Here is a 59,588-nt window from a genome sequence, read left to right on the forward strand (position 1 = left end):
CTAACCACTAGACTGCCAGGGAATTTCCCGAAATGTAATCATTTTAAAGTGAACAATCCAGCAGCATTTAGCACATTCATAATGTAGTACATCACCTGTAGCTAGTAGTACATGAATCTTTTCCTGAGCTTGTTGGCACCTGGTAAAAGATCTAGTTGGGACTTTGGGATCGCATCGCATTTGAAGGTTAATTTTTGCAGGAGGACAAACATTCATTGAGACCTACCAGGTGCCAGGCATTGTTATAGGTTCCCGGAGACTTGGCCTTGAACAGAACAAAGCCCCGTCCCCCATGATGTGGAGGTTGGGGGGAGGGGACAGAGGGTCAGCCAACAAACCAGTACATCGTGATGTCAGACGGTTCTGTTCTGGGGACTAAATGCCAGAGTAGGAGGGATGGACATGCCAGGTTGGGGGAAAGAAGGGTCACTATTTTTATGTTAGATGCTCAAGAGAGGCCTCTCGAATACGGAGACCCTTGAGTAGAGACCTGAAGGAAGTAAGAGGATGGGTGAGTTGTGCAGGTGTATAGGTGAAGAACATTCTCGGAAGTGGGAACAACCCGTGCAACCTGAGACAGCAATAGGTTCCAGAAACAGGAGGTCTGCAGGGAGTGAGGGTGGTGGTGGTCATAAGATTTGACGGCAGAGAATGCGGGGTGGGGGGTGGGAGGCACAGCGGGTATGTAGTGAGATGGGGAGCCTTTGGGAGGTTTTGAGCAGAGGTGACCATTCTCTGATTTAGTTTTTTTTTTTAATTGAAGAACAGTTGATTTATAATTGATTTAGATTTTAAAGGGTGTTTTGGCAATAAGACAATCCCTCTTTTTTAATTTTTAAAATTGAAGTATGGTTGATTTACAATGTTTCAGGTGTACAGCAAAGTGATTTAGTAATATATATATATTTCTTCAGATTCTTTTTAAAAATAAACTTATTTATTTTGGGCTGCGTTGGGTCTTCGTTGCCTAGTTGCAGCAAGCGGGGGCTACTCTTCGTTGCAGTGCGCAGGCTTCTCATTGCAGTGACTTGAGGAGCGTGGGCTCTAGCTGCACGGACTTCAGTAGTTGTGGCACGTGGGCCCGGTAGTTGTGGCTCTTGGGGTCTAGAGCACAGGCTCAGTAGCTGTGGCACATGGGCTTAGTTGCTCTGCGGCATGTGGGATCTTCCCGGACCAGGGATCGAACCTGTGTCCCCTGCATTGACAGACGGATTCTTAACCACTGCACCAGCAGGGAAGTCCCCAGATTCTTTTCCATTATAGGTTAGTACAAGATATTGAATACAGTTCCCTGTGCTCTACAGTAGGTCCTTGTTGTTTAAGAATATCCCTCTTGGGAGTTCCCTGGTGGCCTAGTGGTTAGGATTCCAGGCTTTCACTGCCGGGCCCGAGTTCAATCTTGAAAGCTTCTGGCTTAAGTTAGACTATGCTTTTTGTTTTTGATTTTTACCAAATTGGTTTAGTAACAACAATGTGTAGGTCCAATTTGTTCTGAAACAACACTTATGTTAATTTGTATTATTACTGATTCATTCTCCCTCAAAAAAAAACTAGGGAAAAAAAGGATCTTTCTGATACTTCTACTGTCTTGTCACAGTCTGAAGTTTCTACTTTTATGCAGTTCTTTGGGTTAGATTATGAAAGGTTCTTCATTTATTCAGGAGATACTTGTTGTACACAGATGTTCGTAGTGGTCCAATCCTAACAGCCAAAAGGTGGAACCAACCCATATGTCCATCAGTGGATGATGAATAAACAAAATGTGGTAGGACCATAACATGAGCTGTAATTCATCCATAAAAGGAATAAAGTTCTGACACACGCTACAACGTGGACGAATCTTGAAAACATTATGCTAAGTCAAAGAAGCTAGGAGCAAAATGTTACATAGTGTATGATTCCATTTATATGAAATATCCAGAATAGGTAAGTTCATAGAGACATAAAGGAGATTAGTGGTTGCATAGGGCTGGGGGATTGGGGGGAAGGGGGTGATAGCTAAAAGGATACGGGTTTTTTTTTTGTGGTCATGAAAATGCTCTCAGATTGACTCTGGTGATGGCTTCACATTATCTGTGAATATACTAAAAAGCATTGAATTGTACATTTTAAGTGGGTGAATTTTATGATATGTGTGTACATTTTTATGGGTGCTGAATTTTGTCCCCTCCAGATTTATATGTCAAAGCCCTAACCATCAATACCTCAAAAAGTGACTATAATAGGAGACAGGGCCTTTAGAGAGGTGATTAAATTAAAACAAAGCCATTTGGGTGGGCCCTGATCCAATCTCACTGGTGTCCTTATAAGCAGAGGAAATTTGCGCACTCTGACACCAAGGATGCAGGCCCAGAGTCCAGACCATATGAGGACTCAGGGCAAGCCAAGGAGAGAGGCCTCAAAAGAAACCAGCCCTGCGGACACCTTGATCTTGGACTTCCAGGCTGCAGAACTGTGAGGAAAAAAGTTTCTGTTGTTTAAGCCCCCTCCCACCCGCCCCCCCCCCCATTCTGTATTATTTTGGTAGGGCAACCCTAACCGACTAAAACATGTATTATATCTCACGTTTAAAAAGACATTTGTTTGTAAAATAGATACCTAGTGGGAAGCAGCTGCATGGCACAGGGAGATCAGCTCGGTGCTTTGCGACCACCTAGAGGGGTGGGATAAGGAGGGTGGGAGGGAGACGCAAGAGGGAGGGGATATGGGGATATATGTATATGTATAGCTGATTCACTTTGTTATACAGAAGAAACTAACACACCATTGTAAAGCAATTATACTCCACCAAAGATGTTTGAAAAAAAAAAAAAAACATTTGTTGGGGAATTCTCTGGAGGTCCAGTGGTTAGGACTCTGCCTTTCCGCTGCAGAGGGCCCAGGTTCCATCCTTGGTGGGGGAACTAAGATCCCAAAAGCAGCGCACGTGGGAAAAAAAAAATTGTGGAATAGTGCTAGGTATTAGGCACTGTTCTAGGCGCTCAGGATATAGCAATAAATAAAAAAGAGCCCCCAAAAGTGGGGACTGTGTTTCTGATTATAGTGTGGGGGGGGACAGTATACGGTGGGAGGGCACAGAGATGGGAGCCTGGAGGTGACCACAGGGAGGAGGCAACCACACTGGTCCAGGGAGGGCATGATTGGGGCTGGCGCGGGGTAGGGCCGTGCACGTGGTGAGAAGTGGTCGGATTCTGTATCTGTTTCGAAGGAAAAGCCGACGGAGCTGCAGGATTGGGTGGCGCATCCGATGAGGGCGTGAGAAAGAGGAAGCAAGCGCGCCTCCCAGGTATCCGGGCTGAGCTGCGGAAGGATGGAGCCAACCGTGATGGGGAGGACGGTGGGGGCCGGGCGAGGGTGGGGGGGGACCCCTGGGAGCTAAGTTTGGACCTGCGAGGCCCCCACGTGGAGAGATCGGGAAGGCGCCTGGCCCTACTGTCTGGGTTGGAGAGATGAATTTCGGAGTTGTCCCAGTGGGTGGCCGTGGTTTGGAAAGGAGGAGGGAGTGTCGCTGATATCTAGAGGTTTCTGGGGGGTGAGGAAGAATCAGGAAAGAAGGAGCGACCATAGAGGCGGCAAGAGAAACCAGGAGAGTTCAGAAGAGAGTGAATCAAGCAAAAGTCCGCCATCCCGTCACAGGCTGCGATGCGTTAGGTAAAACCGGACGTAGAGGGAGACCGTGGGGCTTAATAACGTGGAGGTCATCGGTGACGACAGCAAAAACAGTTCCACCGGTTGAAGATAAAATGGGAAGGAGAAAGGGTGTATGGATGACTTTTTCTACAGTTTTGCTTGGGGAGGAGTTGGGTTGGGCGGAGGCAGAGACTTAGGGCAGAGGCCAGAGGGGGAGGGTGCTCAGAGAGTCTTTTTTCCCTTTAAAGTGGAAGATGCCCATGAGAATGGCTATAATTAGAGAGAGAGAGAGAGAAAAAAAAAAAACAGAAAATAAATGATGGTGAGGGTGCAGCGAAATTGGAACCCTCGTACATTGCTGGTGGGAATGTAAAATGATGCAGCCGCTGTGGAAAAGAGTTTGGCGCTTCCTCTAAAGTTAAACACAGAATTACCATATGGCCCAGAATTCCACTCCTAGGAATGTACCCGAAAGAACTGAAAGCAGGTATTCAGACAAATACTTGTACATGCATGTTCATAGCAGTGTTATTCACACTACCCAAAACATAGGACCAGCCCACGTGTCCATCCATGGATGAATGGATACACAAAATGTGGTCCAACCAGACAATGGAATATTATCCAGTCATAAGAACGAAGGAATTTCTGACACACACTACAACGTAGTTGAGCCTTGAATACATATGCCAAGTGAAAGAAGCCAGACACAAAAAGTCAGAGCGTATGGGTCCCTTTAGTGTGTGAAATGTCCAGAATAGATAAATCCATAGAGACAGAAAGTAGATCAATGGTTGCCAGGGGCTGGGGGAGCAGGCAAATGGGAAGCAACAGCTTAATGAGTAAGTGGTGATGAAAAAAACTAAAAAGAAAAAACTTTATATTTTGGATCAGTTTTAGGTTCACAGAAAAATGAAGAGGAAGGTACAAAGACTTCCCCTATATTCCCTTCCCCCATACATGCATAGCCTCCCTCATTATAAATATAACATCCCCCACCAGAGTGGTACCTTCGTTAAAATTGATGAACCTACAATGATGTCATCATCACCCGAAGTCCATAGTTTACCTTCAAGTCCACTCTTGGTGTTGTACATTCTATGGGTTTGGACAAATGTATAATGACATGTATCTACCATTATAGTATCATACAGAGCATTTTCACTGCCCTAAAAATCCTCTATGCTCTGCCTCTTCATCCCTCCCTCCCCTCTGATCCCTGGAAACCACTGATCTTGTTACCCTCTCCATATGTTTGCTTTTTCCAGAATGTCATAGCGATGGACTCATGCAGTATGGAGTCTTTTCAGATTGGCTTCTTTCTTTTCTTTTTTTTTTAATATTTATTTTTTATTTTATTTATTTATTTATGTTTGTTTGTTTGTTTTGGCTACAGATTTCTTAGTTGCAGCATGCGGACTCTTAGGCGCAGCATGCGGGATCTAGTTCACCGAGCAGGGATTGAACCTGGGCCCCCTTCATTGGGACCACGGAATCTTAACCACTGTACCACGAGGGAAGTCCCAGATTGGCTTCTTTCACTTAGTCATGTGCATTTAAGGTTCCTCCATGTCTTTTCATGGCTTGATAGCTCTTTTCTTTTTAGCAGTGAATAACATTCCATCGTTTGATTGTACCACAGTTTGTCCATTCACCTGCTGAAGGACATCTTGGTTGCTTCCAACTTTTGGCAATTATGAATAAGGCTGCTATAAACATCCATATTCAGGTTTTCATGTGTACATAAGTTTTCAACCCCTTTGGGTAAGGACCAAGGAGTGCTATTGCTGGATCATATGGTGAGAGTATGTTTAGTTTTGTAAGAAGCCGCCAAACTGCCTTCCAGAGTGGCTGGACTGTTTTGCATTCCCACCAGCAATGAACGAGAGTTCCTGTTGCTCCACACCCTCGCCAGCAATTGGTGTCATCAGTTTTCTCGGTTTTGGCCATTCTCATAGGTGTGTACTGTTTTCTCCTGGTTGTTTTAATTTGCAGTTCCCCAGTGATATATGTGGAGTCTTTTTTCATGTGCTTATTTGCACTATGAATATGTTTTGGAACTAGATATTGGCAGTGGTTGCACAGCTTTATGAATGTAGTAAATGCACTGAAGTTCTATTTTATTTTTTAAAGGTATTTATTTATTTATTTGCTTGGCTGCGTCAGGTCTTAGTTGCAGCATGTGGGATCTTTGTTGCGGCATCTGGGATCTTTCTTTGCGGTGTGTGGCCTCCTCTCTAGTTGTGGCGTGCGGGCTCCAGAGTGTGCGGGCTCAGTAGCTGCAGCACACAGGCTCTCTAGTTGTGGCGCTCAAGAGCACGCGGGCTGAGTTGCCCCACGGCATGTGGGATCTTAGTTCCCCGACCAGGGATCAAAGCTGCATCCCCTGCATTGGAAGGTGGATTCTTAACCACATTTATGTTATGTCAATTTCATCTCAATAATAAAACAAAACAAAAAGGTGGAAAATGAATCAGCATATTTGTATGTCTGTGGGTATAATCTAGTTCAGAGGGAAGACCGTTGAGGTGGCTCCTTAAATAGGCAGGTAGGGTGGGAGCTGGTAGAGGTGGCCTAGGTTTGCCTGGGATCTGGGCAAATTGTTTACTCACAGCAGCAGGAAGGAGAGCTGGGCAGGCGCATGAATCTGGATGCAGGTCTGCAGAAGGGGGTGGTGGCTTTGGAAGTTTTTTTTCTCCTGCTGGTTTCTATTGTCTCAGTGATACTGTCTGTTCTGACAAAATTGTTGGTAAACAGGGGAATGATGTCAGTAAGGAGGAAATAGCAGTAGATTCTAAGAATGTTTTTTCAGCCCCTTGACGAACACAGGAAGCCACCAGTAGGTGGCGCTGTCTCCCTGCGCTTGATGCTGATCCAGCCATGGGTTTCCTTTTTTTTTTTTTAACTATTTAAATAAAAATAAATTTATGTATTTATTTATTTATTTTTAGTTGGGTCTTTGTTGCTGCGCGCGGGCTTTCTCTAGTTGCGGCGAGCAGGGGCTACTCTTCGTTGCGGTGCGCGGGCTTCTCATTGCGGTGGCTTCTCTTGTTGCGGAGCATGGGCTCTAGGCGCGTGGGCTTCAGTAGTTGTGGTATATGGGCTCACTAGTTGTGGCTCCCAGGATCTAGAGCGCAGGCTCAGTAGTTGTGGCGCACAGGCTTAGTTGCTCCGCGGCATGTGGGATCTTCTTGGACCAGGGCTCGAACACGTGTGCCCTGCACTGGCAGGCGGATTCTTGACCACTGCGCCACTGGGGAAGTCCCAAGGGTTTCCTTTTGACCACGTGCTTATTTTGGCTTATTTTGCTCTTCTTCCCAGCCTTTATGCATTCGCTTTTGCCTCGACCCTTCCTCACTTTTCCATTAAGCAACCTTCTCCTTTGTATGTTTTTAATTGTAAAATATATATAACACAAAATTTACCATTTTGACCATTTTTAAGTGCACAGTTCAGTGGTATTAAGTAGATTAATCTCGTGCAACCATCACCATCAACCATCTTCCGAACTCCTTTCATCTTGCAAAACTGAAACTCTGTCCCAATTAAACTCTAACTCCCCATGTCCCTTCCCCAGCCCCTGGCACCCCTCATTCTATGTTCTGTCTCTATGGATTTGACTACTCTGGGGACCTCACATAAATGGAGTCATACAGTATTTGTCCTTTTGTGACTGGCTTCTTTCATTCAGCATAATGTCCTCAGGGTTCATCCATGTGTCAGAATTTCTGAATTTTTTAAAAAGGCCAATTTCTATATTTCTTGATGCCTATTAGAAATGTAACAGTTAAAAATGTAACTTTTAAACCCTGCAAGTGTTTTTCTTAAGCTCCTTTCTGCTTTTGTTAATGCTCTGCTTCCAGGATTGCAAGGAGGTTGAGTGGGTTGTCCCAGCCCTGTGCCTGCATGAGCCCTAGCGCTCTCAGGTCTGAGTTCCTAGAACACACATATGACGCTGCGGCAAAAACAAGTGCCTATGTCAGAAGCAAGTCCATCTGCTGGCAGAGATCAGTTACCCTGGTTTTCTGAGGCTGATGCATCTATGCTCTTCTGGCCAACTTGTCCTTGGTCATGATGTAATTTTCTTCCAACACTGCAAGATTTGAGTAGGGGTATTTTTTTTTTTTAATTTTTATTGAAGTATAACATTGACTTACAATGTGTTAGTTTCACATGTAAATTGATTTACAGTTGTGTTAGCTTCACACTTGCTGTACAGCAAAGTGATTCATATGTATATATATGTTTCCCCTTCTTAACCATAAGTTTGTTTTCTATGTCTGTGAGTCTATTTCTGTTTTATAAATAAATTTATTTGTATCTTTTTATTTTTGGTTGGCATGTGGAGCTTCCCATGACCAGGGATCAAACCTGTGTCCCCTGCAGTGGAAGCGTGGGGTCTTAACCATTGGACCACCAGAGAAGTCCTGTATCATTTTTTTAGATTCCACACATACGTGATATCATATGATATTTGTCTTTGTCTGACTTACCTCACTTAGTGTGATAATCCCTACGTCCATCCATGTTGCTGCAAACGGCATTATTTCATTCTTTTTTATGGCTGAGTAATATTCCATTGCATATATGTACCACATGTTCCTTATCCATTCATCTGTTGATGGACATTTAGGGTGCCTCCATGTCTTGTGGGTAGCAGTATTTTATTTAGGATTTTTGCTTCTATGGTCATCATTGAAAATTGGTCAGAATTTTCCTACCTTGTTCCATATTCTTATCTGTTTTTGTTTTCACTTAGGTGAAATTCACATCAACAAAATTAACCTTTGGAAAGCAAACAATTCAGGGGCATTTAGTGCACTCACAATGTTGTGTACTCACAACCACCACCTCTGTCCAGTTCCAAAACATTTCCATCGTCCCAAAAGGAAACCCGGTACTCAGACATATGCTCCCATTCCTTCTCCTCCGCCTCTGCCTGGTAACCACCAATCTGCTTTCTGTCTCTGTAGATTTACCTATTCTGGATAGTTCATATAAACAGAATCATACAATATGAAACCTTTTATGTCTGGCTTCTTTCACTTAGCATAATGTTTTCGAGGTTCATCCATGTTGTAGCCCTATCTGGTTTTGGTTTGTAGCCTATATCATCCTCTTAAGAGAAATTGGGTATTCTGCCCTACCCCCCGACCTTTTTTTTTTTTTAATTCTTGGTATCAATCTGAATAAGATGGGAATTATCTGCTACTTGTAATGGCGATAAAACTTGATTGTAAAATCCTCTAGGTTTTGTGTGTTAGGGAGAGGGAGTTTTTCCCCCATTATTTCCAGCTCATTAACATTTATGGGTCTAGTCAAGTTTTCTGGTTCTTCTTGGTACAATTTTTGCATTTTATATTTCCCCACAAATGAATTCATTTCATCTTGATTTTCAAATTTATCAGCCTATAGTTCATATAGTTTTTTAAAATCGCCTTCACCCATTTTGCCTGCCCCATGCCCTGCCCTGCCTCTGGCACCCACCAATCTGTTCTTTCTATCTATGAGTTTGGTTTTTTTTAGATTCCACATGTAAGTGAGATCATACAGTATTTGTCTTTCTCTGTCTGACTTACCTCACTTAGCATAATGCCCTTAAGGTCCATCCATGTTGTTGTAAATGGCAGGATTTCCTTTTTATGGCTGAGTAATATTCCCTTGTATATATACCACATCTTCTTCTTTTTTTAAATTAATTTATTTATTTGGTTGCTCTGGGTCTTAGTTGCAGCAGGCAGGATCCTTAGTTGTGGCTTGCGGGCTCCTTAGTTGTGGCACATGGGCTCCTTAGTTGTGGCATGCCAACTCTTAGTTGCGGCATACATGTGGGATCTAGTTCTCTGACCAGGGATCTAACCCGGACCCCCTGCATTGGGAGTGCAGAGTCTTAACCACTGCGCCACCAGGGAAGTCCCCTATAACACGTCTTCTTTATCCATTCATCTGTCAGTGGACATTTAGATTGTTTCCATATCTTGGCTATCGTAAATAATGCTGCTGTGAACATGAGGGGTGCATATATCTTTTCAAGATAGTGATTTTGTTTCCTTCAGATAAAAACCCAGAAGTGGAATTGCTGGATCATATGGTAGTCATATTTTTAATTTTGGGGGGAACCTCTGTACTGTTTTCCATAGTAGCTGCACCAATTTACATTCCCACCAACTACGGTTCCCTTTTCTCTACATCCTCACCAACACTTGTTATCTCTTGTCTTTTTGACGTATAGTTATTCTTAACCTTCCCATATATATTTTTAAAACTCATTCCTCACTTCCTCCTTGCTCATTCTCTTCAGGGTTTTATCTTATTAATGTTCCCAAGGAGCCAGAGTTTGGTTTTATTCTTGCCGTTTTTGTTCCTTTACCCTCTGTTTTGTTGATTTCTTTAATCTGTGTTACTTCCTTATTTTCTTGTGTCATTGGGTTTTCCCTACTGTGCACTTCCTAGGACTTCCCTGGCAGTCCAGTGTTAAGACCCTGCGCTACCAATGCAGGGGCTACTGGTTCGATCCCTGGTTGGAGAACTAAGATCTCGCATGCCGCACGAACTGGCCAAAAAAAAAAAGAAAAAATTCTATTGTGAACTTCCTGATCTGGTGCCAGGTCACCTCTCTTGCTGAGCGCAGCCTCCCTCTGTGGGACTGCCTGGCTGGGTGCCTGTTGTCTGCTCAGTAGGTCCTGGCCAGGCGGATGGTCTCTCAGTCCTGGATTGTGAATCTAGGGTCTGCACAGGTGAGGCCAGGTTTTGCAGGGCCAGCTGGTGGGGAAGGGCTGGGGGCTGGAAGACATAGGCAATGGATGTTGCATCCCATAGTTGAAGAGGAGGTGGGGGCAATCTGAGAAGGCTTCCTGGAGGAGTAACCTTGCCTCAGTTGGGAGATTGAGTGGATATGGGTCTAGAATGGTGAACTTTCAGCACCTTGGAGAAGGCTCGTGGGCCCTCCATATAGGCCCCCAATAAAGATGCGCACAAACTTTCTATATAGAATAAAACATATCCTCTATAGAGAAAGCACACAAACACACACGTGATAATATGCATGAGCCCACAGGACACATGAGGACACACAGGACAGCATGCCTAAGTCACTAGAATGTGGAGAAAAGCATATGAAGACACACGCTGGGGAACAAACATGAGCACTTGCAGGATGTAACCAGCGTGGGCCTCAGTGAATGGAAATTACCAAAATTCCTATGTCAGACTGAGGGACTAGTGGTCTAAGAGCACCTGGCACTAGATGGACAGGACACCTTCAGGTCAGGCAAGATCCAGGAGTGCTGTATCAGAGGTGGGTGAGCAGAGAAAAGACCAGATGCCCTAACCTTGTTTCTCTCTGGGAGGGTGGCTGGGATTTCACCATCATGTTTCAGGAAGCAGAGGTGCTCACCGCCTTGGTCGAGGTGTGCGAGGCTGAAGGTGCTGAGGGTGTCTGCATGTCTTAGAGAAAGGGGGAGCCCACTGGCACAGGAAGGAGAACTGGCTGGAGGCAGGGGGCAGCACGAGAAGGAATATTCCTTGTGAGGGGACACAGGACTGTCTGGATCTGTGAGAAGCCCTGGATCCCTGTTCACCAGCTTGTCCTAGGGGAGTCCAGGCTGGTCCTTCCCCTCTGTTCCTGTAGCTGCAACACTACTTCCGTGCTTCAGTTTCCCCTTGGATGTACCTGGGTTCCTCTTAGTGGTCTGAGGGCTTTGAGGTTCCATTGGAGGCTCTCAGAGACCTCAGCTCCACCCAGCAGGCTCCACACAGCCCTGGCCTCCACTGATGAGCCAGAACCTCTCCTGGAACACAGGTGGCCAGATCGAGTCCCCTGTGTGGGACATTGCGTATTCACCTAGGATGTGACAAGAGCGTGTGTCCGAAGAGAGTTGACTTCTGTTGGTCAGGATGCAAAGTCACACAAGACGTGGAGCCTGAGGAATTGTTCCAGATTAAATGAAACTGAAGAGACAATTGATGAGACAAATTATAACTAAATGCACCGTGTGACCCTGGGTTGCATCCTATACAGCATATGAGTGGGACAATGGAAAAATCTGATGGTCTGCAGATTGGATAATAGTATTGTAACAGTGCTAACTTTCCTTCTTTGGTTAACTCTACTGTAGTTACGTAAGGAAATGTCCTTTTTTTCAGGAAACACACACTGACTGTTTAGGGGTAAAGGAGCGTCATGTCTGTAAGTTACTCTCTCAGAAAAAAGTCTGTGTGTATCTGTGTATATACATGAATGGGACGGGAGGAGCAGGAGAGCAGGAGGAGGAGATGATGGAGGAGATGGAGATGATGATGATGGAGATGGAGATGATAGAGATGGAGATGATGGAGATGGAGATAGTGGAGATGATGGGGATGATGGAGATGTGGTGAGATGTTAGCCTTAGAGAAATTTGAATGAAGAGTATGTGGGACTTTTTCTTTTTTTAATTGGGGTATAGTTGTTTTACAATGTTGCGTTAGTTTCTACTGTACAGCGAAGTGAAGTAGAGTTCCCTGTGCTATACAGCAGGTTCTCATTAGTTATCTATTTTATACATATTAGTGTATATATGTCAATCCCAATCTCCCAGTTCATCCCACCCACCCCTCCCCACCGGGACTTTTTTTATATTATCATCAGAACTTTTCTGTGTCTGAAATTATTTCAAAATAAAAAGTAAAAACAATTAAACAAAAACAGATAAAGTTGTACAGAGCCTATATGTCCAACCCAGAGCTCTGGGAGCTGATGCCTGGGTACTGGACAGTGGAGAGAGCTTAAGGAGTATGAAGACTTTTTAAGGGGAGAACATGAGAGACCTTGTTTGTCTGAAAATGTCATTATTGCACCCTTATTCTAACGTGGTAGTTTAGCTGGGTATGGAATTTTCAGTTCTGAGATATTTATCCTGTGGGCTCTGAGGATTCGCTTCTATTGTCAGGCATCTGTTGTACTGATTAAAAATTGTGCTCTCCAACTGCTCATCTCCTGTAGAAAAGCTGTCTTTTTCCTCTGGTGGATTTGGGGTTTTGTTCTTTATCCTTAATGGCTTGGAACTTCATTTCAGTAAGTTTCAGTGTGGAATTTTTAAGGAATTCACTTCGTTTGGCTCACAGTGGGCTCTTTCAATCTGGGGGCTCATGAATTTCTTCAGTTTTGGGAATGTTACAGCCTTCCTTCCTTCCTTTCTTTCAAATCATCCTTTCCATTTCAGTTTCTTAATTATTTTTACTACTTTTAGACAGATGTTAGTCTGTAGGGATCTATATTCCATGTGATTTAAAGAAGAAGAAGAGAATTTCTTCTTTATGCTGCTTTGAGAGAGAAGTTCTCTCTTTACTCTGCTTTGAGAGAGATACTCCTTAGCTATCTTCCATCCTGGAAGATAAAATTCTTATTTTTCCTCTACTTTTTAATCCTGTACTTGATTCATTTTTATAACTGTTCTTCTTTTAAATTTATTTATTTGTTTGTTTGTTTGTTTGTTTGTTTATGGCTGCGTTGGGTCCTCGTTTCTGTGCGAGGGCTCTCTCTAGTTGCAGCAAGCGGGGGCCACTCTTCATTGCGGTGCGCGGGCCTCTCACTCTCGCAGCCTCTCTTGTTGCGGAGCACAGGCTCCAGACGCGCAGGCTCAGCAATTGTGGCTCACGGGCCTAGTCGCTCCGTGGCATGTGGGATCTTCCCAGACCAGGGCTTGAACCCGTGTCCCCTGCATTGGCAGGCAGATTCTCAACCACTGCGCCACCAGGGAAGCCCTGCTCTCCATTTAACTTGAGACTCAGTGTGTTAATATACACAAAATAAGTTGCTGGGGTTTTGATTGGAATTGCATTGGATCTATAGATCATGTTGGGAAGAACTGACATCTTGACAATATTGAGTCTTTCTATCCCATGAACATGGAATATTTTCCCATTTATTTAGTTCTTCTTTGATTTCTTTCATCAGATTCTGAAGTTTTCCTCATATAGAACTTGTCCATATTTTGTTAGATTTATACCAAAGTATTTAATTTTGGGGGGTGCTAATGTAAATAGCATTATGTTTTTTGTTTGTTTTATTTTGTTGGGGGGGTGAAGTAGAAAAGAATAACTTTATTGCTTTGCCAGGCGAAGGGGGCCACAGTGGGCTAATGCCCTCAAAACTGTGTGTCCCCACATGATGTTTTTTTTTTTAATTAATTAATTAATTAATTAATTTATGGCTGTGTTGGGTCTTCATTTCTGTGCGAGGGCTTTCTCTAGTTGCGGCAAGTGGGGGCCACTCTTCCTCGCGGTTCGCGGGCCTCTCACTATCACGGCCTCTCTCGTTGCAGAGCACAGGCTCCAGATGCGCAGGCTCAGTAGTTGTGGCTCACGGGCCTAGTTGCTCCGCAGCATGTGAGATCTTCCCAGACCAGGGCTCGAACCCGTGTCCCCTGCATTGGCAGGCAGATTCTCAACCACTGCGCCACCAGGGAAGCCCCCACATTATGTTTTTAATTTCAAATTCCACTTTTGAATTGCTGGTACATAGGAAAGTGATTGATTTTTGAATATTAACCTGGTATCCTGCAATGTTGCTATAATGGCTTATCAGTTCCAGGAGGGTTTTGTTGTTGTTGTTGATTCTTTTCAATTTTCTACATAGATGATCATATCATCTATGAGCAAAGACAGCTTAATTTCTTTCTTCTTAATCTGTATCCCTTCAATTTCCTTTTCTTGTCTTATTGCATTAGCTGAAACTTCCAGTATGATGTTGAAAGGCAGAGGGGACATGCTTGCCTTGTTCCTCATCTTAGTGGGAAAACTTTGAGTTTCTCATCAGTAAGTATGATGCTAGCTGTAGTTTTTGTTTGTGTGTTTGTTTTGTTTTGTTAGATGTTTTTTTTTAAAAATAAATTTATATATTTATTTATTTTTGGCTGCATTGGGTCTTCATTGCTGCGTGTGGGCTTTCTCTAGTTGTGGTGAGCAGGGGCTACTCTCCACTGCGGTGCGCGGGCTTCTCATTGAGGTGGCTTCTCTTGTTGCAGAGCATGGGCTCTAGGCGGGTGGGCTTCAGTAGTTGTGGCACGTGGGCTCAGTAGTTGTGGCTTGCAGGCTCTAGAGCACAGGCTCAGTAGTTGTGGCGCACGGGCTTAGTTGCTCCGTGGCATGTGGTATCTTCCTGGACCAGGGCTCAAACCCGTGTCCCCTGCATTGGCAGGCAGATTCTTAACCACTGTGCCAGCAGGGAAGCCCCTCTATTTTTATTTCTTTAAAAATTTTTTTACTTATATTGGAGTATATTTGATTTACAGTGTTGTGTTAGTTTCAGGGGTACAACAAAGTGATTCAGTTATACATATATTCAATACATATACCTATTCCTTTTCAAATTCTTTTTGTACTATTTTATAGGTTTAGGTATTTTGGACATTTCATATAAAAACAGTCATAAAATATGTGACCTTTTATCTGTCTGCTTTCACTTAGCATAATGTTCCTGAGGTTCATCCACGTTGTAGCATGTATCAGTATTTCCTTTTATGGTTGAATAATACTCCGTTTTGGGATATATCACATTTTGTTTATCCATTCACCTATCGATGGACATTTGGGTTGTTTTGATCTGTGGGCTATTGTGAATAGTGCTGCTATGAACATTCATACACAAGTATTTGTTTGGGTCCCTGTTTTCAAGCCTTTGGGTATATACCTAGGAGTAAAATTGCTAGGTCAGATGATAAATCTGTTTAACTATCAGACGAACTATGAAATGATGTTCCACAGTAATTAACCATTTTACATTCCAACCAACAACATACAAGAATTGTTCTTTTTCCACAACCTCACCAACAGTGATTATTTTATTTTTTGCTATATTTATGGTTATGGGTGTGAAGTGGTTTCTTGTGGTTTTGATTTAGATTTCCTTAAGACACCTTTTCATGTGCTTATTGGCTGTTTGTATGTCTTCTTTGGAGGAATGTCAATTGAAGTCCTTCGCCCATCTTTAAAATTTTTTGTTGTTGTTGAGTTGTGTTTATATATTCTGAGTGCTAGACCCTTTTCAGATATATGGTTTGCAAATAGTGTCTCCCATTCTGCTGCATGTATTTTTGCATATCCCTTTTAAGTTGTATTTATTAACAATAAAATGAGTATCTGTCACTATACCTCACAACCTCAAAAGTTAGAACAGTGACAGTAATTTATATTTACCTGAGTGCCATCCCCCTCCCCAAATCAAAGGTAACTTTAATAAGTTCTGAATTTTGTGTTTATGTTTTCTATTTATTAAAGAAATAATTCTTCTAGATAGATGTGTATGCCTAAACAATACATCATCTTGTTTGAGTTGCTTTTGAACTTCATAGAACGGTCAACAATTTGACATGATGGTGAGTGGTTTTCCAAAATGATTGTACCAATTTACACCCCCCGCTCCCCAGTAATATATGTGAGGTTATTGATTCCCATCTTCTCCAATACTTGCTTTGGCCAATTTATTATCTTTAAAAAATTATTATTATTTTTTGGCCACGCCATGTGGCATGCGGGGTTCCTCGACCAGTGATCAAACCCGTGCCCCCTGCAGTGGAAGCGTGGAGTCCTAACCAGTGGACCTCCAGGGAATTCCCTGGCCAGTTTATTTTTGCCAGTTGAATGGGTTTAAAATGGTATCTCACCGTCTTGCTTTGCATTTTCCTGATTATTACTGAGATTTGAGTATGTCTTGATACGTTTATTGGCCATAAGTATCTTCTCTTCTGTAAGTGTCCATTGTGGTTTTTGCTCCTATTTTATTTTTAGGTCGGTTGTCCTTCTACTGAGTTGTAGGTGTACCAGGAAGATCTAGACGTATTTTTAGGGATAAAGAGGAAAGGGGGGTGGTGGTGGGAGGGGCGTGTTCCAGGACAGAGCCGTTTTCCCTGCAAATCTCACCAACAGAGGATGCTGTCACTCTGTATTTTTGCCGGGGATAGCCAGGGAGAATTGGCATTTCATTGTAGGTTTAATTCGCGCTTCGCTCAGATGGAGCGAGGCTGAGCATCTTTTTATCTGCTTCCAAGCCATTTGCATCTCTCTCCTGTGGACCACCTGCTCATCTTTTCATCCATCGCTCCTCCTCCTAGGATCTACTTCTCCCTCTGTTCACATTTCCTCTTTCACATTTCTGAGAACCCCTTCACACCTCGGTATTCTTTTCCTCTTCTCTTTTCCCGTTTCTCTCTCTTCTCTCCTCTCCCTTTCTTCCCTCCAGGTCTCACCATCCTCTGACATCACATCCTCCAAGCTCCTAGTCTGCTCTCTCCCTTCTCATCTCCGGTGTCTCTCCAATGCCGCCTTTTCTTCCACCTCCCCCACTGTCCCTTCTCTTTTCCTGTTTGTTACCTACTTCCCATGACGTCTCAGCTCTTCTCATTGTTCCCTCCTCTCTCATCTTTCCAGTTCCTCTTTCCAGTGATTCTAACACCTGCCTCTTTTTAAAACATTTTTATTTTATTGAAGTAGAGTTGATTTACAATGTCATGTTAATTTCTGTTGTACAGCAAAGTGATTCAGTTATACATACATATACATTCTTTTTCATATTTTTCCATTATGGTGTATCACAGGATATTGAATATAGTTCCCTGTGCTATACAGTCGGACCTTGTTGTTTACCCATTCTATATATAATAGCTTGCATCTGCCAATCCCAAACTCCTAATTTATCCCTCCCCCCACCTTTGGTAACGATAGGTTTGTTTTTCTATGTCTGTGGTCTCCTACTGTTTTGTAGATAAGTTCATTTCTATCCCTGTTTTTAGATTCCACATGTAAGTGATATTGTATGATATTTGTCTTTTTCTTAGTTACTTCACTTCGTATGATAACCTCTAGGTCCATCCACGTGGCTGCAAATGGCATTATTCCTTCTTTTTTATGGCCAAGTAATATTCCATTGTATATATGTACCACATCTTTATCCATTCATCTGTTGATGAACATGTAGGTTGTTTCCACGTCTTGGCTGTTGTGAATAGTGCTGCTATGAACATAGGGGTGCATGTATCTTTTTGAATTATAGTTTTGTCCAGATATATGCCCAGGAGGGGGATTGCTGGATCATATGTAACACCTTCCTCTTCCTCCATCCTTGTTTCTCAGTGGAGACACAGCAGGGACCTTTCTCCTCTCTGCCATCTCTCCCCACTCCCATCCTGTCCTCTTTGTTGAGAAGCACAGAAGGTGAGATCCGTCCCCCCACCCTTTCTCTCTTCTCTGACTCCTGTCTCTGGTGTTCCCCTGAAGGCAGCACATTCTGGCCCTGCACGGGACCTTGTGGCAGTGATCTCTGGGGTGTGTGTGGGGGGCACCCTCCTGCAGAGCTCCTGAGGAGACAGTGAACTCACCCGGGTGAACCCTTGGGAAGCCTGCAGGAAGCTGCCCTCCCACGAAGTCCTATTTCACTGTCTCCAGGGAGGTCCTGGGGACCTTGAGGACGGGGATCTGCCAGGCTTGAGCAGGGGCTGCAGGAACAGGTGTGAGTCTCCCCTTCGCCCTTCTGCTTGGACCTGTGTGACTTCGGGCAAAGGACTCCACCTGTCTGAGCCCAGCACCTGCTCATCTGTACACAAGATCTGTGAGTAGCTGACCAAGGGCTGCCCGGGGGTGGAAGGAGGTAGCTTGGCTGAGGCTCTGGCTGGGAGTCGGGGACTCACCCAAGGGGGTCCCCATGCGCTGCTCACTGTCCGGGTCCCCTGGGGGTGGGCACGTGTCTTGCGGTGGCAGTGAGTGACCCACTGGTGAGGTATGTAAGTCCTGGCTGCCCTGGGGCCTCTGGGGATAGATGAGGAGCTATGACAGGGACACAAGCTCTCAGGCAGAGAAGTTGGCTCCGGTCAAGTTTTATTGGACCCCCTTTCAGCCTGGAGCTCTTCACAGTTGCCAGGCTGCCGGCACCCCTCTCTCCCCCGGCCGCAGCTCCGTCCATGTGCCTGAGGGAAGGAGGGAGGGTGGGCAGAAGGAAGGGGCTGGAGACAGATCATCAGCCCCTGGGATGGGGCCCTCCCTGTCTCCACAGAATCGGCCCAAGGGTCCCCAGTCCAGCCGCCCCACGAATCCGAGCTGCCGGGCGCTGGGGCAGCCCCTTGTGGTCAGTCCTCGGCCGGCTACGTGGCTGGTGTGTGCCCGTTGGCCATCCGCCTGGCTGCCCGGCTCCGAGGGCCATCAGTGGGGGCTGCTCCGGGCCGGTGAGCTGCCCTGTTCTTCGGCTGCGGGTACTCCGGGGCTGCCTCCCCATCACTGGAGTCTGACTCTTCCACGTCGCTGCGAACATCCTTCTCCATCTGGGGAACAGGGAGGAGGGAGGAGGCGTGGGGCTGGGCTGGGGGCTCCAGGGAGGCACAAGCTAGCCAACCCTTGCCCGGCCCTACCTGGCCTTTCTTTTTCTTTCTTTCTTTTTTAAAAATTATTTTATATGTATGTATTTATTTAATATTTATTTTATTTATAAAAAGTTTTTGGCCACGTGCACGGCATGTGGGATCTTAGTTCCCCGACCAGGGATCGAACCCACACCCCCTGCATTGACAAGGCAGAGCCTTAACCACTGGACCGCCTACCTGGCCTTTCTTTAAGAAGCTGTAGATCATGCGAAGGATGAGGCAAGACCAGAACACGTGCAGCACCTGTAGCGTCATCAGAAGCACGTTGAAGAAGTAGTAGCCGAAGAAGGGGCCCGAGTTGGCAATGGACTCGTAGTATGTGGTATAGAGGATCCTACGGAGGGTGGGCAGGAGGGAGAGAGGCAGGGGTTCACCGGCTGCTGTTGCCCCCAGTCCTAGGAATCTCTAACTTCTGTGACCTTCCCTGCTCCAGAACCTTCTATGGCTCCCCATTACCCACTCCCAAAGAATGATACCTGTGCCCTTCAGGTAAGCATTTAAGTACCCACACCCCCTCACCTGGTTATGTTAAATTCAAACAATGAACAAGTTGGACGACTGGCCGGTCGTGACTGTGAACCCCAAGGGGGTGCTTAGTGTCCCAGCAGCTCTCCTGGGTGGTCCTTTCACACCTTCTCAGATCCCTCCCCCTTCCCTCCCACTACCACCTTCACCCAGATCAGCTGTAGGGTCATCAGTGACCTGCCTTGATCAGACAGCAGGCACCCAGCTGGCCCTCCCTCCTCCTGATGTTCTTTCCTCACGTGCCTTCTGGGACCCACACTCCCATGTCCCCACTTCATGGCTTCTCCCTCTCCATCTCCTCTGCAGGCTCCCCTGACCTGCAAACATCAGGGGGCCCCAGGACTGGGCCTCTCTGTCCACACCTGGTCTTCGGTGACCCTGTCCAGTCTCGTGACTGCAAACACTGGACATTGACGTCTCTCCCAGAGCCCCAGGCTGGTGTCGACTGCTTCCTCCACTTTTCGGTGGTGGTGCCTGAGGGGCGTGTTGCAGGCCCCTCAAACCCAGCACAGCCAGAGCTAAGCTCCTGATCCGCAAGCAGCAACTCTGAGCCCGTTCCCATCTCATGACCCTCGAGTCATCCCCCTGAGTCCACCCACTTCTCTCACCTGCATTGGTCGAGCCCCAACACTGCCCACCCGGACCAGTGCTGTCGCCTCCACCCTGGTCCCCCAGCTCCTCCTCCAACCTCTTACCAGCTATTCCCCCGGCAGCCACCAGAGGGAGCCTGTGAGTACTCGAGTCAGGTCCCACCCATCCTCTGCTCAGAACCCTCCAGGGCTCCCAGCTGGCTTGGGATAAAAGCCCAACTTCTCCCCAAGGCCTATAAGACCTTGCATACTCTGTCCCATCAGCTCTCTGCCCTCCCCTCCTCCCTCTCTCCCTCTTGCTCACTCTGGTCCTGCCACACGGGCCTCCTCTCTGTTCCTCCAACATGCTGGACACGGTCCTGCCTCAGGGCCTTTGCATGTGCTCTTCCCCTGTGATCAGTAGTTTTCTCCCTCACCTCCCTCCAGTCTCTCTATATGAACGCTGTCAGTGAGGCCTTCTCCGACCACCCTATTTCCAGCTATCCATACAGTTCTGTGACCCTCTCAACTTTTTTTTCTCTTTAGCACGATCAGTGCCTCACATATTCTATAGTCTATTTGTTTGCCTTATTGTATTTCTCCATCTGCCAGTGCCAGCTCCAGGTGAGCAGGGACCTTCACGCCGTTCCCTCTGCCTGTTGCGACAGGCTCATCAAATTGCCAGGCAAAGACTTTAGCGAGTGGGGCCCGACGCTGTCTCCCAACCCATGTTCCAGGCACACGGCAGGGGATGATGACTAAGCCCAGTTTTCTGTTTCTCCTACCTCCGGGCCTTTGCATATGCTGCGCCCTGTGGCGGGCACACCCTACGGCCTTTGCATATGCTGCGCCCTGTGGCAGGAACACCCTTCCTTGCCTCCTCCTGGAAACCTCCCAGCCAACAACCCCAGCTATCTGGATCGGGGAACCGAGGAACGGAGGGTGAGGCGGGCTTAGATCTCTGGCGCACCGCCGCCCCCCCACCTCCCCAACCCCCGGCAGGAGGGCTGACTCACTGGGTGGGGAAGAGCACGAGGCGAGTGTAGAAGAAGACCAATGAGAAGATGATGAAGAGAGCGTCACACACGCGCCGCCAGTGCGTGTAGTTGAACAACTTACAAGCCTGGAGGGGAGAGCAGAGAGAAATGGACCTGGGGGTGGGGCAGCGGCGGAAGCACGTGGGAAGGGCGGGGCCGGGAAAGGGCGGGGCCTCCTCCCAGGGAAAAGGTGCCACGGGGCTGGGCCAGGGGAGTTGGGGAGGGTCTTATCTCTAGGAACTGCCTAGAAAGGTAGAAAGTTCGTGGTGGTCTGCGGATGACGGGGGTGGGGCCTCACCTCCCAGGAAGACTGACAGGGGGTGGGCCTCAACACCAGGGGCACGTGGGAGGGCGAGGGGCTGGGAGGGGTCGGGCTGTGGCAGGCGCACCTCCAGCAGGTAGTCGGAGGAGTCATGCAATAGCAGCACCAGAGAGCCGATGCGCAGCAGATTCGTGCTGTAGGAGAAGACGATCAGGGTGATGGTCACAAAGTGATGTGCCACCTGCTCCTTGAAGTCCTGCGGGAGACGGAGGGTCATAGCCAGGATGAGGCTGGGGGGCCGGAGGGGCCCCACCCCGCAGGGCTGGGAGCAGGCCCTCCCAGGGGGTTGCTTGGCATGTGGACCCTACGCCTCCTGCCTGAGACACCAAGGGTCTCAGGGTGTGGGGTGAGGCCACCCCTCTCCTCCTGGAACTGGGTCACGACCGCCCCAGGCCAGACTCTTGGCCTGGCCTCACCTTGCGCTTGGTGTCGAAGGGCAGCGTGATCAGCAGAGAGACGTAGAAACTCAGCTCCAGGAGATACCAGTGGTACAGGGCCGGCTTCAGGGGCTGTGGCAGGGAGTGCAAGATTAGCTGTGGGGAGTGGAGATTCCCACGGGACGTGGGGCGTGGGGTAGGGCCCTCCCCATTTGCTCAAACCCATGACACATGAATCCCAATGAGTGAGGAAGGCATGAGCTCCCCATCCTTAGAGGTAATCAAGGGCAGTGGTTTTGTGGCAGCTCCTGCTCCCAGCGTGTCCTGACTCCTGGCCCCTCTCCGTTCCACAAGGGAGCCAAAAAGTAGAATGGGATTCGGGGGTGGGGGGGGAATGACGGTGTGATGTCCAGCTTTGGCGCTCTTGCCTGTGGCCACAGGAACTCTGACTGCCCTGATCCTCCCACTAGCCTCCAAACACCACCCCTCCCACTCACCTGCTGTGGGTAACTGTCCCAGCACATTACCGGCGTCCACAGCCACGATTCCTGCAGGGACACGGGAGTCTGAAGTTGTCCAAAGGTTAGAACCCAGCCCCCCCAACCCCCCAACCCCAGGCCTGGGGCCTCCTCAGGCCTCCCTGGCCCTTGACGTGCTGCTGTCACTCAGGCCGGCTGTTTCCTGCCTGGTTAAAACTCTGCTCTCACAGTAGACCAGGGGCTGATTCAGAATCCCCAGCCCTGACACACAGTAGGTCCTCTCAATAGGCACCCATCGAGTGAACATTCACCACGACCTGGCCTCATTCCCTCCACCCTCCCTCTCTGTGCCTTGGCACATGTTTCCCCCTCTGCCCGAACCCCACACACCCCCGCCCCCAAATCCAATCCAGGCCCAGCGCATAGTAGGTGCTTGAGGGATAGGGCAGGTGAGCTGTCAGGTACACTCACGTGGTAAAGAACCGAGATTCCACCGATGAAGGAGCACAGATAGAAGGCGAACCTCCAGCTGCAGGCGGGGAGGGAGCCCCTGAGGCAGCTGCCAAAGGACCAGACCCCCCGCTGCACCCCCAGACTCCCCCTTCCCTGGCCCCACCCTGGGCTTACCTGGCCTCACAGAACTTCTTGGTCAGGCAGGGCCGGTCCTGGTTCCGGCGTCTCCGGAACCAGTGTTGGGTCTGTTGCAGTGTGAGCCCACACTGGGTCGCCAGGAGGCTCATCTGGGGCTGGGGAGGGAGTGATGGGGGCCAGGGTCACAGAGGTGGCCTCCTGCCCCTGTCCCAGGACAGGCGGGACCCAGCTCTGCTCCCCCCCTCCCCTATGGCCCCAGACCTCGCCTGTGGGGTGCTCTACCTTCGGAGATGGGGGAGTAGGGGGTTTCACAGGGTGGGGGTCCCCCCAAAAAGAGGCCTTATAAAAACCCAGCCCTGCTCACAGACAGGCTGATGGGAACTGGGATTCAAGGGGCTGGGGGTGGGGACAGCCTCCCACAGAGGTTTTCTTGCACCCCCTCTAGAACTTCCCCCAGGGGACCCAAGCAGGCCAATGGGGAGGGAGGAGGGGGTCGGGGATCTCACCTCTGTGGGTCTCTGCCCTTCCATAAGGAAGTGTTTCTCCAGCGTGGCATTGGGCTTCACCGGCCTCCTGGTCTGGTTCCGCACACCCAGCCACCGGCTCAGGGGCAGGCCGATGAATCTGGGTGTAGGGGAGACACAGCTTGTCAGTCCAGGTGGGGAAACGGGGGCTCACTGGGCTGCATTTTAGGACCCTGGAGGCGGTAGCCTGCCTGTTGCATTGCGCCCAACCTAAGAGAGGAAGCTGGATTGGTCTTCAGGATGGGGATGAACAACAACTTTGGTGGTACCCAGGCACCTTCACTCCATCCCAAACCAGGGATGAGAGTCCCCTCGATGCCTGTCTCATGATGGCCTGGGTCCTGATCTGCCCCCGCTACCAGGCTGGGGGCCCCCGCATGGGCAGAAGCAGGTCTGCTCCTTCTCAGGCCTCCCTCCTCCCAGCATCCCCCTCTCCCTTGTGCACACTTGGAGGAGCCGGGACCCTGGTGAGTCAATTACCACATTGCCCACAAGGGGGCCCCCAAGACCAGGGGTCGGGACCGAATTGCATGTCCACCATCCTAATATCACCTTTCATTGGGGGAAACTGAGGCTCAGAGCAGCCCAGCAAGGAAATTATTCCAGACTTAATCGTGTTGGGGGGCAGGCGGGGGTGGGGATGGGACATGACTGCCATTTACTGAACACTTAGGATCTGCCAAGCATGTGTCCAAGTCCACCTCGTGTGCTGGCTCACTTAACGCTATTATTGTCCCCATTGTCCTGATGGACAAACTGAGGCTCAGAGAGGCCAGAAACATGCTCAAGGTGACACAGCAAGTGAATGGCAAACCCAGGATTCATTTTCCCTTAACAGGGAAAACCTCTGCCTTTGTTTGACCCCAGAAAAGCTACTTCCAACCCCACTGCCCTTTAGAAAGGCAAGGGATGCCTTTGGGAGGAGTTAACACTGCCACCTCAGCTGGAGCCACTGGCTAAATAGGTGGGAAAATAGACCCAGCCTTCAAGGCCTGGCTGAATTGGGCCTCCCAGAATCCCTCAGGCAAAGCCTCGATCCTCGCTGACCTACCTGCTGTGTGACCTCAGGCAGGTCATTTGACCTCGCTGTGCCTCCATTGCCTCTTCTGTAAAATGGGGATAATAACAGTACCACCTCACTGGGTGAGGGCTGAGTTAAGACACACAAACTGCTTAGAGCAATGGGTGGCACAGAGGAAGAACCCAAAGAGTGTCTGGTAAATACAGTGTCAGTGGACATGCCCTGGGTTCCCCATGTCCAGCCTGTGTCCTGGGAGCCCAGACCCTAGGAAGCTCCTCGTGAGTGGGAGAGGTAAAGCAAAGTGTAGAACGCTCGCATGTCCCTGTGGTCAAAGACTGGGACAGAGGGAAGGACCCAAAGTGAGGACCAGAGGGGGTTAAGGGCTTTGTGGGGAGAGGGACAGGGCAGGCTTCCCTGGAACCCAGCCTTGAAGGAACTGCAGGGGAGTGAGTGCAAAGGCCAGGGGGTCTCAAAGAAGGTGGGGGACCTGAAATGACATGTGAGATGTGGAGGAAGGGGAGGGGGAGGGGCCCTCAGGCATGGAGGGGGAAGCCAGGGGAAGGGGGGGCAGGCCCGGTGGGCATAGGCCATGGGGGCAAGGCAGGTCTGGGAGCTGTGGCCACAGCATTAGTCAGGTAGAAAAGGGTGGGACCACCTAGGTCAGAGGGAAGGGACCCAGGAGATGGACAGCCAGAGGAGGAAGAACTCCAGTTTGGGGCAGCGTTTGGGTCACATGAGAAATGACTAAAAATCCACGGGGTCTGGCAACCAGGAGGGTGCTGGGAACCTGGGCAGGCGGCATATACTTGGGGGCCGGGGGCCAGGTTGCAGGAGGCTGGGGTGAGTGGAGGGGGTCCCCAAAGGGGGGGGCTGGAGTGCCTATGCCCCTTCCTTTGGCTAGAAAGGGGAGCAGGAGAAAAAGGTGGTAAGGGAGAGGGCAGGAGGTGGGGATGGGGGAGAGGTGCCCATACAGAACAGAGGGAGGAGGGAGTGGGCAGGAGTTTCTTCGCTTACTCACTAGCCTCTGCAGACCCATCCTAGGTCAGCAAAGCAGGCACATCCCCTCCAGGGCCCCCACTTGTTTTCTGAAGATGCTGGCACACCCAGACCTGAGCTGCAGCCAGCATTCCAGGCATCAGAGACCATCGGAGTGGGGGTGGCGGCAGCTGGGGGCAGGATGGAGCCCAAAAAAGCACTCTGACTCAAAGCCAGGCTCCGTCCGGGGACACATGAGGATGAAATCACACAGATGGGAGAGCACAGGACGGGTGCTGTGCACACACGTGCGATGACGGGGTCGACCTGCCAGGGCACAGCAGACACTCACCTCTCGAAGGTGAAGCGCACGGCCACCAGGGCCAGAGCCAGGGGCAGGGCCATCAGCATGTCCTGGGGGTGGGCGTAGACCAGGCCATCGCGGTCCTCCAGTACAGCCCACGAGTTGTTGGGTGGTAGCCAGAACCTCTCCTGCCATAGCCACTCATTCAGGCTGGACCACATACTGTGGACACAGGGTCCAGTTAATGGAGAACTCAGCACACAGGACGGGTAGAGTGGGAGGGCCCAGCACCTCGCCCTCACACCCCCCAGCACCTAGCAACCTGAAGTTTATTAGAGCCAGTGTTAAGGATAGACTTGGGCTGGGTGTCCTCAGGCAAATGACTTGACCTCTCTGAATCTCAAGTTCATCTGTAAAACAGGGACAGTAATACCCACCCCTCAGCCAGGCCTGATACGGCACACAAAGTGCTTAGCCCAGTGCTTACTGACTCTTAAATATAGCTCATGACAGTAGTTATTATTCTCTACTCTACAGACGTGAGAACAGCGGCCAGCATCAAGGGAGTGGCTGATCGGGGTCACGAACTTGAGTTCTCAAAATGTCCGGGAAGGTTTTCTGCCACTGTGGGAAGGTGCCTCTGATACAGCCCAAAGATGAAGGATTTAAGGAAATCCACAATTCTCTCCCTGGCCAACCATCCACACACATGGACTCCCCTTGAGGTGTGAATGTCGGCTATCTCGCTCGCTATCCCAAGAGCCCGGCTGCAGCTGGGCAAGAGAGCCTACTGCGTAATCGAGCTTGCTGCCAGATAATGAAGCAGTGGTCGAGGTGGGCCAACTTTCCACCAACAGCTGCTGGGGAGCTGCAGTGGGGCCCAGCTGTCCTGATGAGCCCAAATAGCTTCTCCTGTTCCCAAGATTTAAGACAAGTGCCGCAACCCCACACTGGTCCCCACTTGCAAAGTTTGTTCATTCGTTTGTCTGTCCATCCATCCATCCACCCACCCATCCACAGTCCATCTACTCATCTGTTCATCAATCCACCTATTCATCTGTTCATCCACTCAGCCATATCGTCTGCTTGCCCAGCTGTACACCTACCCAGCCAGCCAGCCTGCCATCTATCCATCCACCCACCCATCCACTCGTCTATCCATCCACCCACCTACCTTTCCATCTTCCCATCCATCCATCCACCTATCCATACATCCATCTACCCACCTGTCTGTCTGTCTGTCCATCCATCCATCCACCCACCCACCCACTGTCCATCTACTCATCCATCCATCCGTCCATCCATCCACCTATTCGTCAGTTCATCCATCCAGCCATCTGCCTGCCCACCTGTACATCTATGCGTACAGCCATCTGTCCATCCATCTGTTCATCCACCCACCCATCCACTCATCCATCCATCCATCCACAAGATATTCTCTGAGTGGCTTGTACATGCCAGCCTGGGGCTGGATGTTGGGGACACAAGCAGGAAACAAAGCAGACACATTCCTGTCACCATGAAGCTCACAGCCCAGCAGGGGGAGGCAACCAATACACAAGTAAACAGATTCATAAATAAATGAGATAACACAGTGTGATGGGCCTGGTAGAAAATAAACAGGGTGGTGCGATTTATCAAGGAAGGTCTGAGCTAGGTCTCAGCTCATACACCATCTGAGCTGAGACCTAGAGATGAGGAGGGCCTGGGTTTGTGCAGAAGAAGGTAGTGGTGCTGCGAAGGGGGCTGGGAGGGGCCTTCCAGAGAAATGAGCAGCAGGTACAAAGGCCCTGAGGCAGGACTGAGTAGAACTGAGTGTTAGAGGACCAGTAAGGATTCCTGTGTGGCTGGAGGAGAGTCAGCAAGGGGAGAGAGGGAGGAGGGGAGGGCAGGGAGGGGACGGGGCAGGTCATGCAGGGCCTGTGGAATTTGGATGATTTCCTCCAACATTTTATGATGTAAAATTTCAAACCTACAGAAAAGGTGAATTTACAGTGAACATCTATATACCCACCACCAGACTCTCCCATTCACGTTTTGGTCTATTGCTTCATCACACATCTGCCCATGTATCCATCCATCCCTCTATCCACCCACCAGTGCATTTCTCGGTGCATTTCAAAATAAGCAGCTGGGGTGGGGGGGAGGGATAAATTAGGAGTTTGGGATTAAAATATACACACTATTATATATAAAATAGATAATCAACAAGGACCTACTGTATAGCACAGGGAACTATACTCAATATCTTGTAATAACCTATAATGGAAAAGAATCTAAAAAATAAATATATATATATATGTGTGTATATATATATATGTGTAACTGAATCACTTTGCTGCACACCTGAAACTAACACAACATTGTACATCAACTATATTTCAAGAAAAAATTTTTAAAAAGCAGCAGACATCAAGTCACATCACCCCTAAATATTTTCAGCATGCAGATCATTAACTAGAGTTCGATATTGACTTACGTGTTTTTTTTTTCTTTCAAGGTAAAATTTACTAGAGCAAAATGCATTCATGTTAACTGTACAGTTGCTGAGTTTTGACAAATACACGCACCTGTGTAAACCAACCTCCGGCCACAAACATTCCCATCCCTCCACAAGGTTCTCTCTTGGGCCCCTTCCCACTCAGCCTCCATCTCTACTGTCCAAAGGTAACGTCTGCTCCAGTTTTTTTTCCATCAGGGATTACTTTTGTCTGTTCCAGAGCTTCATATAAATGGAATCACAAACCCTGTCTTTGTGTCTAGCTTCTTTCACTTGTGTAATATTTTCGAGATTCACCCCTATTGTTCCAAGATCAGTAGCTTCCTGCTTTTTTTTAAAAAAAAATATTTATTTGGCTGCGCCGGGTCTTAGTTGCGGCATGCGGGCTTCTCTCTAGTTGTGGCGTGTGGGCTCTAGAGCGCACACACTGGGGCTCAGTAGTTGTGGCGTGCGGGCTTAGTTGCCCTGCAGCATGTGGGATCTTAGTTCCCCGACCAGGGATCGAACCCGCGTCCCCTGCATTGGAAGGTGGATTCTTAACCACTGGACCACCAGGGAAGTCCCGAGCTTCTTTTTTTCTTATTCCCAAATCTTTGGTACCAAATGAATGTACCACGATTGGTTATCATTTGCTTGTTGATGGGTATTTGGGATGCATTCAGCATTGCGGAATTATGAGCAAAGCTGTTCAGAACATTCACATCCGAGTCTTGTGTGAAAAGTTTTCCTGTCTCCTTGGTCCATCCGGAGGAGTGGAATTGCTGGGTCATTCTGCATGTTTTCCTTCATAAGCAACTGCCAAACTGTGTTCTGGGGTGGCTGTACCATTTTACACTCCATTTCGTGCAGTCTGGGAGTTCTATGGCCCGTGTTTTTATTTTAGGTGAGATGGCAAGCAGGGTGGGGGGGGGGTGTTGGTTGCCATACAGGAAGTGGCCTTGGAGGCCAGAATGGGGGCTCACCCAGATAATCCAGGATCCTTCCCCCCATCTCAAGGTCAGCCGATTAGCAACCTTAATTCCATCTGCAATCTCAGTTTCCCTTTGCCACGTTAAGTAGCGTATCCCCAGGTTCCAGGATTAGGATGTAGACATCATTAAGGGAGCATTATTATTGAGAAAATTCACTGAGTTGTGCATCTATGTTGTGGGCCCTTTCTCTGTGCAGATTAAAGTGTTTGCCTTGAAAAAGTCTATGATTCTACTAAAATATGACACGAATGAACTCATCTATGAAACAGACTCACAGACATAGAGAACAGGCTTGTGGTTGCCAAGGGGAGGCAGGGTGGGGGAGGGATGGAGTGGTAGTTTGGGGTTAGCAGATACAAACTATTATATATAGAATGGATAAACAACAAGGTGCTACTGTATAGCATAGGGAATTATATTCAATGTCCTGTGATAAACCATAATGGAAGAGAATATGAAAAAGAATGTGTATATATATATATAACTGAATCACTTTGCTTTACAGCAGAAATTGACACAACACTGTAAAGCAACTATACTTCAATAAAATACGTTAAAAAAAAAGTCGATGATTCTGATTTCAATTCCGACAGGTGGGTATTTTTCCCCACACCACCTCTGACACCAGCTGTGTATCCTACAATTCAACTCAACTCTGACACCATCTACCTGGAGATACACCGGTTGAGGGCTCAGTCCCACAAGGCTGTACCCATCCCACTTCAGACGCCAAGCACAAGTCCAGACTGTCACCTTTGCTTCTGACCAACTGGCCATAGATGGAGGTCCCCAAGAGCCCTCCTTGGTTCGATTAATTTTCTACAGCAGCTCACAGGACACAGTTTACTTACTAGATGACCGATTTATTATAAAAGGATATATAACTCAGGAATAGCCAGATGGAAAGAATCACAGGGCAAGGTATCGGGGAAGGGGGCGGAGCTTCCACGCCCTCCCCAGATGCACCAGTCCCCGCTCATCTCCACAAATCTTGCGTTCATCAACCTGGAAGCTTTCTGAACCCCCATCCCTAAGAGTTTTTATGGCGGCTTCATTACATAGTCGTAGTAATTAAATCCTTGGCCACTGGAGGTCCAGGGGTGGGAATGAAAGTTCCAACCCTCTCATCAAGAGGTTGGTTCCCCTGGCAACCAGTCCCATCCTTAGGTGACCTGAGTGGGGGGCTTTCCAAAAGTCATCTCATTAACATAACAAAAGGTACCTTTATTCCTCTTATCACTTAGGAAATTCTCAGGGTTTTACAAGCTCTGTGCCAGGAACCGAGGAAGGCCAAATATCTACTTCTCATTATAAATCACAATATCACAAGTCAAATACAGAAAAAGAAAAATTCTCAGAGTCTGAGGAACTGGGTGAACCAGGATGGTGAATGGATTTGGGGGCAGGAGGTGGGTTTGGTGTTGGACAAGTGGGGGGAAGGTGGACTGTCAATCATCGTGTGCCTAATGTTTAAATCCACGGGGATGTGTCAATGAAAAAATATTGCCTGCTATATGAGTAAGCAAAGGATGTTGCAGCCAACAAGCCACCACATTACAGCTCTGTCACCCCTCCCCCCATGGTGAGTCCTGAGGGAACTCAGGATGGAAACAGGATGCCCGCCATCTAGCTATACCCACCCCTGACAAGTGCGCCCCGAGGAGATTCAGGATGAGAAAGCACAGATTACTGGCCCAGATAGCTGAGGTGCGTATCAAAGAAACGAATTCAGTAAGCCCAGATTCTTGCATCTTCCCATACAGAGAAAATCCCTGAATTCCTTAACTTGAGCTATCTGGTTTTCTTTCAATGAACAGTAATCTTTTGATGTTCTGACTACCTGGTCTTTGTTGCAAAAACCCCTGTATATATCCGGGCTCCTTCCTTACCTCTTTGGAGCAGTTCCTTAGAGCTACCTGAGAGGCTGTTTCCTGGGCTTGAAGTCCTCAGAATGTCTGCAGAACAAAACATAATTCTCAACTTTTTGGTTGTGCATTTTTTTTCCATCGACAGTGGATTTGGGGGCAGGAGTTACGTTTGGTGACAAGAAGCTCCTCCAGGGCTGGGGCGGGGGATGGATGGAATCCCCCAGGGAAGGGGTGTAGATGAGGGAGCAGCCCACAGACCACGCCTTATGGCGTCCAGGTTCAGGCATCATTGAAGTGATTAGCAGTAGCCGCCACCACTGGACACTCCAGCGTCGGGGGGGGGGGGGGACACCAAAAGGCAGCAGCCTGACAAATGGGCAAAAGTGTCAAACAAACGAACGAACCAAAAAAGGAACAAAGAGTGCCGCTCACTATCCAGTTATACAAAGGGTTAAATTGCGACCTACAGGCAGTGAGCTGTGAGGGGAATTCAGGATGGAAAAAAAACACGATGAGGCCTTTGTGCTTTGGATCAAAGGGTCCCTGGATAGTTCAGACGCACAGCAGGAAGAATTTCAATGACCTCAGATTCGTGTATCTTCCCACACACAGACGAGCACGAACATCATTAACTTGAGATATCTGTTCTTTGTGATTGGCAGTCTTCCTTTCCCAAGATGTATGCTTGACTGCATGCGTTTCCTAGCCAAAAAAATTCATATATATTCTGGCTACTCCCCTACCTCTTTGGAGCTGTTTACTCAGAGCTACTGAGTGGCCTTCTTCAGGGCTATAGTCCTCAGTAAAGACCCAACAAAACGTAAACTCACAGCTCTCCTGTTGTGCATTTTTCTTTAAGACAGGTGTGTGGGGACTTCCCTGGTGGTCCAGTGGTAAAGAATCCACCTTCCAACGCAGGGGACGCGGGTTTGATCCCCGGTCAGGGAACTAAGATTCCCAAATGCCACGGAGCAACTAAGCCCGTGTGCCACAACTACTGAGCTTGGGCGCCTCAACGAGAGAGCCCGCGTGCCGCAAACTACAAAGCCCACGCGCTCTGGAGCCCACATGCCACAACTAGAGAGAAGCCCGCGCGCCACAACAAGAGCCCTTGGGCCGCAATGAAAAGATCCCGCGTGCCTCAACGAAGATCCCGTGTGCCACAACTAAGACCTGACACAGCCAAAAAAAAATAAAGAAAAAAAAGATTATATCATCTGCAAATAGATAGTTTAAAAACTGTTAAAAAAAAAAAAAAAAGACAGGCATGTGACAGTGGCTAGTTTAGACCCACAAGGCTCAGAAGGCCCAGACAGAATAGACAGTTGGACAGGTGGATGGGAGAACTTCTGCCCAGGTGGTTGATCTCTCTAAAAAGAGATAAATTAGGAGTCTGGGATTAATATATACACACTACTACGTATAAAATGATAAAACAACAAGGACCTACTGTATAGCACAGGGAACTATAATCAGTATCTTGTAATAACCTATAATGGAAAAGAGTCTGAAAAAAAAATATATATATATACACACACACACGCACACACAAACACACACACACACACACACATAACTGAAATCACTGTGCTGTACACCTGAAAGTAACACAACATTGTAAATTAACTATATTTCAATGTTTTAAAAATGGTTTAAAAAAAAAAGAAACCAACTTCACTAACAGGCAAATTTCGCTTGATCCCATGCACCCACTGGGGCATAACTGCACACACCCAGCCCGGAATTCCTGGCCTCACTCTCCACAGCCTCCTAGCAGGAGCCACACCCACCCCAGGGCATCTATAGCCTTCCCCTGAGGGGCCCTCCCACCCATCTGAAGACCCCCAGCCAGCTAGAGATATAAGTGGGCTGTGCAGATGCCCAGTGCAGATATAAGTGGGCTGGGCATCCTGGGAAGGCCCCCAGCCAGCTAGAGCTGGAGCCAGAACCCAGGGGTCCAAGCCCCCAGCCCCATGTTCTTCCCCCACCCAAGATCGGGTCCACCACAGCCATGGTGCTAGCATGTCATGATGAGCTTTGGGGACAAGGGAGAACACACAAGAGCAATGGCATCTCGTAATCCCAGGCCTCTGCCCATGTCCCCAGCCTCAAAGCCCACTATTCACTGTTTGACATGCTCTGATACAATCACAAACACTGTATGATTTCACACACCCCAGCCTTTACAAATGCTGTCCTCTGCCTAGAATGCCCATCTAATATTTATTGTCCCATGCTGGGTGCTGAGGACATAAAATGGTGGGGAAAGCTGGCAAGGTCTCAGCCCTCATGTCTGTCTGGCAAACCCCTATGCATCCTTCAAAACCCAGTTCAGTTGCCACTTCCTCCTGGGGTGGAGTGAGCACTAAGTAAAACACAGTTACTATTAGCAGTAGAGAGGAGGGGGGGATGGGGAGCAGTCTGGAAAGGAGGGTGCTGGTCTGCGCAGGTTCTGGGTGGTTCTTCCTGGACACACCCCCTACCGCCCCTCCCCCAACGCCCACCCTGGCCTCTGCAGCCTTTCCTTAAAGCTGTAGCGAATGAATGAGCTTGCGCTGGCTCACCCAGGACTGCTGAGGGGTCATGCGGAGAATCGACAAATGGGTGGCTGGTCTAGCCTAACCAGCCTGAGGCTTCCTCCTCCTCACCGCACCCTGCCCCCTCTCCCCAGCCCGGTCCCCCAGCCCCGCTGCTTCTTGAAGGCACTTTGGTCCCACTCCCAGCCCTGCCCCTGCCACCTGGAAGCCAGACTCTGATAATCCTTCTTAGTGGCTAAAAATATCCCCAGATTGGGGGAGAGAGAGAGAGAGAGCAGGGCTTTGTGCTGACATGTGGAGGGAGAGGATGAGTACAGGATCCCTGTCGCTCCCCTGAACCCCCAAAGGCCCCAGCACCGCCCAGCACAGCAGGGCTGTGCACAACGGTTGGTTTTATTTTAAATCTAGCTGGAAATGTAGGACTTGCCCGGGTTGTGAAAAAGGAAATCAATTCATACTCCAGATGTCTGGGTTGCCCAGGGAAGAACAGACACACTCATACACACTCACCCGGCCCCTGCAGCCTGGCCTGCTGCCCGGGGTCACCTGACTCCTTCGGCTGGAGGCCCAGGCAGGGAACACATGATGGACTAAGTGGGGGTTATTTGTAGATAACCACAGCCGCCCCTGCACTGGGCCCTGGCTCCTCCACTCTGGCCTCTCTGAGCAGGGTCCCTGAGGGGTGCTAATGACCAGAGATGCAGCCAGTCCAGGAGAAACCACCTTCAAGGACCCTAAGGAGGGCCCCAAGTCCAGGGCTCTGCCTCGCCTCAGCCCCTCATATTTAGACACACTCCTGCCCTCCACACTCTGGCCCTGTTAGTATCCCCCCCCTCCCCCGCACTAGCTCAATTTACTGTAATGGGTGCTTGGTGGGATTCCAATTCACCAAGCTCATTCCTGCCCCAGGGCCTTTGCATGTGCTGTGTCCAACCCACCAAGCTCATTCCTGCTTCAGGGCCTTTGCATGTGCTGTCCTCCCACACAACCTCTGTCTCATCATTCACATCTCAGTTCAGTATTACCTCCTCAGGAAGTCTTCTCAGATCACTACCAAAGAAGCCACCATATTATACCATCTTCTTACCCTATTTTGTTGCTTCAGCCCCCTCAACCCACTTGATCAGTTTTCTTATTCACTTGTTTGTCTGCCTCATCCCAAGACATAAGCCTCATGAAGGCAAGAATGTTGTTTAGTCACTGCTGTATCCTCAGGGCCCAGGACGATGGTTAAGTACCAACTAAATGTTTGCTAAGTGGATGAAAAAGCAGGTAGAACAGACACATGGACAGATGGGTGGATGGGAGGACTCTGGTTCAGGTGGTCAAACTTCCTAGAAAAAGAAACCACCTTCTTTATTGGGCAAGGTTAGCTTGAACTCCATGGTGTAGGTCCACTGCCTCCTTGTTTCAGAACTGGGAAGCCAGAGGCTCAAAGCAAGAAGCAGCTGGATGCAGGTCACCCAGCCAAAAAGGGAGTGAGTCAGGGCTAGAAGCTCTCCAGGGTGGGGAGGGGGTTGCTCTGCCCACCAGTGAGCTCAGGGCTCACAGGCCTGTCTCTGCCTATCAAGGTTTCCCAAGGAGCAAGGTCCTACACCACCACCACCCCTAAGCTGCCCCAGAGCCTTTTCAGGGCCCCAGAAGCTCACACATGATTGAACTTTGCTTTCTTAACATCTATACCACCCCCCCCAACCCTGTCCCGGGCAGGCTAACGGGTCTGGGTGAGCCAGGCCATGTCCCCCGGAATCCCCAGCCCACTGGTCACCCCTCCTCACCACAGCCTGCACCGCCAGCTCTCCTGGCTGCACCTTCTCAGAACCACCCCTTGGTCATGCAGCCCCCTACCGCCCCCCAATAAAGCAACCAACAGTGGGGCCATGAGGGTTACTTTGCAGCTGCCTGGGGGCTGACAGTGGGGTCCCCAACCTCCGGGAATCTGCTCCCTCCCTCCTATAACTCCTGCACTATCCCACACCCAGGTGCTAGGATTCCCAGAGCATCCCCCAGCAGTCCAGGCCTTTACATAGGTGGTGCCTTTTTCCGGAAGTGCCCACACCCCCTTCAGTGGGCCAGTTCGTACTAGTCTTTAAGACCTGGGTCAGACTCAATTCCCTCCTTAAGAGGCCTTTTCTACCCTTCCCACCCTAAGGAAGCAGAGCTCCCTCCCTAGCCCTGCCCCACCCCACCCTAGGTCTTTCTTCAAAGCTTCTGTTCAGCCCTGGCTGGCCCCAGGGAGCTTAGAGAGCTGAGTCTCTCCCACTACCAGACAGGGAGGGTCAGACCAGGAAGAGAACTCTGGGGTTCCCAGCGTCACCTAGTGTGGGTGTGTGTTGGGGGTTCGGTCAGGGAGGTTTCAAGAAGGACTGAGGGAGGAGAGGGGAGCAGGTCTCTGGAAGTTTGAGGCGGAAAATGAGCAGGCCCAGCCCCAGAGGCAAGCCGGGGTGGGGCAGCAGGATCTGATAGGTTACCTGCACGGGACTGGGAGGGATAAAGCATACAGATGGGAGTGTAAGGGGAACTTGGGCTATTACAGTTGAAAAAAACAAAACCAAACCAAACCAACACGACTTTATTAAATGACATGCAAAAACCATGCATGTCTAAAGTGTGTGATTCAATGCATTTGACATATGTACCTACTGGTGGAAATCATCACCTCAATCAAGATAATGAACATATATATCCATCACTCTCCCATATTTCCTTATGTGCCTTTGGAGTTCCTCCCTCCCTCCCTTCCAGTGAGAACTGGAAGAAACCTGGATGTCCAATGCTGGGGAACAGAAACCTCAGGATTCCACACTATGAAATATTACATCAGCGTTTAAAAGAAGGAGAAGATACAGTACAGATAAATCTGGAGGACATGATGCTCAGTGAAATAAACCAGTCTCAAAAAGACAGATACTGGGCTTCCCTGGTGGCGCAGTGGTTGAGTCTGCCTGCCAATGCAGGGGACACGGGTTCGAGCCCTGGTCTGGGAAGATCCCACATGCCGCGGAGCAACTAGGCCCGTGAGCCACAACTACTCAGCCTGCGCGTCTGGAGCCTGTGCTCCGCAACAAGAGAGGCCGCGACAGTGAGAGGCCCGCGCACCGCGATGAAGAGTGGCCCCCGCTTGCCGCAACTAGAGAAAGCCCTCGCACAGAAACGAAGACCCAACACTGCCAAAAAAAAAAAAAAAAAAAAAAAAGACAGATACTGTCTGATTCCACTTATAGGAGGTCCCTAGAGGAGTCAAATTTATAGAGACAGGAAGTAGAATGATGGGTGCCAGAGGTTGGGGGAGGGGGTGGGGAGTTAAGCATTTAATGGGGACAGAGTTTCTGTTTGGGGAATATGAAAAAGTCGTGGAGATTGGTTACATGACAATGTGAATATACTTAACGATACTGAACTGTGCACTTAAAAACGGTCCAGATGATAAATTCTTTGTTATATGTGTTTTACCACAATTAAAAAATTTTTTCAATTAAGAAAATATCAAATTGGGACGAGAGGAGGAGGAAAAGCTATGCTCACGGATTTGGGAGGATCACTGAGTGGAAAAAAATGAAAGCAAAATGCAGACAGATACTAATGGCCTGATAGGTAACTCAGGTAAATGGAAAACCACCAAAAGAGTTCTGTCTTTGGTAATAGCGGAGTTAGCTGCATCAGACCGGCCCTCTCAGAGATAACAGTGATAAACTCTGGGCTACATACTAAAAAACTACCTGAGGGCTTCCCTGGTGGCACAGTGGTTGAGAATCTGCCTGCTAATGCAGGGGACACGGGTTCGAGCCCTGGTCTGGGAGGATCCCACATGCCGCGGAGCAACTAGGCCCGTGAGCCACAACTACTGAGCCTGCGCGTCTGGAGCGTGTGCTCCGCAACAAGAGAGGCCGCGATAGTGAGAGGCCCGCACACCGCGATGAAGAGTGGCCCCCGCTTGCCGCAACTAGAGAAAGCCCTCGCACAGAAACGAAGACCCAACACAGCCATAAATAAATAAAAATAAAATAAATTAAAAAAATAAAAATAAAAAAACTACCTGAAAGCTCTGGTGCTGCCATGTCCTATATGGTATCCATTAGCCATATGTGGCCATTTAAATTTCAATTAATTAAAATTAAATACAATTTAAAATTCTGTTCTTCAGTTGCATCAGCAACATTTCTATACTCAATAGTCACATGTGGCTTGTGGCTACCATATTGGGCACACAATTGGTGTCGATATGGAACATTTCCATCATTGCAGAAAATTCTACTGGGCAGTACTGCTCTAGAGAGTGACCAAAGACAGGTAGAAGTTGGAGGGCAGTCTATACCTGCAGTAAGGGAACAGCACGGGACGAGTTTCCCATTTTTCACTGTTATTTACGGGAAATAGAAACTAGATTGAAAAATGAGAAGACAGAGCCCAAAGAGAGCACAACAGTTCAACAATGGAGTAGAACACGCAGGAAAGGAAAAAGCCAAAAAAAAGTCCAAATTCTATCCAAAAATGCTGTGCAAGTCTCTTGCTAACCCTTAAACCATATGCGAGGCAGACTCCAACCAGCCCGGCTAAAGCTAAAAGAAAGTAAGTTAACACCTGCCTCTCACTACAGGGAAAACAGACTTTGGAACTTGAGTCCAGACAGTTTAATTGCCTATGAAAAAAAAAAAAAAAAAAAGAATCAATGTTCTTCAGAGGACCACAACAGAATCCAGAGTGTCTACAATTTATCTTTCACAATGTCCAGCATACAATCTAATCCAAAATTACTTGACATGTGAAGAAACAGGAAAACATGACCCATACTCAAGAAAGAAGGAAATTAATGGGGACTGACCTTGAGGTGACCCAGATGTTGGAATGAGCGGATAAGGACTTTGAAGCAGCTATTGTAAATACGCTCAAGGATGTGAAGAAAAAGTACCTCCTAATGAATGAACAAATAAGAAACCTCAGCAGGGAAGCAGAAATTATAAAAATGCACCAAATGGGGATTCTAAAACTGAAAAATACAATACTTGAAGTAAAAAATTCACTGTGGACTCAGCCATGAAAAAGAATGAAATTTTGCCATTTGCAACAACATGGATGGACTTGGAGGGTATTATGCTTAGTGAAGTAAGTCAGACAAAGACAAATGCTGTATGATATCACTTATATGTGAAATCTAAAAAAACAAAATAAGCTAGTGAATATAACACAAAAGAAACAGACTCACAGATATAGAGAACAAACTAGTGGTTACCAGTGGGAAGGGGGGAGGGGCAAGACAGGGGTAGGGGATTAATAGGCACAAACTACTATGTATAAAATAAATAAGCTACAAGGATATACTGTACAACACAGGGAACATAGCCAATATTTTATAATAAGAATAAATGGAGTATAACCTTTAAAAATTGTGAATCACTATGTTGTACACCTTAAACATACAATATTGTACATCAACTATACCTTAAAAAATAAATAAATAAAATGCAATACACATGGTGCAAGGGAAAAAAAAGAAGAAAGCATTATTTATCCAGAGAAAAAGCAAAAAAAATTTTTTCCCACTGTGGGGTTGATAGCTGATTGGAGACTGTAGAAGACAGAGCTAACTAGTTTGGAGAGAGATAATAGAAAATACCGAACAGAAGAAGAGAGAAGAAAAAAAATAAAGATTAAATAAAAATGTGCATCTGGAAGTGGACAGTGGTGACTGCACAAGGTTGTGAACATACTTAACGCTACTGAGTCATGCGGTTAAAAATGCTTAAAATGGTAAATGTTTAGGTTACGTGTATTTTATCACAATTTAAAAAAATTGTACAGAGTCTCAGTGACCTTGGGACAATATCAAAAGATCCAACATGCATGCAATTGGCGTGCTCTGAGGATATGGTCCACACTCAGGAGAGTTATTCTATCGGGAGGGTGAGGGAGGACGGTGCTGGTCAGCTTGTTTTGTGATGCTCTGATTTTTACAAGAAGTATGTTTCAGGGTGACAAATTTTTTTAAAAATTGTAAAATACACGTAACATAAAAATTTACCATCCTAACCTTTTTTTAAGCGTACAGTTCCATAGCATTAGGTATAGTCATTGTTGGGCAACCATCCCCACCATCCATCTCCAGAACTCTCTTCATCTTGCAGAACTGAAACTCTGACCCCATTAAACACTAACCCCGCTTCCCCCTCTCCCAGCCCCTAGCTCCCATCATCCTACTTTCTGTCTCTACAGACTTGACTCCTCTAGGGACCTCCCATGAGTGGAATCAGACAGTATTTCCCTTCTGTGTCTGGTTTATCTCACCGAGCATCATATCCTCATGGTTCATCCATGGTGTAGCAGGTGTCAGAATCTCCTTCCTTTTTAAGGCTGAATAATATTCCAGTGTGTGCATATATTAAGGGCGACTTTTTTTTTTTTGCATTGGGTCTTCGTTGCCGCGCTCGGGCTTTCTCTAGTTGCGGCGAGCGGGGGCTACTCTTCGTTGCAGTGCACGGGCTTCTCATTGCGGTGGCTTCTCTTATTGCGGAGCATGGGCTCTAGGCGTGCAGTCTTCAGTGGTTGTGGCATGCGGGCTCAGCAGTTGTGGCTCGCGGGCTCTCGAGTGCAGGCTCGGTAGGTGTGGCGCACGGGCTTAGTTGCTCTGCGGCACGTGGGATCTTCCCAGACCAGGGCTCGAACCCGTGTCCCCTGCATTGGCAGGCAGATTCTTAACCACTGTGCCACCAGGGAAGCCCAAGGGGGATTTTTAAATAGAAAACTATATTTGTACAAGAAAAAAGAAAAGGTTTCCAATGAAGGGGTGGTTGATGAGAGGAAATAGGGGCTCAGAGGGGGCACTTCTGGCTGGCAAACAGGCCCCCATTCCCGGCTCACCATTTATGAAACTAATTCCCAGTCAAGGTCAGCCCCCAAGATGCTGCTGCTACCCACCTTCCAGGGTGGAGGGAACTGTGGGCTCCAGGTTGTACTCTGATGGCATCCCACCTCTGCCCAAACTGGTCTAACACCTGCCCTACTTCTCCCACCAGCTGGCTGCTGGGCCCCTCTGCTGCCCCCAGATGGCAGCATTCATGGAGGCGGTTTCAGGTAGAATGAAGTAGGAGCAAAAGCCAAACTGCTTCCTGGGACAGCAGGCCTTGTTCACACCCATAGCAGCGATTGTTCAACACACCGGTGTTGGTACCACCCCAGGTGTCGCCAAAGCCGCTAGCTCCAGGAAGGCCCCGTGCCAACTGCCCCAAGCGCCCACCTCCCTGCACTCCAAGGGAGATGCAGTTACTGTTCCCATGGCACGGATGAGCTGACTTATCATCCCAGGGTCACACAGCTGGTAAATGGCCCGGCTGCATGCGAACTTAGCTCAATACCACCCAGCGTTCTAGATGGACACGGGCTCACGGAACCTCAGCCCAGCAGCGGCAGCCTACGCATTCTTGGCAAACAGGACCTGCTGCCTTTATGCCTGTGCTTCTCCCCATCTCCGCTTCACTACTTTGGACTTTGCCTGGGTCACCGGTGACCGCCCCCTGGCCCAGGCCAATCCCAGTGGTCATTTCTCTGTCCATGGATTCCTGACCTCCTAGTAGTATATCTGCCCCCTTGTCTGTCTCTCCTAACAACCGTGGCATCCTGCCTAACCTAATTCAAGCTGTTTTTCTTCTCCTTTGGCCCTAAATGGTGCCAGTCCTGCACCCTCTCATACCAGCTTTTCTCCCTGGGAAATCTCACCCACCCGGAAGCCACAGTCGGTGTGCCTGTGCCTTGGTTTTCCAGATTCCTGCAGTTGCCAGGTTTCTCCCCTGATGCCAAACTGGCTAACCCAACACCGCCTGGCTGTGCTTCGCACAGATATATCACACTCAAGTTATCCTCTACCCTGAGCATGCTTCTTGGCTAAGATCCCACCATGCACCCAGTCTTTGGGGACGGGAATCTGGGAGTCATCCCAATCCCTCCTCACCACCCCCCATCACCCCGGACATTCCGCTACTCACCAGGTCCCACAATTGCATCCATCTCCCCCATAACAATCAAGCGAGTCCCTTCCCTGCTCAATTCCCACTGACGAGGCCCCGTCTCTCATCTCAGTCATTGTGGTCACCTCTGCCCTGGTCTCTCTGCCTCCGGGTTTTGCCCAGGCTGCCTCTCTCCATCCACATCTCCTTCCCCGAAAGAGAAAGCCAGCGTTGGAGAGGGCGTGGAGAAAAGGGAACCCTCCTACACTGTTGGTGGGAATGTGAATTGGTGCAGCCACTATGGAGAACAGGTAGGGAGGTTCCTCAAAAAACTAAAAATAGAGTTACCAGATGATCCAGCAATCCCACTCCTGGGCATATATCTGGACAAAACTATAATTCAAAAAGATACATGCACTCCTATGTTCATAGCAGCTCTATTTACAATAGCCAAGACATGGAAGCAACCTAAGTGTCCATCGACAGATGAATGGATAAAGAAGATGCTGTACATATATACAATGGAATATTATTCAGCCATAAAAAAGAATGAAACATTGCCATTTGCAGCAACATGGATGGCCCTTAGATTATCACACTAAGTGAAGTAAGTCAGACAAAGACAAATATTATATCACTTACGTGTGGAATCTAAAAACAATGATACAGATGAACTTATTTACAAAACAGAAACAGACACACACATAGAAAACAAATTTAGTTACCAAAGGGGGAAGGGGTGGGGGGAGATATAAATTAGGAGTTTGAACTTAGCAGATACAAACTACTATATATAGATAAACAACAAAGACCTACTGTATAGCACAGGGAACTATATTCAATATCTTGCAATAAACTATAATGGAAAAGAAAAAAAAAAAGAGAAAGAGAAAGCCAGCTTCTCAGCATCATGTGCAGACAGTGGCCATAAAACAAACAAGGAAAATAAGATGACATTTGGTCCTGGCTGGTACTGAACTCCGGAGAGCCTGCCAGCCCAGGTCTGAGCCCTCCTTGTTCAAGGGAAAGTTGGCAAGTGCCTGTCGCCTGAGCCTTAAAGACACAGGGGCAGCAATGGGAGCCTTGGGCCTCGATGTCCTCAAAAGGGGGTGATTCTCCTGTGAACAACCCCGGCACGTGGGCTGTCCTTGCGATTTCAGATTAGCAAAGTTCTGCCCCAAGAGGTCACCAGTGGCTGGCGTCTGGGAGGTGATGGGGGCTGGGAAGCACGGCTGGGTAACGGTGTCTTCAGGGGGTCGGGGTAGAGCATGTTGGGGTGGGCAGCCTGATCTGGGAACTACCGGCTTGGGCAGGAATTTGGGGACACACAGCCCAGGGCTGGGACAGGACCAGAAGATCTTCTTTTTCTGGATGGGGGACTCGGAGAAGGCATTGTTTGAGAAGGAAGAGGGGTGAGGATGGATGGGGAGAGGGTGTGGCCTCGAGAGCCGGGAGCCCCAGTACCCCCTGACTTGACAGGCAGCTGAACACAGGCCTGCAGACCTGTCAGGGTCCCAGAGGACAGAGGCTAACCGTGAACTTCAGAGTAAGCCAGCCTGGGAGGATCTGCTCCTGGCGGGTGGCCTCAGGCTAGCAGCGCCTTCACTGAAGGAGTTATCACTCCAGTGCCTGCCTGCCCAGTAGGTAGGGCGGGGAGCCAAGCAGGGCACGTGTGAGATGGCTCATCAGGGGTGGCGCAGGGAAGGGTCCCCAGGGGGAGTCTGTCCGTGGGCCCTTTAAGAACCAGGGGTGTTTGCGTAACTGGAGACTAAGCACTTCCTCTTCCCCATCCATCCCTCTCTCAGCAACCCCACAGAGGCTCACTCTACAAGCCTGTCCCTCCCCCTACCCTGGAGAGGGGGCCCGCATGGGGGGCACCCCTCCCTCTGCGCCTGGCACTCATCACCAAGGTCTTTGTGATCTGGCCCTGCCCACGCCCCCTCTACCCTGCTGACCTCCTGCAGCCACCAGACTCCCCGGTTCTCAGCCTAGTGTCCATGGCCTGATTCCCAGGGTCTGTTCATATCTCAGAAACATCGCTGTAATGCAGTACCCAGATGCCTAATTTTTTTTTTTTTTTTGGCCATGCTACTCGGCTTGCAGGATCGAAGTTCCCCGACCGGGGATCGAACCCAGGCCCTCGGGAGTGAAAGTGTGGAGTCCCAACCACTGGACCGGCAGGGAACTCCCAATGCAATAACTTTTGTCTAGGCTTGTTTCCTCCACCTGGATCACTATTCATCTTCCCCTAACCTTTCAAGTAAGCAGCTTGCCTGTCACTGCTTCCAGGAAGTCTTCCAGGACTGCAACGCTGGGTCGGAGAGCCTGTGGTCCCTCTGTTTGGCCCAGGTTATTCTGCATTGTAACTGCCCAGGGATGTGTCTGTCTCCCCAGTGGAGAGAGGGATCTGGAGGGGAGGCAGTCAACAAATTCCACTTCCTGTGGGTGTCTACCACCAGCTCCAACTCAGGCCTCAAGCTCAAATATTACCTCCTCAGAGGAGCCAAGTTAAATCAGCATGGGTAAGGCAATGGAGAATGTCTAGGCAAAATACAAACAAATGCTGGTAACATTTACAAAGGGGAGTGATTAGAGAATATTTCAGTAATCAGAGGGAGACAGCTAGCCTCTGTTTCTCTGTAAAGAACTACTCTGAATGAAAGCCATGGCTGCAGTGATGGTTTCTAAATATTCTGTGACCAATCTCTAGGTAATATATGAGCAAGGCTTGTATGCAAATGCCTCATGTCCTTTTTATTTTTTAAATAAATTTATTTATTTAATTTATTCATTTTTGGCTGCGTTGGGTCTTCGTTGCTGCACGCAGGCTTTCTCTAGTTACAGCGAGCAGGGGCTGCTCTTTGGTGTGGTACGCGGGCTTCTCATTGCAGTGGCTTCTCTTGTTGCGGAGCACGGGCTCTAGGCGCGTGGGCTTCAGTAGTTGTGGCACGCAGGCTCTGTAGTTGTGGGTCGTGGGCTCTAGAGTGCAGGCTCAGTAGCTGTGGCGCACGGGCTTAGTTGCTCCGTGGCATGTGGGATCTTCCCGGACCAGGGCTCGAACCCATGTCCCCTGCACTGGCCACCACTGTGCCACCAGGGAAGCCGTCTCGTGTCCTTTTTAGACTTCCCAAGGTCCGAAGGCATGACTTTTCAGCGAATTCCAAAATTTCATTTGGTTCATCTCAGAGTCCTGGCTGAATACTGTCATAGGTTGAAACAGGCAAGCACCTGCAGCCTATTTGGCTACCAGAAGTCACCGCAAGCATGTTCCTAATTTTATCAACTCAAGCACCGAGACTTTCATGCTGTACCCCTGGAAAAGATCCTGAAAATCCTTAACCCTCAGAGTCAACTTCACCGAAGGACCCACAACTCAGGTTTGCTCCCTGGGCTCTTTATACAGGCTCTGAGGTCAAATAAATGCATCCTGTTCCATAAACTGCAACATGTGTGTGGAGTCATGTGAATTTGGTTGTGTAAAAAAGGCGACTGTTTCAGAATTCAGAGTCACTACTTTGCCAGTGAGAAGAACTACGTTAGAGGAAGCAGACACCTGAGGACAGCCTGACACCCCCTCCAAGAACTGCCTTAAAATCTGAGGCTCAGGGACTTGCCTGGTGGCGCAGTGGTTAAGAATCTGCCTGCCAATGCAGTGGACATGGGTTCGAGCCCTGGTCCGGGAAGATCCCACATGCCGTGGAGCAACTAAGCCCGCAAGCCACAATTACTGAGCCCATGTGCCACAGCTAGTGAAGCCCGTGCGCTTAGAGCCCGTGCTCCACAACAAGAGAAGCCACCGCAAGGAGAAGCCCACGCACGGCAACGAAGAGTAGCCCCCACTCGCCGCAATTAGAGAAAGCCTGCGCGCAGCAACAAAGACCCAAGCAGCCAAACATAAATAAATAAATAAATTTATTAAAGAAAAAAAAAAAGAGAGATGAGGGAGGAGGCCGTGGGGATAGAGCATTCTAAGAAGTGGGAACAGCCTGTGCAAAGGCCCTGAGGCAGGACCAAGCCTGGTTGATTCAAGGCATAGAAGACGAGGCCCCTGGGGCTGGAACAGAGCGGGGGAATGAAGAGAGGCAAGGGCAGGGAGGTGACAACCTTATATTTAGATCTGCCCTAGCCAACAGCTCAGATGGAGAAATGACACCCAGAGGCTGACATTTCCAGAGCTTGTCCTGCTTGCTCTCCCCTCCTGTCACTGCCGTTGTCCCCTGCCATCTCCCGATAGGTTAGCCTTGATCCAGCTGTGGCCCCATCACTCCTGCCAGGATCACGGTCAAAGCTGAGCCAAGAGGACTTCCCTGGCAGTTAAGACTCCGCGCTCCCAAAGCAGGGGGCACGGGTTCGATCCCTGGTTGGGGAACTAAGATCCCGCATGCCGTGGGCAGCGCAGCCTTAAAAAAAAACAAAAATGCTGAGCCAGGGCCAAAGGGAGGTGCCCTTAGGTGCACCCATCCCCAATTTGGAGGGGGTCGGGGAACGGTCCTGGCCACAGTGTCTGGGCTCAACAGAGCCACTGATCTAGGTGCCGGCACCCAAGTGTCCGAATCCCCTCTGTGAAGCCTTTGAAACTGGAGGGGTTTGGTGCATACCTGGATGAGTGGGGGTGGGGTGGGTGGGAAGGGTGAGCAGGCCCAGGTGACCAGGTCCTTGTCCACAGGGGTGGGGGGTGGGATGGGGAGGGATGCTGAGTCTTTTCTGCTACACCTGGAAAGGGAGTGACAGCAGGCTGGTGGAGGAGCCATCCTCAAAACACACCTGCTCTGGTTTTTGCTGCTCATCTTCAAGGCCCAGCCAGGCCCCTGCCTACCATCTCCTGTCACCTCCCTGAGAACATCCTGCCCCAACACCCAGCTCTGGGCTCTGCTCCTCCTCCTCCCTGGCCCCCTTCTCTGTCTCCATCAGCGCCCTCTCCCTGGCTACTTCCTTCCATTCCCTCCAGCCCCTCCAGGGAGCCCCTCAGGTCAGCTGAGCCCCCCACCACGTGCAGGAGGAAGGGGAGAAGCTTTGCCCACCAGGAAAGGGCTGGCCTTCTCTTCCTTCCTCTTGCCAGCCTCTTCTGCCTTCAGGGTGCACTGACCACTCCACACAGGGGACAACACACCAAAGCAACACCCCTGCAAACCATGCAGCAGTGGGGCCCAACAACCTTGCACCCCTCAAGCAAGGGCCCAACCAGGGTCTGCAGTTGTTGGATTGAGGGGCCCTGAGGACCCTCAGTCTCTTCCTCTGCCCCTCCCCCCACTCTCCCCCTGGCTCACTCTGCTCCAGACACAGCGGCCTCTCGGCTATACCTCCAACATGCTAGGCCGGGTCGTGCCTCAGGACCTTTGCACATGCTAGTCCCTCTGCCTGAAATGCTCTTCCTCCAGATGTCCACCTGGCTGGCTCCTTCTCATCCTTCAGGTTTCTTCCCTCTCCCGGCTGCCCCCCTCCCAGAACGTCGGCTCCATCCATGAGGCGGGGGGTGGGGGCAGGCAGCAGAGAAGCTTGATTTTGTTCACTGCTAGTCCCCAGTGCCTCCCAGCACAGGTGCTTCACAAGTACGTGCTGAATGAATCAATGACAGGGTGGGAGGGAGCTGGGGCCAAGCACAGGGTAGGGGGGGGATCCTCAGGGGGTCGCTGGCAGGGGCCTGACCCCTCGATACAGTCATGGGGCCCTGAAGCAAAATATGGTTTGGGGAGCCTAGGAGGAACTGGGGAGAGAGGTGAGATCCTGCTGGTTCGGTGTGGAGAACTGGTGTGACAGGATCATATTAATTAACAAAGGTACAAAGGTCAGACTGAGGAAGGAGAAAGGTCTCCTCTATGTCAGTCTGGTCAATCTGACCAGGCTGGGTCTGAGGGGCCGATTCAAGGATAGCAAAAAGAAGCCCAGCCTGAATGGCTTGGGCATCGGGGAAGGAATGGCAACCAAATAAGGGAGTAAGACCCCTGCCATGGGGAGAAATTATTCAAGCAGGGGATTCAGAGACATGGCTGAGACTGACTTCATCTTCCACTTTGAAGCCCTTGCTCCCTTGGCTTCTGGTTTGCCACCCACTCCTGGTTTCTTTCCTTCCACCCTCTCTCCAATCCATCCCACCAGGGTGGGGATGTCTCCCAAGCTCTAGGCACCCCCCGCACCTGGTCTCCACCTGGGTGTCTAGTGGCATCACAATTTCCAGATGCTGCGCAATAGACTGCTGACTTGCGCCTGAACCTGCTGCCCCATCAGTGGCTACTACATCCCCACCCCATCCTCAACTTCAAGTCTATCCAGGATCCACCCACTTCTCTCATCCACACCTCCACCTGGTCCAGCCTCATCAGGGTCTGGACCAGTGCAGTCACTCCCATGCTGATTTCCTGGCTCCTGCCTGCAGCTCCTCCCATGTATGCTGTGGTGCTTCCCCTCCACATCTTTGTTCACTGGTCTCTCTGCCCATGAACTCTTAAAAATCCTTAGTAACCTGGCAGATGGTCACCTCCTACAAGAAGGCTTCCCCCACCCTTCCAGAGGCTGAATCAGGTCACTTCTCTGGGCTCCCCCTGCTTCCACCCGGGCATCCCCTCTGCTTTCCCAGGTGCTTATTACCAGCCGGACACCTCTCAGGTGATGACTGTTATTATTCCCATGTTTTAGGTAAAGAAATTGAACCAGGAGGTGAAGTCACTAGCCTGAGAGCACTACATTCAAACTGGCAGGACAAGGTCAGAGGCAGCTTCCAGACAGCCGGAAAGGGGAAAGCCTGTGGTACCCAGATAAGAGAGGAGCGTGCCCCCTGGTGCCTGCTTTCCTGTGGGCATCCCAGGGGTGGTGGGAGGAGTGAGCCCTAGCCGGCTCCCCACGGCCAACTACACTCATCCCAGCGGCTCCTGTGCCCAGTGACCACTTCACGCCAGGCGCTGGGCCAACTGAACACTTTACACGCCTAAATCACTCAGTCTGCAGACTGTGGGTTCTGGAGGTGGATGCACTTATGCCTTCCTCCCATTTCTCAGAGCAGGAAATGGAGACTCACCGGGCCCAGAACTCCCACCAGTGCAGCAGCCCTCCTCCATCCCCCGAGGCGTAAGGCTGCCCCTGGGATTGGCCAAGCCCTTTCCTATTTCATAGCCGAGACTTCCATTGATCAGAACAACACTCCCAGATACAGGTACTATTGACCCATTTTATAGATGGGCAAACTGAAGTCCAGAAAACTTTCTCTGGGGCCCCAAGGCCAATTCAATGACCAAGGCTCCCAGCTGGGAGTAGGTGAGCTGGGAGGGCAGGCAAGGAAGGTCCCAACTGCCTCCTCCCTGCAGCCTGGCTGGGCCTGCAGGGACCCAGCTGCACTGAGTGAGGCTCTGGGCACTCCCACCACTGCCAAGTTTATTCACAGCAGCTCCTTCTGGAAGGGGGCTGAGTTGAAGCTAGGGACTCGGGGTGGGGGGGGGGGGCTTCAAAGACAACCCTACCCTCCAGAATTTCTATTTCAGGTAGCCCCATACAACAGATCCAGGTTGCCCCCTTGCACTCAGTCACGTTGGACTTGGCCTGGGTTCAGAGTCAGGTCCTCAGGCACCTTCCCCCTCAGGTGGTATCTCACAGGTTGTGGAAATCGGACTCAGTCACAACTGCTTCACACCCTCAGATCTGTTTCTCCCTCAGTTTTCCTACTTTCCACACTCCCAGCTGCCGGTGCCAGAAATCTCTTCCACGCACTTTCCTTCCTGCCCCACTTCTGAGCAGGCAGGGAATGCAGGCCATGTTCTTCTGACAAAAAGAACCCAAATTCACCCACTTTCCATCCCCCCTCTTCCTGTCGGGTCCAAACCAGCAGCCTCCTCCAGGGTCTCCTCCGGTCTCTTTTAGCCACAGCAGCTGCTGGGTCTTCTTAAGACACAAGTGGACCCGGTCACTCACTGTGTTCTAAGCCTCCGTGGTCCCCACAGACTTGAAAACGGAATCCACATCCTCCTCGTTATCTTCGTGGCCCAGGGGCCGACCTCTTCTCACCTCGGTTCCCCGGCTCACTGCACTTCAGCCATGCTGGCCTCTTTTGCGCTCGGCAAGCACACCAGTCTGGGCCCTGCCTCAATCTTTTGCTGTTTTCTGGGCCTAAAAAACCCTCGCTGGCTGATCCCCTCAGGCCCGGATGACACCTTCTCCGAGAATGCCTCCCTGACCCTAACCCATCTCCCAGATGTGTTGTCTTCCCCGCACTTAGCATGGCTGGAATGATCTGTGTCTGTTACCGCGGGTCCCAGCCGTCTACGCGGCCGGGCTGCGGACTCCGAGGCCAGGGCCCCGGCTGCATCCCCAGACCTGGCACGTCGGCGACACCCCGTAGGTATGGATTCTCTGGTGACGGACCGACACCCCCTGTCGCGCTCCTCGCGTTCACACATCCGTATTCCCCCGCGTCACCGTGCTAGGCTCGTCCCCACTCCGGCCCGCCCGTTACGCAGCCGCGTCCTCGGGCGCTCGCGGCGCCCGGGCCCTCGGGGGAACTGGGCTCTATCGGGAAGGCGGCCCGGGCCTGGGACCAGATGGGAAGCCCCGAGAGGCCGTCCCGGGCGAGTTGATGGGGCACTGCATGCGTCTGGGGGCCGCCGCGGGCGCCATGGCCTTGGAGGCGGGGCCGGAGCTCTCCGCGAGAGTGGCGTTCCGGTCCGCGTTCGGGGCGCGGGGGGTTCGCTTACCTGGGGTCTCAGGCGGCCGGGCGCACCGGGGGCCGGTGGCGGGGCGGGGGACACCGCGCCTGGCGCAGATGCAGAGGAGAAGGAGACGCGTACTGCCCGCACGACGCAGGCGGACTCTGCTCCGGGCACCGCCTCGGCCGGGGGCGGGGAAGCAGGCTTTAGGGGAGCGCGGGGCGGGATCGGGGGCGGGGCCTAGAGGGCGGAGCCGGGGCGGGGACCGGTTGAGCCCTGCTGGGCGCGGGGTCCTCCGGAGCTCGGCCCCTTCCGTGCGACTAGGCAGCTTCCTGGACCCCCTCCCTGCGCCACAGGGCCCCGCCTCCAGCCCCGCCCCGCCCCGAGGCGTGCCGTGGAGGAATCCAGCCGCAGGTTTCTTGCTTGTGCTTTATCTCTTGCCTTTGAACCTAGCACCATCCGCTGAGCGCTCAGTCAGCCCCGGTTTCTCTTACGTTCGCTGCAGGTCCTCCCCAGCCCCCTCCCGGGTCCCCTCTTCTGGCGCGGCTCTGATCCATCCGCGCATCTGCCAACACACCACGGACGTCCTGATCCGCCTGAGCGCACCGCTGGGCGTTGTGGCGGAGGCCCGGACTCCGCCCCAGGCCTCAGAGGCCACCCCCGGTGCCCCAAGTCTGGGGACCTGTCTCAGCTTTCAGGTCAAGCTGGTCCAATTCGTGGTTCATGGGTCCAACCGCAGAGTTGGGAACCCAAGGCACCACCCTGGGAGTTGGGAAGCGTGGAGGGCAGCTGGGCAAAGGCTGCGGTTCGGTGGGGGGCAGGGGTCAGGCTGCAGAGCTGGGAAGATAAGGCTGGGAGATAGGCCGGAGTGGGTGGTGGTGAAGCCCCAGGCTCCCTCTGGTCGGGTGGAACAGAAGGTGATTCCAGCGCACAGGGGCGGGGAGTCTGGGCGAGGCCTGAATGCAGGACAATCCCGCATCAGGCAGAGGTGGTCTGTGAGCACCTGAGCGGCACCTAAGGGACCTGTGACCCAGCTGTCGCCAGTTGAAGGGAAGGGGGTTCCAGAGCCGCTGGCCAACCCCACGTCGTCTGGGCAAGTGGCTTCACCTTTGGACAATGTCTCTCCCTGAAGCAGACCCAGGGCAAGGTGGGGGAAGCCCGGGCTTTTTTTGGCTAGGCAAGTTGCTTCACATCTCTGAGATTTGATTTTCACACGTAGAAAGGGGGAGGGCAGCAGAGACCTCTGCTGCAAGTGTGGATGAAGCTGTCCGTCTTGATCCAGTTTCCCAGTGTTTGCACTTGCTGTTCCCTCTGCTGGGCTATTCTTTGTCTTTTCAAGTGTGTGCGTCCTTCTCCCTCAGCTCTCAGTCTGGCCCTCAGAACCCCTCTGTCCTCATTCACCCTTTTATTTTCTTCCCGGCCCTCCAGGAGCTCCTTTGCACATAGGGAAAAGGCAAACGATAAAGCCTCTTTTCTCAGCGTTGTGACTAGGACTGTGGTATACGGCGCCTTGCACCTGGGGGTGCTCAGAACGTGGCAGCCATTTGGATTAATAGTGACACCAGAGACATGGTGGAATGGGGTGGTCCAGACCCCAGAGGAGAAGCAGGAGATTCCTGGAGATGTGGAGGGGAGGCCCTCAGTAGAGGATTTGGGTGGGCCGGGGTCAGGGAGAGATTTCAGGTGGGAGGTACTGCATGGGCAAAGGTGGGGAGGCTGGAGGAAGGGCTCAGCCTGGCAGGAAGAGATGCAGGCTGAACCTTCTGCAGATGGGCTGCTTCTTGGCTACTCCATGCCCTTCTGTCCCCACCCCCCAGCCCACTCCATCTCTGAGCATGGAGTGTTCAGGGCAGGCTTCCAGGAGGAGGTGACATCTGTAACCTGAGAGATGAGTGGGTGGGGGATTTAGTTGAGTTAGGGTGCAACGGTGAGTGAGGAGAGGACAGTGGGGCAGGACCAGTCACTAAAGGCCCTCCAGGCTTCTCTGGGGGAGAGGCACAATCAGATTTAAAATGAGATGGCAGTAGGAGTGGCTGGGTTCTGGTCTGGGAGTTGCAGACAGGAGTGAAGGGAGGAACTCTGGAGGGATTTAGTGGTAAAATCGCCAGGGTTTGTGGGAATCAGAGGAGCCAGGGCCTGGTTGGTGGGAGTGGGGAGATGGAGCCATTTCTAAGCTGGTGAGTCCAGTGTAGGGTGTCTGGGTGGTGGGAAGGGGGACCCTAGGGAGGCAGGGGGAGCTCCTTGCCTCCTCCTCCCCTCCACACCTTCACACCCTCTGTGCTTGAGTGCGGGACAGGAAAGTAGGACTGGGGAGGCTGATAAGCCCTGATCCAGGTAATAAGCTGAGGGCTTCTTTGTCCCTTCTGCACCCCCTAGTCAGATGGCTGGTCCCAAGCACGATGGCCTTTTCCAGACCCCGGGGCCATCATGGCCAGGACTGGAGGCTGGACCCTGGACCTTGGACGATGGGCCCTGTGCTAGGTGGAATAATGATGCCCACACATCCTAACCCCTGGCACCTGTGAATATGTGACCTTACAAGGCAAAAGGCACTTTGCATGTGTGATTAAGTTAAGGATCTGGAGATGGGGGGATTATCCAATGTCATCACAAGGGTCTTTATAAGAGAGAGGGAGGAGAGTCAGAGAGAGAGAGATTGGAAGATGCTATACTGTTGATTTTTTTTTAAGGAATTCGTTTATTTTTATTATTTATTTATTTATTTATTTATATTTTTGGCTGTGTTGGGTCTTCGTTTCTGTGCGAGGGCTTTCTCTAGTTGCGGCAAGCGGGGGCCACTCTTTATCGTGGTGCGTGGGCCTCTCACTGTCACGGCCTCTCTTGTTGCGGAGCACAGGCTCCAGACACGCAGGCTCAGTAGTTGTGGCTCACGGGCCCAGTTGCTCCGCGGCATGTGGGACCTTCCCGGACCAGGGCTCGAACCCGTGTCCCCTGCATTGGCAGGCAGATTCTCAACCACTGCGCCACCAGGGAAGCCCTATACTGTTGATTTTGAACATGGATGATGGGACCACAAGCCAAGGGATGCAGGCAGCCTCCAGAAACTGGAAAAGGCCAGGAAACAGATTCTCGCCAAGAGCTTCCAGAAGGAATCCAGCCCTGCTGACACCTTGATTTTAGCGCAGTGAGACCCATTTTTGTTCTGACCTCCAGAACTATCAGGTAAAATGTGTATTGTTTTAAGCCACCATGTTGTGATGATTTGTTACTGTAGCAATAGGAGACTCAGACAGAGCCCCAACCTCCCATCCAGAGACCTGCTTGCACTGTCAGACCACCTCCTATCTTTTTTTTTTTTTTGATGTGGACCATTTTTAAAGTCTTTATTGAATTTGTTACAATATTGCTTCTGTTTTATGCTTTGATTTTTTTTGTCCCCAAGGCATGTGGGATCTTAGCTCCCCGACCAGGGATCGAACCCACACCCCCTTCATTGGAAGGCGAAGTCTTAACCACTGGACTGCCGGGGAAGTCCCCCCCCTCCTATCTTGATGCAGTTTCCAAATCAGCGTCCTGAGGACCCATCCAGGTCAGACCCGCAACCCCTGCTATGTGCCCCCATCACCCACTCCTTGGGACCCTTTGCCCCCTCTAGTGGTCTCAGGGGCAGCTGCTCCCCTGTTCTGGTGGGGCAGGGACTGAAGTCCCAGATGTCTCTCTGTCTGTCACTGCCTCTCCGTGCCCTGGAGTGTCCACCTTAGTGACTCTCGCTCCAGCCCCTCACACTGGGCAGGTGTCTGCTGTCCCAGGCCCGTGGCTGACTGTCGTCCCAGGCCTGTGGCTGGCTGGCCTCCCTGGCCCAGCCTTTGCCCATCAAGGTTCCTGCCCTCAATGAGGGGGCTTCTGTCCCTGAGGACAGAGGCCCTCAATTCAGGCAGCTCTGAGCCCACATTTGTGCTGTGTGACCTCGGGTATATGACACAGCCTCTCTGAGCCCCGTGGCATCCTCTTCTATGGAATGGAAGATAACCAGGCCAACTGGGGTAGGGGGATCCTACGGGGACCACTCTCCCTGTATTGCCCCCCATTCCAAATGGCTTGAGTCAGGGCTGGGGGAGGGGATGGGATGGGGAAGGATGGGGGACAGGAGAGGCCTTTGCACTGGCTGTTCCCTCTGCTGAAATACTCTTCCTGTTTGTCCATGTGGCCCCCTTGGTTCTTAATCAAACCCACCCTGTGCCACCTAGAACAGGGCCCGGCATACAGTGGTGCTTCATAAATGTTCATTAAAGGCAGAGAGGATGGAGGGAGGCAAGGCAAGAAGTGGACTTTGCCTGAGAAAGGCTTAGAAAGAGCGCTTGTTGGGTGTGCCTGTGCCTGTCTGGATGTGTCTGTGTGTCTCTATGTCCATCTAAATCTCTGTGTGTTTCTCTGTGTTTCCTTGTGTATCTGGGAGTGTATGTGTATGTCTGTCTCTGTGCGTCTCTGTGTATTTGTCTGGGTGTGTCTCTAGGTGTGTGTGTGTCCATCTGTGTGTCAGTCCATCTTTGGGGGTGTCTGTGTGTTCATTGTCTGTCTAGGTTTCTGAGGGTGCCTGTGTACATGCATCTGAGCGAGGACAGACCGCAGCCTTAGCTTCCCCTGCCCAGCAGGTGCTGGATCTCACCCTCTTCCCCCGCCCCGTCCAGCTCCTCTCTAATCCTGCTGCTTCCCCTCTACCCCCACCGCAGTGCCCTCCTGGCTCCACGCCTGTGTCCTCACCTGCCCAGAGTAGGTGCTCAGAGCACCCAGCTTACCTCCGCCACCGGTCTGGCCCTCTCAGCTCCGGAAGCCCCGGGCTAAGCGGTTTGAGTTCCATGGCCAGGTTGATGCCAGGCGCTGTGCTGAGAGGTTTACAGAAATGAACCTATGCAGCCCTGTCTGTGAAACAAGTGCAGTGAAAATTCCCATTTCACAGATGAGGACTCAAGCCCAGAGGGGTGCAGGAAGCTGCCCAAGGCCACACAGCCGCTCCTTCAGATCTCTTATTCTCTATCAGCTTTCTTTCCCTTTGCTGGGTGGGTGAGGGCACAGAGGACCCTCATCTTCCTTCACTCAGACTCTCCACTCACCCATTCCTCCAGGGCTGGTTCTCTCCTTCCCCCTTCATCTCTGTCCCCGGGGAGGTCAGGGCTGGCCTGGCCCGCTGTCGGTGAGACAAGGGAAAGGACCCCCGTACCTACTGTGTGTGCACCACTCACCACTCACCCTTACCTTCCCGCTCACAGGAAGCCCTGGTTACTGACTCCTGCCTGGTCCTCCAACACCCTGAGAGCATCTGAGAAGCTTGCCATTTCCCCTCATCCTCACCTGCATGCCTGCAAGGTCTGTGCGATTCAGCAGATAAAAACCCCTGAGCCCTGAGGTACTGGGACCAACCACCTGGTGCCTGGACTCAAATCAGGATGGTCCCGAGCAAAACGTGATGGTTGATCATCTTCCTGCGAGGGGAGATGATTTGCCCGCGGTGACATAACCAGGACGGGATCCCTCATGCCGATACCCACCGATCGAAGACACCATCCCCTCTCTTGGATTTGATTAGGAGGAACTTGGGAGTCCTATTTTATTTCATTTCATTTATTTTTTGGCTGCGCCGCTCGGCTTGCGGGATCCCGAGCAGGGATCGAACTCGGGCCCTCGGCAGTGAGGGCATGGAGCCCTAACCACTGGACCGCCAGGGGATTCCCAGGAGTACTATTTTAAAAGCGTTTTTCAAATAGGGGATGACAATCTCTGATTAAAACGTTTTCCCTTTGGAACTGTAAATATCTACCATTCAAAAGCTGCCCAAGGCTTTCCTATGACAGTCACATTTCTCCCACCATGTCTGTCTCCCAGGCCCCCAAGCGGCTCAATTCATGGGTTCAGCTTCCTGAAAGAGTCTCTGTGTAGAAACGAACATCTTCTTTTCTTTTTTTTCTTTATTTTGAAAGAATAACTTGCACCTTATTCATTCTTTTGCATCTTGATATTTTAAAATGGAGGTTAAAATAGACGTAACATAAAATTTACCATTTTAACCACTTTGAGTGTCCAGTTCAGTGGCATTAAGCACATTTACTTTGTTGTACAACCATCCCCACCATCCATCTCCAGAACTTTTCATCTTCCCAAACTGAAACTCTGTCCCCATTAAACACTCTCCCCCTCCCCCTCCCCCAGCCCCTGGCCCCCACCATCTACTTCCTGTCTCTGTGGATCTGACTCCTCTAGGGACCTCCTAGAGGTGGAATCAGACAGTATTTGTCCTTTGGCGTCTGGCTTACTTCACTGAGCATGATGTTGTCAAGGTTCATCCGGGCTGTTCCACTGCATGGATGGACCACATTTTGTTTATCCATTCATCTGTTGATGGACACTGGGGTTGCTTCCACCTTTTGGCTGTTGTAAAGTATGCTGCTATGAACATGGGTGTACAACTATCTCACTGAGTTCCTGCTTTCAATTCCTTTGGGTATAGACCCAGAAGAGGAATTGCTGGCTCACATGGTAATTCTATGTGAACTTTTTGAGGCACCTGAATCTTGTTTTTTAATTTAATACTTTTAGGAGTTCTTTGATATCAATACATAAAGAAGTCTCTTTTTTGTTGTTGTTGTTTTTGTTTTTTGGAAAGGGGGAGTGAGTGTTTTGTTTTTATTATTATTATGGAACAGCTTTAGAGATATAATTCACATGCTATCCAATTCCTCAATTTGCACTCTTCAAGTCGAGGGTTTTTACTGTAGCCACAGAGTTGGGCAGCTATCACCACCATGTTTTTTTTACGGGAACAAGTCCCCTATCCATGGACAAGAGGTTTGCTTCTAATCGAAGTAACGGTGTAATGAGTAACCTGGTGCAGAGGTGATGATGAGTCAGGGTGAGTAGATCATCATAAGTTCCTAGAAGTAGAATTGCTAGTCAGGGCATGTGGGAGGGTAGAATTTTGACAGCTGTTGCAGCAAGGCTCCCACCCTCCACAATGGCAGCACTATCGGACTTTGCTAATCTGAGAGGTTAAAAATCTTGTAGTTCTAATTTGCATTTTTATTATTTGGGGTGAGGCTGAGCATCTTCTCAGTCTTTTTCTTTTTTATAACGTTTATTTATTTATTTTAATTTTTATTTATTTATTTTTTAATTTTGGCTGCATTGGGTCTTCGTTGCTGCACGCGGGCTTTCTCTAGTTGCGGCGAGCGGGGGCTACTCTTCCTTGCGGTGCGTGGGCTTCTCATTGCGGTGGCTTCTCTTGTTGTGGAGCACGGGCTCTAGGCACGCGGGCTTCAGTAGTTGCGGCTCACGGGCTCAGTAGTTGTGGCTCGCGGGCTCTAGAGCGCAGACTCAGTAGTTGTGGCACACGGGCTTAGTTGCTCCGCGGCATGTGGGATCTTCCCGGACTAGGGCTCGAACCCGTGTCCCCTGCATCGGCAGGCGGATTCTTAACCACTGCGCCACCAGGGAAGTCCATCAGTCTTTAAAAGGTGGATCTCTATATTCTTTTCCTGGAAAAAATTTTTTTCTTTAGTTTTGTTTTGTTTTAGTTAGAGAGGCTTTAAAACTTATGATAAAATACACCTAGAAACTCTTTTTAATATTAAGGAAATTACTTATTCTCTGATATGAGCTGTAATATCCACACTCACCCCAGTTGCATTTTTTAAAATTTACTTTATTGAAATATAGTTGATTTACAATGTTGTATTAATTTCTGCTTTACAGCAAAGCGATTCAGTTATACGTATATATACATTCTTTTTTATATTCTTTTCCATTATGGTGTATCACAGGATATTGAATATAGTTCCCTGTGCTATACAGTAGGACCTTGTTGTTTATCCAGTCTCTTTGTATTAGTTTGCATCTGCTAATCCCAAACTCCCAATCCATCCCTCCCCACCGCCTTGGAAATCACAAGTCTATTCTCTATGTCTGTGAGTCTGTTTCTGTCTCTTAGGTAAGTTCATTTGAGTCATATTTTAGATTCCACATATAAGTGATATCATATAATATTTGTCTTTCTCTGTCTGACGCACTTCACTTAGTATGAGAATCTCTAGGTCCATCCGTGTTGTGGCAAATGGCATTATTTCATTCTCTTTTATGGCTGAGTAGCATTCTGTTATAAATATATCTGTACCCCCCCAGTTGTATTTTTACCTTGTTTATAATGTTTTCTCCCCACAAGTCTATTTAGATTTTAGGAAGTTGGGCTTATCCACCTTTTTCTTTTGCGGTTTTTATGTTTAATTTATTTTTCTTAGAAAGGCCTTACAGGGAATTCCCTGCAGTCCAGTGGTTAGGACTCGGCACTTTTACTGCCAAGGACCCGGGTTCAACCCCTGGTCGGGGAACTAAGATCCCACATGCCTCGCAGCACAGCCAAAAAAGAAAAAAAAGGCCTTACCTACTCTCAAGTTATTATTTTTTAAAAAGTCCCCATGTGTTTTCTTCGTAGTGCTTTTTTTTTTCTTAATTAATTAATTAATTTATTTTTGGCGGTGTTGGGTCTTCGTTGCTGCGTGTGGGCTTTCTCTGGTTGCGGCGAGCGGGGGCTACTCTTCGTTGCGGTGTGCGGGCTTCTCATTGCGGTGGCTTCTCTTGTTGCAGAGCACGGGCTCTAGGCACGCAGGCTTCAGTAGTTGTGGCACGTGGGCTCAGTAGTTGTGGTTTGCAGGCTCTAAAGCGCAGGCTCAGTAGTTGTGGCACACGGGCTTAGTTGCTCCACGGCATGTGGGATCTTCCCAGACCAGGGCTCGAACCCGTGTCCCCTGCATTGGCAGGTGGATTCTTAACCACTGCGCCACCAGGGAAGCCCCGTAGTGCTTTTATGATCTGATTTTCCCCATGTTAAACTTTGATCCGTCAGGAATTTATGTTGAGGTGTGGTGTGAAGTAGGGATCCACGTTTGTGTTCCCAGTTGTCCCAAGAGCACTTGCATCATCCGTCTTTTTAGATGCAGTTTTGGGGAGATCCCTAGAGCTGTCACATCTTCAAGGAGGGTAGTTTTGAAATGTGGAGAGGCATTAGAATTGTCACAATATGGAAACTGTTTCCTACTCAATTGATGATTTAGGAAATTGGTCCCCACTCAAACCTCCAAGTTTTTTCCCAGAACTGAGCCACACCCATGGAACATGACTTTTTGGGGGGATGGGGTGGGAATCAGTCATTCTCTGGTTGTGGGATATTATAAACATTCCACAAAAACACAATGCTAACACAATGCAAGTCGATTGCAAAATGATATGACAAATCTTGCAGCCTGGTGAGATTGCAATCGGTAGACGGAAGAGGCCGTAGAGAGGGACCAAAAATGCTGATAAGTCATTGACAGAGAAAGACTTGGTGCTCAGTCCAAGACATAATTAAACACGGAGAAGGGGGCCATTGGCAAAGACAGGATTGGCTTGCTCCAG

General features: G+C 49.8%; 1 protein-coding gene and 1 long non-coding RNA gene across 4 annotated transcripts; one reads left to right on the forward strand and one right to left on the reverse strand.

Annotated features, from left to right (window-relative positions):
• Positions 1-17,120: 17,120 nt before the first annotated feature.
• Positions 17,121-50,482, reverse strand: CERS4 (ceramide synthase 4). 3 transcript variants are annotated; one of them, XM_068537092.1, is made up of 13 exons: positions 50,235-50,482; positions 31,104-31,169; positions 26,066-26,153; positions 25,792-25,965; positions 23,426-23,543; positions 22,956-23,074; positions 22,800-22,857; positions 22,347-22,397; positions 21,889-21,981; positions 21,540-21,668; positions 21,130-21,236; positions 19,197-19,353; positions 17,121-18,920 (listed from the first exon to the last, which is right to left on the reverse strand). In XM_068537092.1, the coding sequence occupies exons 4-13, from the start codon at positions 25,962-25,964 to the stop codon at positions 18,744-18,746; spliced, it is 1,182 nt and encodes a 393-aa protein (XP_068393193.1). In that variant the 5' UTR covers position 25,965; positions 26,066-26,153; positions 31,104-31,169; positions 50,235-50,482; the 3' UTR covers positions 17,121-18,743. The 3 variants fall into 3 exon arrangements, with proteins under 3 accessions (XP_068393193.1, XP_068393191.1, XP_068393192.1); XM_068537090.1 differs by lacking the exon at positions 26,066-26,153; XM_068537091.1 differs by lacking the exons at positions 26,066-26,153; positions 31,104-31,169 and having other exon boundaries at positions 50,235-50,481.
• A 2,653-nt stretch (positions 50,483-53,135) lies between these two features.
• LOC137760115 (uncharacterized) lies at positions 53,136-56,696 on the forward strand. Its single transcript, XR_011073243.1, has 3 exons — positions 53,136-53,369; positions 53,590-53,736; positions 55,415-56,696. It is a non-coding gene; the product is annotated as an uncharacterized lncRNA (long non-coding RNA).
• Positions 56,697-59,588: the final 2,892 nt, after the last annotated feature.

Source organism: Eschrichtius robustus, chromosome 2 (assembly GCF_028021215.1).
Source record: "Eschrichtius robustus isolate mEscRob2 chromosome 2, mEscRob2.pri, whole genome shotgun sequence".
NCBI lineage: Eukaryota > Metazoa > Chordata > Mammalia > Artiodactyla > Eschrichtiidae > Eschrichtius > Eschrichtius robustus.

Bases quoted from the DNA above. Each gene is read 5' to 3' on its own strand.
- CERS4 (XM_068537090.1), bottom strand. From the start codon at position 25,964: ATGTGGTCCAGCCTGAATGAGTGGCTATGGCAGGAGAGGTTCTGGCTA. The intron at 23,075-23,425 runs GTGAGATCCCCG...CTCCCTCCCCAG, and splicing joins AAGGGCAGAGACCCACAGAG to CCCCAGATGAGCCTCCTGGC. The intron at 22,398-22,799 runs GTGAGTGTACCT...GTGTCCCTGCAG, and splicing joins GAATCTCGGTTCTTTACCAC to GAATCGTGGCTGTGGACGCC.